This window comes from Callospermophilus lateralis, chromosome 7 (assembly GCF_048772815.1).
Source record: "Callospermophilus lateralis isolate mCalLat2 chromosome 7, mCalLat2.hap1, whole genome shotgun sequence".
NCBI lineage: Eukaryota > Metazoa > Chordata > Mammalia > Rodentia > Sciuridae > Callospermophilus > Callospermophilus lateralis.
Window position 1 is genome coordinate 108,712,406 of NC_135311.1, and position 60,948 is coordinate 108,773,353.

The 60,948-nt window shown below is 44.4% G+C and overlaps 3 protein-coding genes across 10 annotated transcripts in view; 2 read left to right on the forward strand and 1 right to left on the reverse strand.

Annotated features, from left to right (window-relative positions):
* The window catches only part of LOC143404644 (cytochrome P450 4A11-like), an 11,765-nt gene extending 7,728 nt beyond the window's left edge, over positions 1-4,037 (forward strand). For all 3 annotated transcript variants that reach the window (XM_076862802.2, XM_076862801.2, XM_076862803.2), the window contains 3 exons: positions 1,323-1,387; positions 1,520-1,596; positions 3,869-4,037. In XM_076862802.2, the coding sequence (XP_076718917.2) occupies positions 1,323-1,387; positions 1,520-1,596; positions 3,869-4,037 (311 nt within the window). The remainder of the gene's footprint in view (positions 1-1,322; positions 1,388-1,519; positions 1,597-3,868) is intronic.
* A 20,199-nt stretch (positions 4,038-24,236) lies between these two features.
* On the forward strand, positions 24,237-34,050 carry LOC143402988 (cytochrome P450 4A6-like). Of its 5 annotated transcripts, none has more exons than XM_076860461.2 (12): positions 24,237-24,447; positions 25,648-25,779; positions 26,068-26,112; positions 26,561-26,688; positions 28,482-28,606; positions 28,953-29,107; positions 29,535-29,641; positions 29,725-29,915; positions 30,016-30,149; positions 31,297-31,361; positions 31,509-31,585; positions 33,882-34,050. In XM_076860461.2, exons 1-12 carry the CDS (start codon positions 24,237-24,239, stop codon positions 34,048-34,050), a joined length of 1,539 nt encoding a protein of 512 aa, XP_076716576.1. The 5 variants fall into 5 exon arrangements, with proteins under 5 accessions (XP_076716576.1, XP_076716577.1, XP_076716578.1 ...); XM_076860462.2 differs by having other exon boundaries at positions 24,237-24,425; positions 25,638-25,779; XM_076860463.2 differs by lacking the exons at positions 26,068-26,112; positions 33,882-34,050 and having other exon boundaries at positions 31,297-31,360; positions 31,525-31,552.
* Positions 34,051-37,420: 3,370 nt separating this feature from the next.
* Positions 37,421-52,568, reverse strand: Cyp4b1 (cytochrome P450 family 4 subfamily B member 1). 2 transcript variants are annotated; one of them, XM_076860459.2, is made up of 12 exons: positions 52,324-52,550; positions 45,382-45,523; positions 45,169-45,213; positions 43,803-43,930; positions 42,833-42,957; positions 42,413-42,564; positions 42,161-42,267; positions 41,233-41,423; positions 39,381-39,514; positions 38,546-38,610; positions 38,361-38,443; positions 37,421-37,939 (listed from the first exon to the last, which is right to left on the reverse strand). In XM_076860459.2, exons 1-12 carry the CDS (start codon positions 52,501-52,503, stop codon positions 37,756-37,758), a joined length of 1,536 nt encoding a protein of 511 aa, XP_076716574.1. In that variant the 5' UTR covers positions 52,504-52,550; the 3' UTR covers positions 37,421-37,755. The 2 variants fall into 2 exon arrangements, with proteins under 2 accessions (XP_076716574.1, XP_076716575.1); XM_076860460.2 differs by lacking the exon at positions 45,382-45,523 and having other exon boundaries at positions 52,324-52,568.
* Between the last annotated feature and the right edge of the window lie 8,380 nt (positions 52,569-60,948).

A 60,948-nucleotide genomic window follows, 5' to 3' on the forward strand; every position in this document is an offset into this window, starting at 1 on the left:
CCTGGGCCACAAGAAAATTTAATAAAAATTAATTCCCCTTAAACACCAAAAGAACTTTTTATATCTAGGACATTGGCTTAAACCATCCCTAAGATCCCTTTCAATTTCCTTTTATTTTCACTGGAATAGAATCATGAGCTTCTTTTATTCTCCAGGGCTATCTATCACTCAATCACCTTTAGAGTCTATGGTCTCATGACTATAGTTACCTCCATTTGGATTACACAAATATTTTTTATTCCAGCACTCCAGGTTTTGGTTCTTTTTTTAAAAAAAAATTTGCTCTAAATTAGCTGCACATGACAGTAGAATGCATCTTGAAACATTGCATACAAATGGAGCACAACTTTTCATTCCTCTGCCTATACAGGTTTTGATTCTTGATTCAACAATTACAGTTCACATGTACAATTTCTTTCTTCACATTCACATTTTTTTGGAAATATCCTTTATATTTGGTAGAATGTATAGATTACTCTACTGTGATACATGTAAAGGGTGCACGTATCAATTAACACAATGATAACTCAACCCTCTGAACCTTCTCCATGTGGATATTCACAGCCTCCGGGTGTGGTTTCGGGACTTCAGCCCTAAAATTCTCATTTCATGAGAAGGGGGGGGGGGTTGGGGAAAGAATATGACAGGGACAGAGGGACACATGGTTCTTTCCTTGGGGCAAGGCAAATGAGTAAAATCAGGAATCTCATGTCAGGAGTCAGATATAGTTTCGTCTTTGAGGAGCCCTTAGGTAGATGGCAGAGACCAGCTGATGGCTACATCTGAGTCCCCTCTCATGGCAGAAGGACACCATTATCTCAACTACCATTGGGTCTGACCTCTTCCCTGACCCACCTTAGCTGAGTGATCATAGAAATGTCACTTAGCCTCTCTGAGCCTCTGGTGCTTCATCTGAAAAATGAAGATAAAATCTCCCTGTCATTTGCATTTCACTGCTGCTCAGAGACTGTGAAATTGCCTCCAACTGGTAGGTGTTTGTGCATATCAAGTGAATTAGTTTATATTCTCCAAAGACTGATGAAGGCATTTGATGAAGTGAGTGGCCACTTGAGTTATTACAAACTGTAAGCCTCCGATGTTTTCTTGCTTCTCTTTCCTGAATTGTAGTTTTTTTGCTCCTCACCTGTGCTCAGGGACTTAGCCAGGCCCTCCCCCAACTCCTTGTACTTGAGTCATACTACCCAAAGACATGATTTATGGCACCAGGCCTTTTGGGTCTGCAGGTCCCCTGCTGGTCAAGGGACCACAGCCCTACTTCATGGATACAGTAAGACTTCTCTTTATCTCCTACCTGCCTACAGGTATCCTTGTCTCACTCTCCATTTATGGCCTTCATCACAACCCGAAGGTGTGGCCAAACCCAGAGGTATGGAGGTTCTGAGGGAAGGAAAGGGAATAATCTCTGAGGATACCTCCTCCTGCTCCTATTTCTGGGCACTCTGTCCCCTCATGGGTGGGAAGCAGGGCTTGACCCTCACCTATTCTGTTCTCTCCACAGGAGTTTGATCCTTTCCGATTTGCACAGGGTTCTACTCGACACAGCCACTCCTTCCTGCCCTTCTCAGGAGGATCTAGGTGAGCTGTCCTGTGTTGGTGGTGGGATAAGGAAAGAGAAGTCTCTGGGCACAAACCTGATGTTTGTGATCCCTTCACTGCCATGTGCAGCTCTAGATATGCCCTTTGAGATGGCGGATGAAACAAAGAAGACTTGGGTGGGTATATCTGTGCCCAAAAGCAGGTTGCATTTCAAGTTATGCCACAGAGACATTGGCCCACTGTCCTTCCTAAGGGCCAGACAAATTTCAGCATCAGTGTGTTTTGGTGTTTTCCACACATTAGGGGTATGATTATGAATTAGGAAAGCTCATGTAAACTTAAATTCAGTTTTATGCCCCTTAGTTTTGGTCCTTATTATATCGAGTCCTCTCCCCCCACACAGTCTCAACTCCGACCACCGCCCTTTTTGTTCAAGTCACTAATCCTTGGATCACTGAAGCAAATGATGAGTGGATTTGGGTTTGTTTTCTGTAAGCTTGGCATATGCCAGCTGTGCATACACCTTAAAGGTTACTGTTGCCCTTTGAAAATAGTTTACAGCGATGGGCATTCTCTCCACATTTGCAGTCTCTCCCAACATGATTTTTGACTGCATGTGAATATTCATGTTCCGCTAGTAGCTTTCCAAGTTGTAAAAACTTGAAAAACCAAGTAAGAACTTACCTTAAAATTATACTTAAAGCACATATAGTCCAACTTCAGACAAAAAGGATAAAAATGAGGACAATAAATTGCCTTGGAGGAAAAATCCACTATTTTGTTTATGGCATATTGCTTGAAAGTCACCTGATATGTACAATATAGAACCTTGAAGGAACCATGAAGCTGGGTAAGCATACTCCAAAGGGCTGCTGTGGCCATCCACAAACACTCAGGAATTGTCTTCTGCAATATACTTTGCCATACACCTTGTAAATATTACTAGAAACAAGATTTTTTTTCTGATTCATGATTATGTGAATTCTTCCAATGCTTATCAGCTTTAGAACAGGCTTTTAGCAAATTGATAATTCACAATGGTTTTTCCAAATTTTGATTTTTTGGGCTACTTCTTTCTTCCTAGACATTGCCTCAAATAATGCTGCTGACACGAAGGGATAGGAAAGTCTAGATATATCATTTTCTAGGTAGAACTAACATTTATTTTCAGTGTCATCTACTGAGTGCTTTTCAATTTCTTTAACTTAATTCACACATAAAGATTGAAAAGATATATTTCCCTGCACCAAGTCCTATGCTTAGAGATGGAAACACAGAGATATAGAATACCACTGCTGGTTCAGGACAAAAGCAGAAACCGGTGGTACAGAATCAGATACCAGATACCTATACCCAAGATGGGCATCTTTCCCTCCTTCCATTTTTTCACTCACTCACCACTCATTGAACAACTGTGGAATGTCCTCAAAACTGTCAAAGGCCCTGGACTGTGGTGTATCCTTGAATAAAACACTAGGGTGACTTGGAGAGAGAGGGGGGTGAAGGCCAACTGGTCATTGGCCTAAGCCTAGAAGATGTGTAGGCAGAGTTGGAGGGAGGACATCCTGAAGAACATGAGCTGAGCTTGGAATGGGGCTGGACAGACAAGAAGCAGACAAGACTAGTAGTCATATCTGTATCTGCTTTCCTGGGCCTGTGTTGTGTCCCTGGCTCCTCTCCCTCTATAGTGAAGCAACAACCCAATATTTCCAGAATAGAACTGAAAGGCAACCAACACTGTAGAATGAGGGGTATGAGAGAGGTAGGAGCCTGACCACGGAGATGGACACGGATATGGCTGTAGCTTAAGGATCCTAAACCTGATGAATCCTCCAGGATTTTCTCCATTGATATGTGTCTCCCCTTTCAGGAATAGGTACTCTTTTTCCCATAGATGGTGAACCCTGAGAGTGTGGCCCACTGCTCCCCATGCAGCCCTGACCTTTGGTATCCACAACTGGGGAACCAGAAACTATTAGTGAAGGGAGTGAACTAACCGATGACTAGCTGTTTAAAAGAATCATATGTAATGAGACTCTGCCTTAGAGTTCTGGCACTATCCTAACAGACTTCATGTCAGTGAGAGCAGAAGTAGGGTCAGGGCTGGTTCCGAAACAGTGGTAGACTATGTCAAGGTCAAGAGCGTGTAAGCCAGGCTGGGGGAAGATGCATTAGGGGTCTATAAGGAAAACTACTGGTATGGGCCCATGAGAGAGGGCCCTGATTTGGGCTGGGGCTCAAGGGCCAATGCCTTGCCAGCTCAGGAGGGAACCTGAGGTCACTTTTTATGCCTTGTCCCTGCCTGGCCCAGGAACTGCATCGGGAAGCAATTTGCCATGAATGAAATGAAGGTGGCCGTGGCCCTTACCCTGCTTCGCTTTGAGCTGCTGCCGGATTCCACCAAAGTCCCCTTCCCCGTGCAACGTATTGTGTTAAAGTCCAAGAATGGGTTCCACCTGTATCTCAGGAAGCTCCACTAATGCTGGTAGGGACAAGGCCCGATCTTTGCACCTACTGCCTGCCATTCTATCTTCTTGTTACCTGTTTTTGCCCCACCCCCCCGCGTATGTCTACCTTTCTGTATCACACCTGCCTGCAGTCTCTCTATCTGCTTCTTTGTCTACCTGTCTCCTACCTCATCTCTGTGCACCTAACCTCTGGACACCTGCTGGCCCTCTTCTAGCTCTTCCCTTTGTGCTGCCTGTCTGTACCTGTGCTATCTTCCTATTTTGTTATAATGAACTATCACCACTATACTGACTTAAAACAACCCATGTTTATAATCTTACAGCTCTGGAGATCAGATGTCTGAAATGGATTTCCCTGGACAAAAACCAAGCTGTTGCAGGATTTCTCAGGGACAAACCCTGTTCTCCATCTGCCAGCTTGGCTTTCAAGGCCTCCTGATGGATGGATAGGTCCACCTCCCAGGGATCATCTCCTGTACTTGAAATTGACTAATTGTACATGTTAACCCTAACTAAAACATTTCTTCACAGTTACATCTGGACTAGCATTTAATTGAAAAAGTGAGTACTTCAGCCTTGTCAAGTTGAATCATAGGCATCACATTTTATCCTGGCAAGTTGTCATTGAAATCCATCCCCACAAACTTACTTAATCAGAAAATAAAGATTTGCCATGTAACCAAATCCCTCTAAGAGTGTTTATAGCCCTCAGGGATATAATAAAGTCATAATTCTGCCAACTACCCAGCACAGTATTAAAAATACACTATCATTCCCCACCCCAAGTACAATAATAAAAAGTCAGAGTTGTCCCAGGGCTGGAATCCCTGAGGGCAGCCCCTGCAAGGGGGAAGTGTGAAAATGTGAGAAGGAAGTAAAGCTGCAGTGGAGACCCCAGGAGTTAAGAAATGTCAGAAATGTGAGACATTGTCCCACCAAAGTTGCAGGAATTGAGCAGAGACAAGCCAACAGGGAAAGCCATGTGGGTTGCAAGCAGCAAAGACACAGGGGCAGAGCTACACAAGTCTTTTAGAGAGAACATCACAATGCCATGTGCTCCAGATGCTGGACGTGAAACTATAGGACTTGTTTGTCCAGCTGGATTTTAGTCTTGCTTTGGTCCCATCCTTCTTTCTATACCCCTATTTTTCTGAATGGGACTATTGACTCTGTACCTTTATTTTTATTTTTTATTTGTTCTTTTTAGATATATATATGATAGTAGAGTATATTTTGACATATTATCTATGCATAGAGTATAACTTATTCTAATTAGGATTCCATTCTTCTGGTTGTATGTGGTGTATTCATATATGAACATAGGAAAGCTATGTCAAATTCATTCCACTGTCTTTCCTCCATACCTTTACATAGCGGATACCTTGTAAGTTGCTTTTGATTTTTTTATAGGAACTCAAACTGCGAGATTGCCCTGAATTTCAGAAAACACTTCGGACTTGAACTTTTAGACACTCTTGGAACTGTTGAGACTATGGAAACTTTTGGAAATGAACTAAATGTATTTTGCATTGTGAGATGGTCATGAACTTTTGGAGATCAAGAGCAGAATTCTATATTTTGGATGTGAGGTGTTCCCAAAAGCTCATGTGTGAAACAATGCAAGAACATTCAGAGGTGAAAGGAGTGGGTTATGAGTGGGTTAATCCAATCAGTGAAATAATTTCCTGATAGAGATTAACTGAGTGGTAACTGAAGGTGGTCGCCCCCACTTATCATCCCTAAAACTGTTTTTTCTGGTCTTTTAGTCACAACTTTGAAAAAAACTGACTAAAACAGTGGGTATGGTGGAACTGGTGGTCCCAGGACACTTTCTTCTTTAGAATCCCTGTCTACTGCATAGGAAATGTGGTAGCAGGCCAGGACCTCTCAGGAACACAGTGTCACCAGCCAGGTTCCAAATCACTGGGCAGGGAAGGAAGGAGGCTACCCATGTAGGGAGGGCTTCCCTCCCTCCTCTGCACACCCTCAACAGTTCTGCCACAGTGCCAGCTCCAATCCCACAGTCATTGCTCTAAGTCCAAGTCACCTCTCCTCACACCTAGGTTAATTCAACAATGCCAACTGCTTCTAGTTGGCACCTGACCACAACCATCTCTCTTCCCTCAAGCCAGAGAATTTATTTCTCAACTTGGAAAGGTTTTTTTAATAATAGTAATATCTGCTTGTTGTGCAACAGAGAAACCAAGGGATAAAGGCTGAGCCGGCTGCCTGCTTGGTGCGCCTGCTTTGGTTTTGATTGCTATGCAACAGAAGTAAAATTCCTGCCTTGCCCACAGAACTGATTAGTCTCCAAGTGTTTATTTTGGCTCCTGTGGTGCCCAGGATCCCAAATATTTCTAACAATGATCCCCCTGACTCTGACACTCAGTGACTTTGAAAAATATCATTCGACATCTCTGGGCATTAAATTCTTTTGACTGTAGAATAAAATTAGTTAACATCTGATAAACTGAGACACAGATATGCTTTGGAAACGTAGAGGAGACATTCTGGAAACCTTCCTGCATGCCAGCACTGTGCAGGGCACTGAGGTGAAGGGACCTCACCTTCTCAGATTCACTTCTGCCTATCATTCCAGGGAGAAGTGCAGGTACAGAAGGTCCCCAGCCAAAAACAAACATGAAAGTTCCGTGCCTTCTTTCAGCAAGAAAAAAAGAGCAAAACATTTAGGTTTCAAAGGCACATGTCTGGAATATTCAGTCTTTGTGGACAGTTAAGTGTAATTGAGAAACATAAAATGGCATCACTGTTGAACTCAATTTTATGAAAATTCTGAAAGAAGGTCCTGGGGTAACCTACCCACAGGAGTACCTGTTCCAAGCTGCCACCTCAGGATCCATGGCCTCTTCTCTGCTTTTTTTTTTTTTTTCATGTGTAAACTGGAACAGGAAGCATGCAGGAATATTAAGAAATAGCAACTTCTATTTTAAAATAAGGCATCCAAACTGAACCATGTCTGATTACAATGATGATCCAACCAGTCCTAAGTTTTCCTCACTCCCTCTCTCGCTCATACATCAAATCAGGAAGTATTTGGGGAGCATCATCATCAATAAGCAGTCTCTGCATGCTCTGGGAAGCATAAGGACATGTGATGCTCAGTGACAACCTTCCATAAGCCTTTGGTGTGGAGTGTATGGATACTGGAAGACGGGGAAATGTTTACTTGTAAGTAAACATTGACATGAGATCAAATTAGACCAAGAGCAAAATGGGAGCCCTGGGGAGAGCAGGCTTCCAAGGGATTCTTTCTGAAATATTTTTGGTGTTTTACTCTGAATTCTGTACTTTGGATTTGAGCTTTGGGAATTATAAAGAAGTGAGAGTGAGGATGTTAAGATGAAAATGGCTCCATCCCTTGCTCTCCATGATTTTGCTGGTGATTTGACCCTGAATGTTTCTAAGACATCAGCTCACACTTCACATGTAATTCTATCTTCTGCTTTTTTCACTGTCTTGTAAGCATTGGTCATATAATGCTATGTTCTCCATAAGGATTATTTTAAATGACTATGTACATCTAGCCACACAGCTGGCCCTCACAGGAGCTTCCCTGGGTACAGAGTCTTGCATTCATGCCAATATGTGGAGAAGATGATCTGTCGTGTCTTCCTGCTACTTGGAAACACTGGATGAAACAGGATAGGCCAGAAATGCTCCCTGCAAAGTTGGGGCATGCTGTAGGACTGCATCCCCAGCTAATCAATGCCTCCTTCACATTAAAGTCAACAGCAAAAATCTCTGGATTCAGACTGCCTGGGTTAGAATCCTGGCTGCACCTCTGACCAGATGGTTGATCCTGGACAAGTAGCTAACCCCTTTCTTCCTTAGGTTTCCTGTCTATGATATGAGATGGTTTGAGGTTTGAGGGGTTTTGTTTGTTTGTTCGTTTTGTTTTTTTCTATTCTTATGATTGCTCTGAAAGATATCTGATAAAGATTTGATCATTGCCCTAAACATAGAATGCTCACTACTCTAAGAACGCTGGGATGAAAAAATAGTCTCAAAATGAGGGCAAAGCTGAGAGGATTGGAATATAAATAGTTACATGCTCCTCTGCCCTTGGTTTCTGACAGAGTTCAGGATTCAGATAAGAAATAAAAGAGCTCTGGCCTCAGGGGTTGACTAACGTATCACCTGTCATAATACAAGATAATGAAGGAGGATGTTGGAAAAAGCATTTGGGTCAAGCTGGGAGAAAACTTGCAGCCCCTGTTTATTGCCGAAATATTTTGTGTGTTTTACTTTCTGAATTCTCTCTGATGGATTTGACCTTAAAGAATCATGAAATTATGAGAGTGAGATTCTTGAAGATGAGCATGTCCCCATCTGTTGTTCTTGCTTTGCTGGTGACTGACCTTCCCTAATGCACTTCCTCCCAGATAAACTATTCCTCCTTTACCATCCCATTGTATTTTAATTTTCTTCTTCCCTGGTGGCCATCTCATTCCTCCAGCATAGCCTCATCATATTTTACTGTACTAATGTCATTCCCTGCCTTTGCCCACTAGACTGAGAGGTCAGGAAATATTTGTTGAATTTGTTGAGAGAAAGAATGAGATGTCCTATGGGGTCAGTCAAAAGGGATTATTATCCAACTCTGCAAAAGAAATCACAGTACTCAGAGAAGGTAAGTGGCTGGCTACATACGTAATGAGGTTGACGTGCGTGGGCCTGGAGCCTCCTGAATCAAAGCCCAGTGCTCCACAGTCACCCTGGGTCACAGTGTGTAGTGGATAGGGCAATCCCCAGCAGGGGCAGGCAGTTTGGGAGTCCAGTAGGAAATAATTCTAATCTTACCACCCACTGTTCAGATATTTTCCTCTGAACACTTCAATGTATCTCTTTAGAATCATTTTTTTCATCACTAAAATCATGTCAGTAGTACAAACAATCATGGACTGAACAGTTGATGAATGACACTATGAATTTCTTGAAGTCTGGGTTCATGTTTCTTCTCTTAGTATCCCTGCTCCACCACTAGGATATTGCCTAGCACATAATCGGTGCCCAACAAATATTTGTAAGTAATATGGAGAAGGGAATGTGAGTGTGTTCGCGGTCATTGCCTCTGTCAGCTGATAAGACTTTGACTTCACTGTTCTCCCAAGGTAAATCTTTCAGAGGAATCAACTCTGGATTCAGATCAAGCTCTGTCCTGACCCTCCTCCCTCCCACTGGTGGTAAAGGTAATCCTCCCAGGACTTAGGTGGGGTTACTCAGAGGGTTCAGTGATACTGAGGGATCGTCAGTTGTCTAAAAGTTGTTGCTTCACAAGCATCTCTGCACTGAGCCTCACCAAACTCTCAAGATGTATCTCTGGATTCCTCCAAGTGGCCTTTATGCTGGGCCTACTTCTTCTGCTGTACAAGGCAGCCCAGCAGTACATGTTGCAGGCAGTGGCTGCTCATAACTCTCAAGCAGTTCCCATTCCTGCCCTCTTTGGGCACAAGGTAGGAAGCAGGAGGAAGTGGAGTAGAAGGGCAGGCAGGTTCAGCCCACAGAGACTGGCCAGCAAGTCCACAGGACAAAGCCTCTATGGAACACAGCGTAAAGCTTCTGAGAAACACCCAGATATCCTCTCAGGCTAGGCTCATCCCTGTGAAAGGAAGCTCATTCCCTCACAAGAATCCCATCCTGCTGTTATTCAGCTTTATTACTGTTACCTGCCCAGGCAGCCTTGTGCTGGGAGACTTTGGTTGGTCTATCCTGAGTCTGCTATTTATGCTGAGTATCCCTAGCTCCCTCAGCTTTCACATGTGTGGCTTCAGGAGTAGAACAAGCAAATCTTTTATAATTCTAAATATCTGTAGTAGTCAGGTTTTTGTTGCTATGACAAAATAACTGAGAAAATCAGTTTAAAGGGGAAAATATTTATTTGGACATATGGTTTCAGAGATTTCAGTCCATAATCACTTGATCCCATAATTTAGGCCTTTAGTGAGACAAAACATTATTGCATATGAAATCCTGTGCTAAGTGTGTAAATAGATAAAAGATACTGTCCCTGCCTCCAAGAGCTTAGAATCACAAAGTAGAGTGTGCAGAATCAGATACCTACCTTTAGAACAGACATCATTCCTTCATTCTTTCACTGGCTCAATATTTTTGATAGCCAGTTTGTGGAATATTCTATGTCTCTGGCACTGTTCAAGGCCCTGGACTACAGTATGTCTTGAATAAAACACCCATGGAGACTTTGAGGCCTGGAAGATAGAGCCAGCAGGCCACTGATATTGGCCTGATCCTTGAAAATACAAAGGCAGAAGTGAAGGGAAGACATCCTCAGTGACCTCAACAGCTTGAGCTGAGCTTGGAAGTGGATTTCAGGTAAGAGGTAGTCAAGGCAGCAGCCCACAGAGGGTATGCATGGAGCTAAGGCATTTAGACACTGTCCTACCTGATGAAGGGCAGGGCAGGTTTAGTGTGGAGGTGGGGAGTCAGAGATACCAAAGAAGTCCAGGCGAGGGGACTGAAGTTGGCAAGGATGGACATTTCTGAAGTAGAATTAGAAGATTACAGATGCTAATGAACTGAGTAGGCCAAAGAAGCAACTGAAAGGTGAGAGAAGGTGGCTTCTAGGATCCCTCACAGTTTCAGAGTCTTAGTCCATAGAAGGCTGGCTCCATTCCTTGGCCCTCAAGATGAGGCAGAGCATCACAGTAGAAGAGTGTGACAGGGAAGCAGCTCACATTATGATCAGAAAGCAAAGAGAGAGAGATCTCCACTTGCCATATATAAATATATACCCCAAAGTCATGGAGTCCAACGCCCCACCTGCCATCAGTTACCACCCGGTTAATCCCATCAGGGGATTAATTCACTGACTGGGCTACGGTTCTCACAACCCAATCATTCCCCCTCTGAACCCTCTCACGTTGTCTTACATGTGAGCTCTTGGGAGACCCCTCGCATCCAAAACATAACATTACCCTTCCATCCACAAAGTTTCCAATGCCCTTCTAATGTCCCTTTCTTACCCACCTTATCCTATTTCTGATAATCTGAGTCCTTCTGTGTCCTTCTAATGGTGATCTGGGAGTGTGGGCCACCCTCTTCAGGATACTAACAAGTGGCCTCCACATTGAGGAACCAGAAACTGTGAGTAAAGGGAGTGAATGAACCAAGGACTAACTGTAAAGGTGCATGTCATTGGACTCTGTTCTTTAGAATTCTGATACTATCCTAACAATTTCATTCCTCCAAGAGCAGAATTAGGGCCAGGGCTTGTCCTGAAACAATGATAGTTTTTGTCAAAGGTCAGGAGAGTGTGAACTAAGGTTTGGGTTAGATATGTGTGTGACCTATAAGGAAGATAAGACAGGCCCCAACAAGGAGGGCCCTGAATGTCCAGCTCTGGGCTGCAGGGCTCAGGAGCCAGTGCCTGTCTGAATAAGGTCTGAATAAGGTAATATCTCAGAATAAGGTCTGAGGTCACTTACCATGTCATTGTCCCTTCCTGGCTTAGGAATTGCATTGGGAAACAACTTGATATTAATGAGCTTAAGATGGTTGTGGCCCTGATCTTGCTCCACTTTGAGTTGCTGCCAGATCCTACCAGGGTCACCTTCCCCATCTTTTGAGTTGCATTGAGGTCCAAGAATGGGATCCACCTGCATCTGAGGAAGCTCCAATAATCCTTTTAAGTACAAAGACAGCTCTTTGGGCTTGCTGCCAGCAACTCTATCTTGTCACCTGCCTCTATTACCAACCTGTCTGCCCACATCTTGCCTTCTATCTGCTCACCTGCCCTTCTTCCCCCCTTCAGGCTATCCTTCCTCCTTCCTCCTATCTATCTGTTCTTCTGTCTTTCACCTTCCTCCAGGCTCCCTACCTGCTTTTTTCACCATCTGTCTCCTACTGCTTATCTCTGACTGTCCACCTAACCCCTGATCACCTGTAGCTCTCCAGCCTGACTGCACCTCTCTCTATGTAATTGCAGAGTTGAGACCGTTTACACTGTTAATTCAGATAGATGTTTATTATTTACTGTCACTTTTATTTATTTTTAATGTTAAATGTGATCCTAATTATCATTTGCTTAACTACTCTGCTAATTAAATTCATTATTCCAAGTCCTTCTGGACTTTAGGGTTTCTGTTAAGAAGTAATATGTTACTCTGGTTACCTTTTAAATGTGACCTGACCTTTCTCTCTTGAAGCTTTTAAAATCCTATCCTCATTCTTTATATTTAGCAATGTAATTACAATGTGTTATGGAGTAATTCTTTTTTTGATGTCGTCTCTTTGGCCACCTTTTCTTCAGGGTCTGAGATTCTGAATTCTACTTTAATCCATTGGTGAGACTTTAATTTGAATTTTTATTTGATTTACAGAGTCTTTTATTTCCAGGACTTCAGTTTATTTCTTTCTCAGAATCTCTCTTTATTGAAATGCTTTACCTCACCTTGTATTTTCTCCAAATGCTTCCTATATTAGGATGTTCGTCTCATTCCCAAGGTTCGGAAACTACTAAAAGATTAACAATGCCTGTATTTCTGTTCCTTCCATTTCATCAATGATTCTTAAGTTTTTTCCTCTCAACATTGTCTGAGTTCTTCCATATTCTGATAATAGTTTCTCATTTTTTTTCTTCAATACTGTCTGTTTTAAGTCAGCTTTTCCACTGTTGTGACCAAAGGACCTGACAAGAACAATTTTAGAGGACGAAAAGTTTCTCTAAGGGTCATGGTTTCAGAGGTCTCAGTCCATACATAGATGGCTGACTCCATTCTTCAGGGCCCAAAACAAGCAAAAATGACAGAAGTGTGTGGCAGAGGAAAGCAGCTGGGGACATGGCATCAGGAAGGAGAGAGAGAGAGAGAGAGAGAGAGAGAGAGACCCCCTCACAGATAAAATATAAACCCTAAGGACATGCCCCCACTGACCCACCTCCTCCATGACGCCCACCCACCCATAGTCACTATTGAGTTGATCCCTATCAGGGGATTAAATCACTAATTGAGTTAATGCCCCAATGACTCAATAATTTTACCTTTAAACTTCCTGCATTGTCTCACTCATGACCTTTTAGGGATGCCTAATATCTAAACAATAACACTGCCTGAATATTCAAAACTGGCCACCTTTTCTTCAGGGTCTGAGATTCTGAATTCTACTTTAATCGATTGGTGAGACTTTAATTTGAATTTTTATTTGGTTTACAGAGTCTTTTATTTCCAGGACTTCTGTTTGTTTCTTTCCCAGAATCTCTCTTTATTGAAATGCTTTACCTCATCTTGTATTTTCTCCTTTTATTCATTTCTTATATCTTTTAATTTATTAATCATTTTAGCAATAAATTTTTAAAACTCCCTTTCTAGGATTTCATCTACTTCATTGTCTCTGGAGTCAGTTATTGGAGGGTTATAAATTTTTGGAGACATCTAGCTGGCATGTTTCATCATGTTTTCTGAGGTCCTATATTTGTACATCTGTTGAGATGGATTCTTCTATCTGTTTTATGTGAGGGTTGTTTAGTGAATAGTTATCTCTGGGCTAGAGACATAGCCTCGCCTCACCACATCTGGTCAGAGTAATAAAAATTATTAAGTTCAACCAATAGTACCACATTGAGAGGAAAGAATAACAGCCAGAAAAAAAATAGTAATTAAAGAGAAAACTGTATATCAGTATTTGCTTAAAAATTATTACCAATGATCTCTATGACTCTATTAACAAAAGAGAAAAATGTGTGGGAAATAAGATAGAATAAGTTGAGAATATTAAGCACTAATGATAATACACTAAATTGAATTGGAAGAAGGGATTAAAATGAGGAAAAGAGAAAGAAAAAAGAAAAGGCTGGGGAAGGGAAGAGAGAAGATAAAATGAGAAAAGAAAGAAGAATGAAAGAGAAAGAAGAAAAGAGGAATTAAGAAAGAATCGAGTTAATTGATAAAACTAGGTAGAATTCTGGAAAAACTCAGAATATGGGATGATGCTGGAAATCAGTTTACATCGAGCTGCTAATACAATGCCAGTCATAAAGAGATTCCATTTTCTTGGGGCTGGGGATGTGGCTCAAGCAGTAGCATGCTCGCCTGGCATTCGCAGGGCGCTGGGTTCGATCCTCAGCACCACAGAAAAATAAAATAAAGATGTTGTGTCCACTGAAAACTAAAAAATAAATATTAAAAAAAAGAGAGATTCCATTTTCTTGCTGAGATTTTTTTTAAATGCTGACATTTCTTTCCAGGGTTTCAATTCTAGAATCTCCTAGCTATGAGAAAATTTGTGTGACACAGATATGCTGTTTATTTTTTTGTTTTTTGTTTTCCTCATCTTAGACCCAAATCAGACAAACTAGTTAGTGGGGTTTGTATTCTGAGCTCTTCCACCTCCTTGCCTCACAGCATCTGTTGGTGGAGCATTATCCATTCCAGAGCAGACTTTATCTTCAGAATTGTTTAGACCTGGGGTAGAGTGTCAATCTGGGCAGCATTATTAGTCACCCTTCTCACCATCACAACCTGTGAACTGATCCAGATTACATGACTACCCTTGTTCTGAACCCCCATCCATGTGCAGCAGGAGTATGTGGGACACTGTCTGTCTATCTTCCAGACCTCTCTGGGCATGGGAATGGTGGTGCTGGGCCTGCAGTAGGATATTTCAGGGTCACTGATTTTCACCAAACCCTGATCTGTCCCAGATCCACCCCTGTCAGCCCCATTCCTTAGCCCACAGCTCAGGCTGTCAATTCAAATGAAAGTGCCCTTTGTTCTTCTCCACTCTGCAGGCTCCTAGACTGGCAACCGTGGTCCCCATTACTCAGACCTCCTCACAAGTCTGATTTACATTCTCACCCCCGTTCCCAGACTGACTCACATCTTGGTCACCTACCTACCCAGTGAAATGTAAAATATAAGTGGCTGTTTGGTCTTGGGTATTCAAAAAGCAAGCCTACCAAGAACAAGAAAAAAAAATTATTTGATAGGAAAAAAAAATGAAAATTAAAGGAAATTCTAGTTTCCCACTCAGGAAATCCAGTCGTTGTAAGCTATTATTGCTTCCCCACTTTCACTAAAGAACTAACTTCATTAAAGAAGGGATGGGACTTTTTCCTGAACCATCATAGCTCAACATATCTGAGCCTATTTTCTGCTCAGATTGCAGATTGATTGAACGGCTACACCTGTTATTCTTAAATTTGGGACGAGAATGTTTTTTAGCTTGTTGGAGGGGGACTTCCTGCCATTGAGCAAATGGGCACCCTGCACTGCCACAGTCCTCTTATTACCTTCCACTTCTAGAAACCAGTATTTCTAGTTTTCACAGTTTCAGGCTGGTTGCCTATCAGCATTTTCTCACAGCCTTCCTACCTCAACATGCTGCTGCAGAACTCTTGTTTTCATTCAGTCTCTGGGAACTACTATGATACTGTTCATTCCTCTAATCCACCATTTTTCCTCCTCCATATGAATTTTAGGATTGTTTTTTCTAGTTATGTGAAGAATATAAAAGTATTTTGATGGGGGTTTATTGAATCTATACATCACTTTTGAAAGTATGAACATTTTAACAATATTCATTCTTCCCATCCGTGAACATGGAAGGTCTTTGAATCTTTTCTGTCTTCTTCGATTTCTTTATTCAGTGTTTAATAATTTTTGGTTGTAGAATCCTTTCACATCCTTTGTTAAGTTTATTCCTAGTATTTTAATTACTTTATTATAAATGGGATTGCTTTCATGATTTCTTTCTCAGAAAAATTGGTATGTAGAAAGGCTACTGGTTTTTATACATTGGTTTTGCTGCTACTTTACTGAATTTTTATTAACAGTTGTAATAGTCTTTGGATAGAATCTTTAGATTTTTCTATATGTAGAAACATATCATCTGCAATCAGGGATAGTTTAACTTCTTCCCTTTCAATTATGTCTTTTCTCTCTTTCTCTTGCCTAATTGTTCTAACTAAAACTTCTAGTACTATATTGAATAAGTGCAGTGACAGTAGATACCCTGTATATTTTCTGGTCTTAGAGGAAATGCTTTCAGTTTTCCCCTGTTCAGTATGGAAGTAGCTGTGTGTTGTCACACAGAGCTTATGTTATTGCCGCAGTCTGGCTGGGCACAAATCACGAGCCACTCACAGCCTTGTAGATTCAAACAGCAATTCTTTATTCCCGGCCTTCTACAAACACGTTCTTGGGAAATCCACGTTCTCTGCCCAAATCCACACCTCATGGGCTTCTGTCTCCCAAATATATTCTGAATCCCGTGAGAACTCAAGCAGCAGGATAAGCCCTACTCTAAACGGGGAACGCCCTAAACTCGGATTATCTTAAACCGGGAACACCCTAAACACGGATCCGCCCTGGTCCTTGAGCAAGGTCACCTTACATGCAATGTCGCTGCAAAATGTCCTATTTCCACGAGTCCTTCCACTAAAGAAACATGGGGGTATGCTGGCAAGGAAATTGTCATACCTACTTGGCTAATGGCTCCCAGCATGTTATGTTATGTTGAGGTATGATTCTTGTGTAACTAATTTGTTCAGAGATTTTATCATGAAGGAATGCTGAATTTTATAGAATGCTTTTCCTGCATCTGTATTCATATGATTTTTGTCCTTCATTCTGTGAATGTGGTATATTATGTTTATTAAGTTGTATATGCAGAACCATTTTTTATGTCCCCATGTTTCAATTTTGTTAGGTCATATTTGCCAAATTTTTTTCCTTTCTTCTAGGTTTTCTGATTTGTTAGCATATAATTTTTTTAAATAATCCCAAATAGTCACATTTTCCTTATCCATTTATCCATTCAACCTTTTGTATTTTTGTGGCATCTGTTCAGTTAACGGCTCCTTTTCCATTTCTTTTTTTACTTATTTGAGTCACCTTCTTTTTCTTGGGCAGTCTTGCCAAAGGTTTGTTGATTTCCTTTACCTTTTCAAAGAGCCAACTCTTTGTTTCATTTATCTTTTGTATTTCATATTGTTTTCTTGTCTTTACTTAATTTGCTTGTACTCTGATCTTTGTTATTTCCTTCCCTCTGTTAATTTAGGGCCTGGGTTTTTTTCCCCTGATTTTCTAAGTCCTTAAGATGCATCATTAAGTTGTTTATTTGAAATATTTCTATTTTTTATGTAGGCATTAATCCTATCAAACTACCCTCTTAGTACTGCTTTTGCAGCATCCCACAAGTGTTGATATGTTGCGTTTCCATTAACATTTGTTTCAGGAAAATTTTTAATTTTCCTTATGACTTCCTCAATGGCCCAATTTTTGTTGAATAATGTGTTGTTCAGTCTCCATGCATTTGTATAATTGCTGAAATGTCTTCTGTTGTTGACTTCTAGTTTTATTACATTGTGATCAAAGAGATACAGGATATAATTTAAATTTTTAAAAATTGTTAAGAATTTTTTTTTTCTTGTGTGTGTGTGTGGCCTAATAAATGGTCAATTCTAGAGAAAGAATTCCTTTCTCTGGTGAAATATTCTGTATCTGATGGATAGATGTTCTGTACATATCTGTTAAGGATACTTGATTTATAGTACTATTTAACTGTTGATGTTTCGTTGTTGATTTTTTTTTTTTTTTTTGGTCTGGATGATTTGCCCATTGATGAAAGTGAGGTGTTGAAACCCCCCACTATTATTGTATTGGAGCCTATTTTCCCTTTAGGTCTAATAGTGTTTGTTACAAGTTTGTTCATATCCTTCAAATTCTTCCATAAACATCATTTACAAGGACTATCTCTATTTTTTCAAATGGTTTTCCACATACCTCCTCACAGCAACTTCACTGGATGGTGAGACTTGTATTTATGCCAAAATATGGAGTTCATAATTGTTCATGTCTTCATGCTACTCAGAACACTGGGTGAAACTTAGAAAACGTGTAATGCTCCCTAGAAATCTGGGAGGTTATCATATTGACTCAACCTAATCATCAATCCTTTTTCACTAATTATTAAAAGTCAAATCTCTGGAGGTAGACTAGCTGGATTAGACTTCAGTCTGTTCCTCTTACCAACTGGTTGATCCTGGGCAAACAGCTGTCCTCTTTCTACCTTAGACTTCCTATCTATACTATGAGAATTTTTTTTCATTTTTAAAGAAACATCAGAACTAAATAATACTATAAATCAAATGTACTTAAGAGATAATTATAGAACATTTCATTCAACAGCTGAAGAATAAACATTATTCTCAACAGTGAATGGAACTTTTTTTAGACTAGACCATACATTAGGTCACCCACAAAAAAAATGTGTCCTTAACAAATTTTTAAAACTTAAATCCTGTGTAGTTATGATTTCTGTGTATGTTTGAGAGGGAAATATATATATATACACACACACATATATATATGAGTGTATATATTTATAGTTGTTTTTTCAGTGTGTTGAACAATTAACTGCTCACTTGCTCACTAAATGGTAGCAATTTCCCCCATTATAAGCCAAAACTAAAAAGGAACTCAGGACTCAGAGATTTTTAAAAAGAGCCATAAACACAAGTGAAAGTCAGACTCTCTGACTCCACTGAACAGTCCACTACTGTCCCCAGTGCAGCAAGTGAAAAGCAGTTGCAGAGCCAAGTAGAGCGAGAGTAGATATTCAAGAGCCCCTGGTAGGGGAGGGTGGGCATGAAAATTTCCCTTTCCTAAATACCTTATATTTCATTATTTCATTCATGCAATATTTGGGGATGGAAAGGTAACCTCAGAACAGGGCAAAGTTGAGCAGAATGGAGTGTAAATAGTTGCATGCCCCTTTGCCCTCTGGTCTTGAAAGGGCTCAGGATTCGGGGAAAAAACTGAATTCCAGCCCCCTGGATTGAGTAATGAATCACCTCTCATGAAATAAGGCAAAAATGGAGGGTGATGAGAAAAAGAATTCATATGGGGAAAGGATTAAGTAAGAGCAAATCTGGTACCTGAGTGATCTGGCTTTCAAGGGATTCTTCCTGAAACACCTTTTCTGTTTTCAGATAATATATCTGCAAATTGGATTTGACATTTTGGGGTGACAATCAGAAAAAAAAGTGATGGTGAGGAGCTTAAAGATTAACATGACCCCTTCCTCTCCATGACTTTGTTGTTGACTGTTCCTCCGTGTATCACCCCCCGCTTGGTGAATACCCATTCATCTTTCAAGACCCTATTCTAGGGGTTGGAGTTGTAGCTCAGTTGGTAGAGCATTTACCTAGCATGTGTGAGGCACTGGATTTGATTATCAGCACCACATATAAATAAATAAAATACAAGTCCATCAACAATTGAAAAAAAAGACCCTATTCTAATTTAGTCTTTTCTATATCTGGTGAACATTTTATTCTCAGGCTTACCATGTCTAATTGTGCTATTATTTTGTTTTTTAGCTTTTGATTTTTGCCTTTATCCACCAGACCATAAGGTCAAACAACTGTTTGTTAAAGCAGTAAGTTATTGAAAACTGAACTATCTTCTAGGGTATTTGGGAAAAGGATCACTACCCCATGTCATAAAAGCAGACACTGAGGTGCAGAGAGGATAACTTGCTGGCTATATGAACTAAGAAGCTGACCTGGGCCTTGAGCCACCTGAATCTAAGTGCTCCATCCACCTCCAGTTGCCCTGGGACATAACTGGATAGGACAACCCCAGGGAATATTTCTGATGCAACTAAGGCAGGCAGTTATAGAGTCCAACAGAGAATATTTCTAATGTGACCTTGGACTGACTACCAATGGTGATTTTCCTTTGAACACTTCTCTTTACTTCACTCTAATTAGTTTTCATCACTGAATTGGGATAATATATCAATCAGGTACTCTTAAGGAACACTTGATAACAAGACAATGAATACCTTGAAATCCAGTCTGTGCCTGTATTCCTTGTCAGTGTGCCCCATGAACTAGAATACTTCCTGGTACATGGTAGGTACCCACTAAATATTGTGAATAATATGGGGAAGGAAGAAGGGTATAAACATGTCCATCTTCTCTGTCAACTGGTAAAGCTTTTCCATTAATTCTCAAATCAGATCCCTCAGGTTAATCACATATGGATGCTGAGGTCCAAGCTCTTCCCTCACTCTTCTATTCCTCAACCATGGAATTGTAAAGAAAGGGAACAACTGGATACTCAGTGTTGGCTGGAGGTTTGAGGCAGGAGAGTGAAACAGAAGATCCTGGACACGATATCTGGCAGCTCCGTGGCTTAAGTTGGAGCAGCAAGGAGTCATGCTGGCCAGGCCCAGGGAGTACAGGACATTGGAAGCTTACTCCCATTACTACCCCTAGTCCTATGGGCAAAAAGAGGGAGCTCAAGTCCAATCCCTTAAGCAAAAGTGTCATTGTTCAGGTCCAAGAGACATAAGAAATCAAACTTGGCTTAAAAAAAAAAAAAAAAAAAAAAAAAAAAACCAAGTAAAGCCTGGAGTGATTGCCCCAAAGCAATACCTGCTTCAAGATACCTCATCAGAATCCACAGCCTCTCCTCTGCTTTTCTTTGCTTATAAACTCAACCAGAAAGCTTGTGGGAGGAAAAATATTGATTTCATTTTACTATAAACTATGGCACCCAAAAACTGAACTTGCTGTGGTCAAGATGGAAATCCAGCCACTCCAGAGTTTTACCCATTCCCTCTCTCCCTCATTCACCAAATTAGTCAGTATTTATTAGTCACCATCAGTAGGCACAGGCACAGTGGGAAGCATAAGGACATACAATGCCCAGTAACAACTTTCCAGAAGTCTTGGTTGAAGTATCTGAATACCAAATAAATGGACAAGGTATTTACTTATTAATAAATATTTATGATGCAAAGCAAAATTTGTGTAAGAGTTAAACTTATAGAGAATATAGATACAGTTCTATATTCTCTTTTTATCACTTTCTTATAAGCTTTACTTATATCCTTCAAAATTCTTCATATGACTATGCACGTTTAATCACATGTTTTTTGATACATCTTCTCACAGGGGCTACCTTGGATATTGAGGCTTGAATTTGTGCTTATATGTGGAGTAGATAATCTGTCACATCTCCTGCTACTTAGAACCCCTGGATAAAATATAGCAAACATAAAATACCTCCTAGAACATTTGAGACCTTCAATGTAAGATATGTGCCCAGTGGAGTGTCATGAGGCTCAACCTAGTCCTCATCTCCTTTGTGCTAATGTATAACAGCTATGTCTTTGGATCAAGACTGGCAGGTAGTAATCCTGGCAGCACCTCTTATCAACTGGGTAAGGCTGAGAAAGCAACTAACCTGTTCCTGCCTCATATTTCCATCTATAGTATGAATTGTTTTGTTGTTGTTGTTTATCTGTTCTGTTGTGATAAGGATCAGGTAAAGTCTTTTGCTCTGTGCCCAGCATAAACTTACTTCTCACTAAATGTTAGCTTTTACCACATTACGAGCCCAACTAAAAAGAAGAATTCAGGATTTAGAGAGGGCCAGAAAAACTCACAACCACATTTCAAAGCCAGACTCCGACTCCACATATCTTCCCACTACTGTCTCTTATCTGTAGATGCAAAGCTGGTGCTGAGCCAAGTAAGGGAAGAGTCAAGGTCCAAGAGTCCCAGGTCAGGGAAGAAGAGTAAAGTTAAGGATGAAAAATAACCACAGAATTAGAGGAAAGTTCAGTGGAATGGGATGTAAATAGCTGCATGCCCTTTCCCCAAGCTTTTTGTAGGATAAAGAAGGGAGGGGGGAGATAGTCCCATGGTTTATGTAATGGATTACTTGTTATTAGGAAAGGTAAAGGTGAAGGTTGTTGGAAACATTTCAGAAGTTGTCAGGGGAGGCAGTTTTATAGTCCAATAGGGAAAAATTCTAATCCTACCACAGACTATCAATAGTCATGTCTTTTCAAAAAAACATCACTTTGCCACTCTGCCATCAATTTCTTATCACTAAAATAATAGTTCAACCAATCATACTTACTGAACGTTTGGTAAACTAGATTATGAATTCTTTTAGGTCAGGATTCATGTCTATTTTTATTGCTTTGTGCCTACTACCTACCATCCTGCCTGGTTCCCAGGAAATACCCAGTGGATTGTCATTAGTAGGATGCCAGATTAGAGCTACCAAGCACATTCCCTCCACAACCAAGGATTAAATCAAAGAAAACAAAACTACCATTTCACTGGAGTGTTTGAAGGAGAGTGTAGGAGTGCAGGGTCATGATGGAGGCCACACAGCCTACATATCCAGGATGGCTTTCCAAAGAAGGAAGTAGAGCACACAGTACCTACCATCACATCTCTCCAAGCAAGATAAAACCTAAACTTCACACAGCAAATACGAGGCCCACAGCAGTCCCCAGTAAACCCTCCAATACCTGAAGAATTTGCTACTAGATAAGCCTGCAACCTTCACAGGGTGTTCAGAGCTGCCAGAGAATCTACACTGATTCAGTACCTCCAAAGGAAGAGTCCTGCCCATTTTCTGCCCTCCACTGCACATGCTTCTACTGAACAACAGCATCTTGAGGCTCACTCAAGTGTAGTCCTATGATGCAGCAAGTTCACCAAGACTACAGAAAGAACCTCAGGGACCTCTTCCACCCACCAGCAGCCCTGGTAAACAGCTGGGCAGCCCCCTCTGAGTAAACCATTGAGCTAACTCCCCATGAAGGAATCTGTGCAGCCCTTAGAAATTGGCTGACACCAAACCTGGGCCCACGGATGCATCTCACTGGTGACAGATATTTTCAGGACTCAGCTGAGGAGTGCCCACTCCTCCTGCGGTGAATGCTTCATTCATCCAGGCCTGCCAGTGGGGCCTACTCTAACATTTTCTCACTCAAATGTGAAAGCTAAGAAGTTGATTTTATAGCAGTAGAATGTAAAACAGTGGTCACTACAGACCAGGAAGGGTGGGGGGAAGAGGGATAGAGGGAGTTCAGATCAGGGATACCAAACTACATTTAGGAGAGAGGTTTAGGTACCACAACAGCACAAGGGGTAACTACAGTTTAAAAAAATTTATTATATATCTTATAAAGACATAGAAGAGTTCAAAGGTCCCCAGAAGAGAGAAACAATAGCCTGAAGAGCCAGCCTTCTATGGAAGAGGGGAAACTGAGGATTCCTCAGGTCACAGCTGAGCAGCCTCCTGTGATCTGTTCCAACACCCCCATTGGCACCAAGACAAAAGGAAAAGAGTGTGAGGTCAGAGAGTGGTCGAGCGTCCTCACTTGCAGTACATGAAGAACATGACCAAAAAGGCTCCTGCAGCAGAAGGGTTAAAAACCAGTGGGAGGTGTGTAAAGGCGGAAGGAAACCCTACCTGCTCCAGAAAAGCAAAGATAGCATGGGATGGAGAACAGTCACGCTCAGTTCAAAGGAGGGGCACCAAAGAATTCATTGATAATGTGCCAAAGAAGGGAGAAGCCACAGGAAAAGGCTTGTGAGCTGAAGCTAAGACTTCCCCCATCAGAGGCAGTAGGAGCTGGCAAATGTGCCCAAAGCCCACATGGGCATGCTCAGCCCCCTCAGGAAGTGGCTGAATGCTTCACAGAGCAATACATGACACTCATTCACCACAGCCCTGGACACCAAGCAGCAACAGCTGCCCATGAGATGGATACACCTGGTAGGAGACTGGCAGCTGTGGTACTTAGATGCTCTAAATTGATGAGCACTCACCTCCCATCAGGAGAACTTGGCATGGGCAATTCCGATGTAAATATGCAGGTGTTGGGCTTCCTGAGTGAACTCAAGGAACTCTCTGCTGAGACCAGGAAAGTGGCAGCCTTAATAAACCATGAAGTCTGGGAAAAAGCCCAGGGCATGGTGACCCTCACTTTAGACACGTTTTAGCAGAATAGCTATTTTTGTGTGATGATCTTGTTAGATAGTTTAAAAAAATAAAATAAAACTTTTGCAGTAGAAAAAAAAGAAATGATAAATATGTAAGAAGAAAGAAATAATAATTATCTTGATTTGATCAGAACATGCTGTATTCATGTTATCACACTGTACCCCATAAGTATGTACAAAAAAATAATACAGAGAGGGGAAAGTGGGTGTGTGCATGACCATTACCACTGTCAGCTGACTAAAAATTTCTGCCTCCCAAGGAGAATCGTGTGGATGTTTCAGGTTAATCAACTCTGGACTCTGAGGTCAAGCTCTGCCCTCATTTCCAGGTGGGCGGGGAAATCCTCCCAGAACATAAGTAGTGGAAGTCAAAGGTGACAGCGACAGACAGTTAGTGATCCAGCAGCTGCTGCACCATGAGTGTCTCTGGACTGAGTCTCACCAGACTCCCAGTGAGCATCTCTGGGTTCCTCCAGCTGGCCTCCCTGCTCGGCTTGCTTCTGTTCCTGTTCAAGGCAGCCCAGCTCTACCTGCGCAGGCAGTGGCTGCTCAAAGCCTTCCAGCAATTTCCATCTACACCCTCCCATTGGTTATTTGGCCACAAGGTAGGAACCAATGGAAAGGGGAGTAGGAGGGAGGGATGCTGTAGCCCAGAGACTGGCCAGGAAGTCCACAGGACAAAGCCTGTTGCATGCACTAGGCATGTGAGGAACACCCAGATTACCTCTTAGGTTTGGCCCATCCCAGCACCAGGAGCTCACTCCCTCAAAAGAAGCCTGTCCTGCTGTTACTCAGCTCTGTCACTCACTGTATCACCAGACAGATCTGATATCTGACCTGGTAGCCCTGCATTTGGAGGACTGTGGTTGGTTGGTCCTTTGTAGTCTCCTCCTTTCCAAGCTGAGCACTGCTACCTTCCTCAGCTCTTCTCAAAGAACCAGCCTCCTATCTAGGAGGCTCACCTGCCCCAGTCACTGAATGCCATCAGTGCCTGATCTGGAGCTTGCCTCGATTTTTATGGAACCTCATAAAAATTGCCTTGAGGAATTATGCTGTGTGGTGACAATTTTAAAGACCCTCAAAAGACTTCAAACCACAGTAAAAGAGCTTACTTTGCTGGAGTGGGTGGGGAATGTCAAGTAGAGGGACCAACCAGCTAGGTTTGCTGAAGATCAAGGGAATTTTCAGAATAGGTGATTTTTAGGGACTGAAACCCTGATGATCATAGGCCCATGTGAGTGGGACAGAAGCACTGTACCTTCCAGGTGAGGGAGATTGATGTTTGAGTTACCCTAATAGACAAGATCTGTTTAGCTCCAACTCATCCTACACTGTGAGGTCCTTTGCTGTAACTCAGTGCCCAGCACAGAGCCTGGCACAGGTGTGTAGAGTCACAGAAAAAGGAGGGAAAGAAGAAGTCAAAGGTCTGGGGAGGTGCAGTACCAACCCCCCTATCCTGACAGCCCTGGGGAAGGAAGGCACAAAGCAATGTAAGGAGCACAGAGAGGGGCTCAGCAAGGGATTGTGCATTGAACGCACTTAAGAGGAGGAGGAAGATATGGAGCTTATGTCAAGAATGAGGCTCTGATGCCAACAGCTCCATCCTACAAGGCCAAAGGATCCCAGCTTTGAGCAAGTCCTGGGAGACACCAAAGTTCTGGAAGTCAGCACAGATAGGTCAGCAAAACAGCTCCAAATCTCTAACATCTCTTGAAAGATCCATAACTATGTGCCTGTAGTCACCCTGATCATCACTCCGTTGCAAGGACTAGACCTAAACAAAAGATTTTGTTCATTTGTCTTTCCTTTGGTGACAGATCCAAAAAGATCTTGAGCTACAACAGATTCTGTCATGGGTAGAGAAGTTCCCCAGTGCCTTTCCCCGCTGGCTCTGGGGCAGCAAAGCTCACGTGATTATCTATGACCCTGACTACATGAAGGTGATTCTGGGGAGATCAGGTGAGAGAGAAACCTCATTCTGGCAAGAGAAGCTGTCCCGTTCTTTGGCATTGATAACATGGCCTGTTTCTCTTCATCATAGTCCTGGGGGTGTTCAGCTTCTGGTCTATGGAGCTGCCTTCCTAAGCCCAGCTGACTATCAGGACAGAGAAGGGGGTGGGAGGGAACGAATTGCCAACTCGTAATCATCAAGAACTCGTGGCAACACATAGTCTACACCACAGCTACCTTGGGACTGCACTGTTTGGTCCCCAGTTTCCTGTTAAGCCTTTACTTTAAACCTTTCAGATCCAAAGGCCTCTGGCACCTACAGATTCCTGGCTCCCTGGATTGGTATGTATGTCTCTAGTTAGGTTTCCAGTGTTATTCTCTGGTTCACAAGATCAACAGGTGACAGAAAGGCCAAGGAATGTCCCATCCCCAAATCAAGTCTCATTTCTTCTAACCATACCCTCCTTCCTTCCTGTGCTGGTATGAGACCTCCTAGTCTTCTGCCATCTATCTACTCCAAACATCCCAGGCTGACATTTAATTATGGCCTTTCTTTTCCTGTCCACAACACTTTCTCAGCCTTTATCTCACAGCTTTTATGATATACCAGCCCATGTAGGAAATTCACATTCCTGAAATGCACCATGTCCCTCCTTCCTTTGTCCAAGAAATTCCACCTTCTTCAATGTTATCTTCCCCATCTCTACCCCATAGTACCTCCCTAATTATCCCAGGGGTATCTCTGATTCGGTATCTTCAACCCACATACACATATCCATCTCTGGTCCAGGGTATGGTTTGCTCCTGTTAAATGAACAGACGTGGTTCCAGCACCGGCGGATGTTGACCCCAGCCTTCCACTACGACATCCTGAAGCCCTATGTGGGAATCGTGGCTGACTCTGTCCGAGTGATGTTGGTGAGTCTCTCTCTTTCATTTCCACTCACCCACTCAAGAGCCCCTCTCAGATTCCCCTATCTAACACAGACAGCCATCAGACAGAGTCAGATGAAATAACACTCTCAGGACGTTACTGTGAGAGTAGATTCCTAAAAATTAGATGGGACAGAGAGGACCCAGGCATCAAGATAGAGCCACACTTTGCTATGGTGCAACTCAGAGAGCATCAAGGTGGATACAGACCCTGTCTCCCACTTCCAAGTCTTCAGAACAGTAAACTGGAGGAATAGTCAATCATGCCAGACAGCAGGACTGGCTGACCTGGGCAACAGCAGCTTCAAAGGTAGGCTAGAACTGCCAGGATGTCACTCAGTCAGGCTCTGACCTAAGGCCCGGGGCTTTTGCATGGACTTGAGTAACATATGCAATGAAAAGGATACCAGGTCTGCATTCTCACTGCCAACCTGCCATGCCATTAATTGCAACCTAAACTTTAATTTATTTTTATTAGTGCACTTTTATTAGTGCTTATAGTTATACACAATTGTTGGGTTCATTCTGGCAAAATCATATATGCAAAAAATTTAGTTCAGTCACTGTTGCCCCTTCCTGTTCCTCCCCTCCTCCCTCTCCCTAGTCTTCTTCCTTTTCTCTACTGGTCTTCCTTTCACTCATTTATTTACTTATTTTTTGATCAGTGCTTTATAGATATACATAAAAGTAAAATTCACTGTGGTATATTTATACATGCACATAGCATAATTTAGTCAAATTTATTCCTAATTTCCTCCCCTTTCCCAACCCTCCCCTTCCCTCTCAACCCTGTCTTCTACATCACTGATCTTCTCTATATTTTTATTTTTATGATATCTGACATCTCCTCCCTTTTTCCTTATTTTGCTTTACCTTCTACATATTACAAAAAACATTCAACCTTGATTTTCTGAGTCTAGCTTATTTCACTTAGCATGATGTTCTCCAGTCCCGTTCATTTACCAGCAAATGCCATAATTCTATTCCTCTTTGTGGCTCCATAAAACATTTTGTTTATCCATCCATCTGTTGACAGACATCTGGGCTGGTTCTATGTCTTGGTTGTTATGAATTGTGCTGCTATAAACTATGAAGTAGCCATATCACTATAGTATACTGATTTTAGACCTTTTGGATAAATACCAAGGAGTGGAGCTGGATCATATGGTGGGTCCATTCCTAGTTTTCTGAGGAACCCCCATACTGTTTTCCAGAGTAGTTGTATTAATTTACAGTCCCACCAACAATGTATGAGTGTACTTTTTCCCCACATCCTCACCTGGTTTTATTGTCATTTACACTCTTGATAATTGCCATTCTTACAGGATTGAGATAAAACCTTAGTGTAGTCAAAACTCTGATTTCTGACCCAATTGGTCTCAGCAAACTTTTGTTGAATAAACAGAAATCAAAGTCCCTGGTGGCCCATTAGAAGTGCCTATAGCAGCAACTTAAGTTTTAGGTTTTTCTTTTGCCTCCAGACATTTATCCCCTAAAATTAGAGTCCTACCAGTCCCTCAGGTGGAACTCAGCTCTATATTTTACTGGTCAAACAAAACATTATAACTGGCTTTCAAAACTCAAAAAAAAACTTATTATAGGATACTCTGCTTAATTTTTAAATAATTTGTGAAAATATAGGCACCATTTAACAAACATTTGCTTCAGCATTTTTTAGTGCATCTGCTCTCTAAAGTGAGGGACATGGAATGGGATATCTGGAGATGCACAAGCCTTCTAGGGAAAATGAGAAGATCATTGCCCCTATCCCACAACAGGACAAATGGGAAAAACTCATTGTCAAGGACTCCTCTGTAGAGATCTTCCAGCACATCTCCATGATGACCCTGGACTCCATCATGAAGTGTGCCTTCAGTTACCAAGGCAATGTCCAGTTGGACAGGTCAGTGATAACCCTTCAGCTACAGAGTCCTTGTTCTTAACCAATTGGTGTGGACTCACCTGAGAGGCAGAAAGATCAGTATGGATGATCACCCCCACAAAAAGAGAGATTCTGACCCCAGCCCCAGACCAAGCCCTAATTCCCTACCAAAATCAACCCTGTCCCAGCCACAGAACCCTGATCCCCAATACAGGTGGCAGCCTGCTCACAAGGTCTGTAAGGCAGAAGTAATGTGTGTCTTAGTGTTGTCTGTCCCCACAATTCAGGAAAACTCCACAACAGAGCCCACTCTGCCTGCAGGTCCTCTCTCTTCACAGTCCAATATGTTCTGCATCCTCTCCCTCAGGCATTCCCAGTCCTACATCAAAGCCATTGGGGACCTGAACAACCTGTTTTTTGACCGTGTAAGAAATGTCTTTCACCAGAATGACACCATCTATGGTCTGTCCTCTGATGGCCGCTTGTTCCACCGTGCCTGCCAACTTGCCCATGAGCACACAGGTTCTGTCTCCTCCTTGCCTCCTCTCCTTTACCAGGGGCAGTCTAATAGAGCTGGTCATGACCCCTCAGGCACAGCCAGGTCCCCTGGTATTCCAGCAGGACTTAGGACACACAAACGCTGAGTACTTCCCTACTGCAAGGGTTGGGAGCTGAAATGTTAAGGTGCAAGACAGTGTGCAAGGGATTACTTGTGCCATCCCATTGGTAATATTGATGAGACCCATCCCAAAAGCTTATACAAATACTTTATGTGCTGTACTCTAGACAGGAGTTTTGACCTGCATTTGATAGTTCTGGGCCCCCTGACCCACACACCACACTCATCCTGAGTTTTACGAGGTACCCAAATTGGTGCAGGGAGGCACATGGGGCTTCTGGGGGTTTCTGTGGCTCTCAGCCCTGCCTGGTAACTGCTGTTCTGGGACAGACCAAGTGATCAAAGAAAGGAAGGCTCAGCTGCAGAACGAGAGAGAGCTGGAGAAGATCAGGAGGAAGAGGCACTTGGATTTCCTGGACATCCTCCTGTTTGCCAAAGTGAGTATGTGGAAAAGAAACCTGGGGCTTTGCCCAGGGGAGGGAATTTACAAACCCTGCTCTCTTATCTATGGCCTCCCCAGATGGAGAATGGGAGCAGCCTGTCTGATGAGGACCTGCGTGCCGAGGTGGACACCTTCATGTTTGAGGGCCATGACACCACAGCCAGTGCTATCTCCTGGATCTTCTATGCTCTGGCCACACACCCTGAGCATCAGCAGAAGTGCAGGGAGGAGGTCCAGAGCCTCCTGGGGGATGGAGCCTCCATCACCTGGTGAGTGAGAGCTCAAGAGGTGGGAGAGCCCTGCCTCTGGTAGGGACAAGCTGTTAGTCTTCCCAGGTCCTGCCTTCTGCTCAAGATGGCCTCACTTCAGGGACCACCTGGACCAGATGCCCTACACCACCATGTGCATCAAGGAGGCCCTGAGGATCTACCCACCAGTACCAGTTGTTGTCAGAGACCTCAAAACACCTGTCACCTTCCCTGATGGACGCTCTTTACCCAAAGGTATGATCTTCCCAGACTTATTCACATAAGATCTCCCCAGAGATAAGAAGGATCAGAAATCCCCACGTGCTTCCGCAGTTCTGAACCTGTCTATGCCTCCCTGTGTATTTTCCAGTACATATGCCCAAATGACCTATAAATTTCCTTCCAATTCTAATAGTCCACATAACTAGCATCCTAAACTTATCTTGTTCTTTAGCTAACATTCCTTCTTCTTTAGAATCTCTGGTCTTATGGTGCTAGAGTTATTTAAGTCTGTTAGCACTGATGTTCTTTGATTCTAGTTCAACACTGTAGGAATCATGGGCATCCATGATGTTCATATGTCCTCGTTGTTGTATCATTTTTATTATCCTCTATATTTGTGCAGAAATATAGAGGATGTATAATGTGCAGAAAAATTGGTGAAATGCAAATAATTATGTGCACATATCTATAAATGTGATGCATCTCAATCCCTGGAAACTTTTCTATAGAGATGTCAGCCTCTGGATGTAGTATCTCATGACTTTAGCTCTAAAATTCTATTTCCTGAGATATGGAAGGTAGAAAAGTATCAGACAGGGGCTAGGGAGAAGTGGGTCTTTCATTCAGTCAAGGCAAATAAAAGAAATCAGCAAATCTCATGGCATGGGTCAGATGTGTCCAGTCCCTCAGGAGCCTCAGGTTGATGAGAGAGAGCAGCTTATGACCGGACATGAGATCCCTGCCATGGTAGCCAACCATCTGTTGGCTCATACCTCCTTAGGTCTGAATCCCAGCCCTGCCACATCCTACCTATGTGATCATAGGCAATTCCTCTCTGAAATTTAATTGCCTCATCTGAAAAATAGGGATCCTGCCATCTTCCCTGGCGGGTTGTTGTAAGGACTAAATGAATTAATGTGTACTCCTCAGTGGGAATTTTTCAAAAACATCATCTCCCATAGATTTATTCCCAAAAGTAAGGTACGATGCTTTCTTGCTTCTCTCTTGGATTTGTGGTTTTCTACTCCTTGCCAGGGCTCAGGTGTTTTGTCAAATCCACACATGTTCTGCTCAAAGTCATGCTTTATAGGAACAGCCTTCTGTGCATGCATGTCCCCTGCTGGTTGGAGGATCAGGGCTTCACCCCATGGGCGTCATCGATCTTCTCTCTGCCCCACAGGCATCATAGTCACGCTGTCCTTTTATGGCCTTCACCACAACTCAAAAGTGTGGCCAAACCCAGAGGTATGGAGGTCCGGAGGGGATGGGAGGAAATGATCTCTGAGGATACCACTTCCCTCTACACCCACCTCTGGATAGCCTGTCCCCACGTGGATCAGAATCAGGAGCTTGACCTTTGTCTATCCTGGTCCTGCTGTTCTCTCTCTGCAGGTATATGACCCTTTACGGTTTGCACCAGATTCTTCCCGACATAGTCACTCATTCCTGCCTTTCTCAGGAGGAGCCAGGTGAGGGGTCCTGTCTTGGTCATTGGATGGGGGAAAGAGGAATCGTCTCTGGGCATATACCCAAAATTTGTGATCCCTGAAGTTGCTGTACAGCATCTTCAGGGATGGTGTTGTTTGTTGGTGTTCATGGGAAAGAAACCTCATGTGGGCATGTCAGTGCATGAAAGAATGATGGCAGTGCAGGGCACACCACGGACATGCTGGTCCTCTGCCCTTCCCAAGGTCACACAAAATTTCACTGTCAGAGGGTGTCCCACACATCAGCATATTCTGGTGTTTTTCGCACTTTAAGGATATGATTTTGTGAATTAGAAATTCTCTTATAAATTTCACTTCAGTTGCCGGGATTCTTACCAAGTAGAGCCCTCTCTTCCACATATTCTAAATCCAGCCCACCACCCTTTCTGTTCAAGTCTCCAATCCTCAGAGCACTGAAGGAAGTGACGACTTTGCTAGTGTTTGTTTTTCCCAAGGCCTGGAATGTGCCAACTATTCAGTTAGAGACTGAAAGGTGAGCTATTTGAAGAAAGCATCCCACCAGTGTATATGGCCCCTTAGCCTCATGTTTGCAGTCTCTCCCAACATGATGTTTGACTACATGTTAATGTTCACACTCCCCGTACAACATTCCTAGTTGTCAAAATTTGACAGGTGAAGTAAGGTCTACATACCTTGAAATTACACTTACAGTCCAGCTTCAGACAAAAAGCACTAAAATGAGGACAGTAAACTGCCTTTGAGAGAAAGCCACTCTATTTGGTATGTGGCACATAACATTTGAAAGGTTCCTCCAAAAAGGTTCACTCCAAAAGGGCTGCTGCCTTCATCCACAAAAGGTGCTGAAATCAACCAGTGAGACACAACATCATATAAATTTTACTAAAAACTAATAGAAGTAGGCTTTTTTCTCAGCCCATATGCCTATGAGTCCTTCAAATGGTAAGTCAGCTTTCATAGAAGAGGCTTTAAGCAAATTGTTTTTCCAGAAATTGGTTTTCTAGGATTTGTTTAATTCTGGGACTACTTCTTCCTACGTTGGCTGCAAATCATGTTTCTGCCACTAGGGGGCAGGAGAGTATTAGATAGTTTAGGTCAAAACCAATATTGCCTTTCCTCGTATTCCATTCTGTTTTACATTCCATTACTAAATTTAAGTGAACCGAATTTTTAAAATCAAGTGACATTAACTAACTTAATTTGGTGTAAGATAAATTATTAAGCCAGCCTCTCTGTGCCAGGACCTATATAGGCTAGGTGACAGGAACATAGAGATGAAAGATATTGTCACTGACTCCAAGAATTCAAAGTCAAGGAAAAAAAGTGCATTCTCTAGAGACAAACACCTAAGCTTAAGACACATTGTTCCCTTCTTTATTCTTTCACTCACTCATCTGAGCAGTTTGTAGAGTATTCCACACCCCTAGCACTGTGCAGACTGGCCCTGGACTATGATGTGTCCTTAAATAAAGCTTGGACGGCACCTTTAAGGCCTGGAAGGGGGAAGGAGAGGCAGCTGGCATGGGGTGAGGACCAACTGATCACTGATCTGAGATTTTAAGACATGTAGGCAGAGATGGAAGGGAACATTCTCTATGATCGCCACAGCCTGAGCTGAGCTAGAAAGTGAGACTGGACAGGCAGAAGGTGGGTAAGGCAGCAATCCAGAGAGATGTGGAGGGAGCTTGGGCATTTGGACATGGAGAGCATGATGGAAGGCATGGGAAGGTCTGAGTTGGGCTGTGGCTTGGTGTGTAGGGAGAGGGACGCAGGGACACCAGAGGAGTCCAGGAGAGGATTTAATCTTCAGCTAAAGATGGCAAATAGGGACAGTTCTGGAGTATAAGTAGAAGGCTACAGACTAGTGGAATGAGGGGGTTAGAGAGTAGCAGAAGCCTAATCACCCTGTGGGTGGCAGATGGGGCTGCAGCTCAAGGATCCCCAATCCATCACCTACTCTACATGTACAATCAAAAATTAATTATTTAAGTTATTCATGTGATTGGACTCTGTCCCTTAGAGTACTGGTGCTGTCCTAATAGAAATTTCCTGCTTCTGAAAGCAAAAGTAACATCAGGGCCAGTCTTCAAACAGTCATAGACCTTGTCAAAGACCAGGAGAGTGTGAACCAAGGCTTGGAGATAGAGGAATGTGTGATCTGTAAGTAAAGGTGTCAGGCAGGCCCCATGAAAGAGGACCCTGAATGCCCAGCTCTGGGCTGGTGCTCAGGGACCACTGCCTGCCCAGCCTAGAACAGGCCTAAGACCAATGCTTACTTCACTGTCCCTGCCTGGCCCAGGAACTGCATTGGGAAACAGTTTGCTATGAATGAGCTGAAGGTGGCTGTGGCCCTGACCCTGCTCCGCTTTGAGCTGCTGCCAGATCCCACCAGGATCCCCTTTCCCATACCGCGACTTGTATTAAAGTCCAAGAATGGGATCCACCTGCGTCTCAGAAAGCTCCACTAACACTGGTAGGTCAAGAGCAGGCTCTGAAGGCCTCTTAGCTGTGTTGTCACCTGCTCCTGTCCCCAGCCTATCTGCCCACATCCTGCTTTCCCGTCTACCTACCTGCCTTTCTTCCCATCTGCCTATTCCCTGTCCTCCTGTCTGTCCTCTCACCTGCCTCCAGGCTCCCTACCTGTTTGTCTATCTACCTGTCTCCCACCTGCCTACATCTCTGACTATGCACATAACCCAGCCTGCCTGCCCCTCTACCTGTCTTTTCCCTTTCCTCCTACATGTTTTTCTCTCTCTGAGTTTCCTAACACTGCTGTAATAACCACAACCTTAGTGGTTTTAAATAATGGGAATTATTATTCTTTTACAGTTCTGGAATCAGAAATCCAAAGTGGGTATCACTGGTATCACTGAGAGAAGACCAAATTGTGGATGTAACCAGCCTTCCTCTGCAGGGTTTAGAGAGAATCTTGACCCTTGACTTCTCAGACTCGAGCTGCATTTCTTGCTTTCCTCCATACTGGCTCCCTTGCACTTCTTTGAAGCCAGCATCTTTGCAAACTTCTTTCTCTTACTGTCTTCACATTTCCTTCCTGTTTGTAAGGAACCTTCTAATTACATCAAGTCCATCCAGGTGATCCAAGATAATTTCCCCATCTCAAGATCCTTTACTTAATGAAAACTTGAGTTCCTTTTGACATATGAGGTAACATATTCGTGGGCTCTAAAGTTTAGGACTTGAGCAACATTAGAAGCCGATAATGAACCCAACAGAATCCCTCCCCAAATGGCACCTCATCTGTCTATCTGAACCTCTCCTGCATGGTTTCTGTCTACCTGATTGTCTTTCACAAACGCCTCTCCATCTCCCTCCTCCCTGCAATAAAGTTCCTAATGTCACATATAGTGCCTGTCTTCCCTTGGGAGGAGATAGAGGGAAAGGGAGACAGGCAGGGAGACAAGTCTTTCCTGAGGAAGGAGAAGGAGATGACATTTGCCCTGTAGCACCAGGACTGACTCCTGCCTGGCCCACCTCTCCAGACATCTCAACCCTGATGCCCCATAGCTGATGAGGGTCCCATGTAGTGGCTGTGTTTAGAAAAAAAAAAAATCTCTTGTCTGGGAGCTCAGAGGGAGAGGCTCACACCTTTGGGGAAAAAAAAGACCAGGCCTCCATTCTATCCAAGGGATGTTTCTCAAGCTAGATTTTTTTCAGAATAGGTCCCAGCTAGAGCCCTTCTGGAGTTGAGCTGAGCAGGAAAGACTTGCAGTCCTGGTCTGGCATGAGACCTGGGGGACCTTTTTATTTCTTCTTTTTTTCTTTTTGATGTACTGGGGATTGAACTCAGAAGCACTTTACCACTAAGCTACATACCCACCTCTTGTTATTTATTTTATGTTGTGAAAGTCTAAGTTGCTGAGACTGGCCTTGAACTTGCATTCTTCCTGCCTCAGCCTCCGGAGTAGTTGGGATTATAAGCATGCACCACCACACCTGGCTGAGGACCCTGCTCTTCACAGACCCAATGAGATGTGAGAAGACAGCCCAGCCTGGCCATGTCATCAGACACCTGGTAACCCACGAGTCCCAGCCTCCTCAGGAGGTTCAGGAGTGGACAGTTTTCCAGCAAGGGCTGGAAGGAGCCCAGATGAGCAAATGGCTGGCCACTCTTGAGGAGGGGCTTCATTGACCTTGCTCACGTCTGGTAACTGCCTAGAACTAGTGCTCCTTGCCCTGGGATGACCCCTGTGTGGCATCCAAGCACAACTGCATCTGCTTCCCTTATCTCTGGGTCTTCAGCACCCATATCCCTCAGTACTCCCACCAGGCTCCCTGGGCTGGTGTCTGACTTCAATCATCCTCTCTCAAACCACACCCTGCTTTTCTTGCTGGATCTGAACACAGGTTCCCTTATTTCCTTGAACCATTCATAGTTCAGGATTCCACAGACAGACTTCCCTGGAGTCCTTCGCCTCCCCCAGTATCCTGTGCTCTGCTTCGTGGAAAGGGTTTCTCCCCAAGTTGCCTGAGCCAGGACCTCCTTCCTTGTTTCCTGACCTCCTAAGTCACTAAGCTGTTCAGTCCTGGTCTGAAGAGGGGCAGGAAAGGGCTGAACATTTGGTGCTAGACCAAGGGGAGAGGAGAGAGTTGGGGGCAGGAGAATGAGCAGGGAATGCTACAGGAGGAGGTTTAGTAGGTCCGCTGGTACCAGATGATACAGTATGCTGGTCATACTCATAGAGCACAGGAAAACAGGAGCTCAGAATTCTGGGTTGCCAACCATGGGCAGGTGTTCTGACCACAAGATTCCAAAAAAAGTGTGTTGCCAAAAATTTGACCCTGTTGCCTGCAAGTAACAGGTAAGAGCCAGGCTGATTCACATTCATATACCCACCTCCCATGACACAAGCACAGAGATACTCGTGTAAACCACTCCTACACACCCATTGCCCACTCCACACTCTACCCACACACACATACACATGTGCGCAAAGATGCCCAGGGTTACAGGAGACAGAGGGTTATGTTTAGGGAACTAGATGGATTAACAAGAACTTAACTGTGCTGCCCAACAGTCCCAGCCTCCCTCTGCCCTCCCGGAGGTAGCCTCCCCTCCCCTCTGGCTCCAGAGCTCTCGGGTCAATCTTTCACAGACACATACTGTCAGGGAGATTTGCAGTACTAGTAATGGAGTCTTGGTCAACATACGCCTGAGTCAGGAGGCCCCAGCTCATTCCTTCTAGATAAGCATCACTGGTTCCTTCCCTTAATATTGAAATGGGATCCCAGTCTCCTCCCATCAGGAGGGTCACCGACCCTGCTGACACCAGGTAACGTCTGAGGGCTAAAGATCCAGAGACAAGGGAAGCAAATTGAGTTAAGCTTGGGTGCCACCCAGGGGTCATCATGTGGTTCCCAGTTTGAGGCCCTCCCCCAAAAGCCCTTTGCAGCTTCATACCTCACCCATAACTCAACACCTGATTCAAGAAGGACTTTCTTTCTCCCAGCAAGTCCCCCTCTAATGCCACTTGGCCACCTTCCCCAGCCTAACCCTGAATGCCTAGAGCACTGTGGGATACCACTGCTGAGAATGGCAGGGATGCCACAGGGATCCATCTCAGGAGGGACAGAGACACCCTGGAGAAACCATCTTCCAATTCCTCAGTGTTCATGGGGTGCAGGGGAGCGGGGGTGTGCTTTAGAATTATCCATAATTTTTTTCAGTTTTTGTTTATGTGAATTTCTGTTATGTCTGTTATATTCCAAACACACACACACACACACACACACACACACACACAGTTAAACATAGAAACACATCTCAATGAAGGGACAATGCCCTGAGCCGTCCCTCCATCATGAATCCAGAGGCAGAGCTTCCAATGCAGTCACTGAGGCTGGAATGTATGTTTTGTTACATTTTAGAACAATCGTCAATTATGGGACATAAATTTTCTCTAAGCAAGTAGGTGCTCACCAAGTGTTTGTTGAATGACTGAATCAGCTCTAGAATACATGCATAACAAGCATTTATACATACATGTTGATGTGGCACTCTCCTCTAGGAAGCTGTCTATGTTAGTGCCTATTCCCCTTCCAAATTACAAGCCTCCAGAAGCCAGAGAGCCTCAACCACTCCACATCCAACCCAGAAGGCAGTGTCCGGGGAGAGCCCACTGCCAGGGTTATCTGGTTCCTGGTTCTCTACAGAGCTACTTCCCAGGCCCACGGCCCAGAGACTTCAGGTAGAGATGGATACCATTCTTGGAGCGCAGGATCAGCTGGGACATCTTGATAGGCACCCGCGAGGGATCCAGAGAGAACTCAAAGCGGTGCAAACAGAGGGCCGTGACCACTTTTATCTCATTCATGGCAAACTGCTGTCCGATGCAGTTCCTACAGTGAACAGCACAAAGAGATGTTGCTCCCTGGAGTGTTGAGATTGGTGAAATTCAGGACTCTTAGTAGCCAACAGAAATCAATAACTATTTTTGGTCGTATAACTGGCTGGTGGATTAATTGATTTGGACTTAAGAAACAGATCTTGGGAGAATGATGAGGAGCCCAGGCTGAGTAGCTTTACACTGGGGATTCTGGTTTGAGGTCTCTCCTGGATGACTCACCCATCCCACCTGCTTCCCTAGGACAGGAATACAATAGCAAGAAAGTTCCCTGGAGTTTACCCTGCATGATGGTACCCACAAACCCAGCATGGTCCCCCCTCATCATGAAGCACTCCATAATGATGCCTCCCCCATGATGTCCTCCACCCCCCTCCACAGCCTTGGGAGCCTGAAGATGCTGGGTCTCTTCCTACCTGGGCCCAGCTGAGAAGGGTATGAAAGCGAAGGGGTGGCGTCCAGAGGTATTTTCAGGGGAAAAGCGCAGGGGATCAAAAACCTAAGGGATCAAGCTTTGTTTAAATATCCACCAGGTCCTGGCATAGTATAAGCCCCATACCCTCCCCCACCCAGTCTGACTTCAGGCCCAGAGATGGAGTACCTCAGGGTCAGGCCACACTGCACTGTTCCTATGGAGGGCATAGATGTGCAGAGAGATCAGGCTGCCTGTAGGTGGAACAGAGGCCTGGTGACAATGTGTTCCTGGAGCAGCTAGGTCTCCTCCACATAAAGGCTAAATCCTCTACTATCCACTGCCAGTGACAGACAGCTTATGTTCACACTCACTCATCAAAGTACCTTGATCATCATCATGACTGGTTCCTATAGACCCAGCACTGGGCATGGTCCTGACACAGACATTGTGGAAAGAAATAAAGGAGAAATGAACCCAACCTACCATAAAGTAGGACAGACAGGGTCTTAATATCCTTTCTGCTTTCAATGAACTCTCAGTAAGTTTATTATTCACAAGATTATGTTATCAATAGTAACAGCTACCAATCACTGGTATGTCCTACATGTTGGGTTGGGTGGAGTTCTACACACTCTTTACAGAGCCATCATGTATTGCTGTGTATGGGTTGTACACTGCACAACATCGTAGTCTATGTGAATCTTGTCCCCTGAAGTTGTCTAGAACTCAACCTGGGTATGCACGGTGGTACTGGAGAGCCCTGATGAATATTGTCTCTTAAATCCTGACAACAACCTTGAAAAGTTGCTATTCTCCTCACCCCTATTTTACATAAGAGGAAATGGAGGCTTAGAGGTGGAGGAATTAATTCATATGTTGTGAGGCTGATTTGACCCAGGCCTCTGAATGCAAAGCCTGAGCTCTTTCCCTTTGATGCAAAGATTTGACCAATAGTCTAAAAGGTTTCAGAAGAGGATCCAGAGGACTCTGATTCTACTCCCACAAACCCACCCCATCCCACCTGCAGGCAGCGAGCGACCATCCACAAAGTTGACAGGCTTGCTAAGCTGGCGGTACACCTGGGGCACAGGTGGGTAGAGACGGAAGCTCTCCTTGATGCACATAGTCAGGTAGGTCATCTTGCCCAGATCATCCCTGCCAGCAACAGAGGACACTTGGGAATGGGGGTAGTAGAATCCTGGAAGAAGATAGACCCCAGCCCCAGCTTCCCACCTCACCACCACCATCCATCCAAGAGTCAGAGGGGGCATAAAAGCTCCAAGTGCCCAGCCAGATCAGACACAGTGTGGCCACTCAGCCCCAGCAATCTGGCCCCACTATCTCCCATCCCCTCCTCATCTTTGCTGCTAGGAGAGGAAGGCACAATACCCTAGAAATGTATGTATCCAGCCATCAAAGACAAGGACAGATCTATGGACATATCTCAGGACCCATCAAAGCCCCACAAGGGGCAATTCCCTGCAGTTTGGAACAGACTTGGAACAGAAAGGACAGGAATGTATGTTGATTGAATTAACCAACCGATATTCGTGAATTGTTCAATGGGTACAGAATGATAAACTGATAAATGATACACACACACACACTACACACGCACACTTGGTCACCAGGAAGCCTCAAATGTGAGGTCTAACTATAACTACTGTGAAATATCTTATTACAGAGAGCCCCAAACTCCCAAGTTATTTTCTCTCTTGTCCTGATTTTTCATTTGTTGTATTGTTTTATTGAATCTGTGTCCTCTAAGTTGCTTCAAGTTCTAAACAGGATGAAGTGAAAGCAGAATGTTTGAACTACCTGCCTCAGGGTGCGTTCACGATGTTGCCCAGCTGAAATCCTCCTTATAAAGTCAAGGTGAGCCCCACGCCTTCTGATGCCTCTGCCCTCAATATCCAGGCCTCTCAACCTTATTCTTCCCTCTGTTTTTCTCTGACTTTTCAGTTATGTGAATTTGTCTCTAAAAACTTCCCAAGAACAGCAACTTGGCTTCTCCTCCTCTTCCCATTTGCCCCACATATACTACCTGGTACCTGGCTGGATACCCTGGAAAGTTCCAAAATCCAACCAATAAAAATAAATAATAGAGTTTCTTCCAGGTCTCGGATCCTAGACATATATAGGTCAGACCCTTCTAGTGAACCCAAAGTTCCTCCATTGACTGGACACTTTATGTACCTCTGCTATGTGCCTTGTCTGTTCGAGAGGCAGTTCAGGAGCCCATAAAATTGAGGTGCCTGGCAGGACACAAAGGCCTGAGGGGAGGAGGCAGTTGGGGGAGAGGAGGCTGTGAGAGATTCCTAGAGATCACACTGCAAAAAGAGTTTGGGGCCAATCAGGTGTCGTGTTCAGGACTTCAGTCTTGAGCCAAGAAACAAGGCAGAACATTTGGAAGTTTTTAAGAGATGGAGTTTGGGAAACAGTTCTTTGTCCTTCACCAGTGGGAAAAGATGTAGGAGTCCAGAGACTGTGTTCTACCACCCAAAGGCAGGTGACAAAGGCTGGCTCTCCCTACCACCTTAGCAACTTCCTCCTCTTTCTCTCCCAGCCCTCCCTGCTCTGCCCAGGAACCCAGAAGGGTATTCGTGTTCTACCAGCAGAGAAATTCAATTCACAAAAATCAGCCTCTTATTGATAACTTTCTCTATGTGACACTGAAAAGGCTCCTTTTGGGAGAAGTGGGCTGCAGGGTACATACACGCTCAGCCACCCACAAAAGCTGTAGCACCAGAAAAAAACAGGTCAGTCACCTCACCTCATCTCCAGGCACAGGACAGGATGGCACAGGACAGGATGGGCACAGCCTCTCCCTGGGTTGGGCACAACAGACTGGGCTCACTCTCAACCTTACTCACCACTGGAAGGAGTCCTTGTCCCCTAGGATCTCACGGACCTCCTCTCTACAGCGCTGCTGATGCTCAGGGTATAGGGCCATGCAGTAGAGAAACCAGGAGATGCCACTGGTGGTGGTGTCGTGGCCTTCAAACATGAACGTGTCCACTTCAGCCCGGATGTCTGTGTCTGACAGCCTAAGCCCATTTTCATCCTGGGTTAAGGGGTAATGAGACAGCTCAAAGCACTTGAAGTAGATATTAAACAGAAATTGAAACAGGAGTTATCAAATGCAGATTTGGAGGAGAAAGTAAAAGCTGCTTTGCAGACTGAGAACTATGAACTTCCCATCTTATCTTCCAAGCCCAGCCTGGATGCCTCCTACTCCATGAAGCAATCTCCCATCTCTCTGACCAAATGACCTGTGACTTTACCCTACCCCAAATGTCAACTCTGCTCACTTAACACACAGAATGCCACCTGGCAAGGGAAGATATCTTTGTCAACATCCACCAACTATTCCCTCTACTAGACTGTAAGAACCTGGAGGGCAGGGCCAGGTCTTTCCCATCTCTATACACTAGTGCAAAAACAGATTCAATGCAGGTACTCAGTGAGTTTATAGAACAGAGAAATAAAGGACCAAATGAATAAAGCCTAAATTCTAAGATTCTACAATGCCAAAATTCTTGGGGCTTTTAGAAGTCTAGAAATATCTTCAGGTTTCTACCATGTAACCCAAGCTCTCAGATCTCTGATGCCACAGCCCAGCCAGACACACCCTGAATATCTGCAGCTTTGTTGATATGTGTAATGGGACAAGGAGCAAGTTATATTTTCCAGGTAAAAAGGTAAGGAGTACTTAACAGCCTCTTCTGCTGGACAGCTGGCCCTAGGCAGAAGATCCCTCTGTGACCAGCTCTCAGTGGGGTTGGGCAACTACATACTCACTCGTGCTTCCAAGAGAATATCCAGGAAGTCCAGGTGCTTCCTTTTCTGAATCTTCTCCTGCTCCTTCTCATCCTTCAGGACTTCCTTCCGCTTCCTGATGACCTGGTCTGGGCCAGGAGCACAGGTTGTGCTGTGCCTGGGAACCCATCCCCTGCCCAAAAGGGAACTGAGGTCCTATAATAGGAAGCATGCAGAGGGGCTGGGAGGAAGAACCCAGGTTTCCTAGGAGTGGGCCCTGCAGGGAAGACCCACCTGTATGGTCATGGGCCATCTTACAGGCCCGCAGGAAGCGGCGGCCATGTGGGGTGAGCCAGTAAATGAAGTCGTTGTGGTACTGGAAGGACTCGATGCGCTGCTGTATCAGTAGTGTGAGGTCACTAACTGCCAAGTAGTAGTCGTTGTCCCTGCACAGCAGAGGGTGCACGGAGGGCAGAGCCCTGAGCAGCTCCCTTCTAAGCATCTGGCCCAAGCACAGCACCTCCTGCTCTTCCCCTCCTTTACCCTTAACCCTCCTCTCTAAAGCAAGCACCAGCAAGGCCTGGCTCATCCCAACAGGGCAACAGGACAGGACACAATCTGTTCTTCAGTCTGGGCCCAGGAGCCCTGCCAACTCTCCCCTCTGAGCTGGCCTGGGGTAGGAGTTAGGGGGCCAACCCCAAAGTGTCTGCTGACCTTTGGCACAGGCCTTTCTCTCCTTTACCAAAGGTGCATTTCATGAGTGTATCCAGTGCCATGTGGCCCACATCACAGAAGATGTCAAAGCTCTTATCCTCAAGAGCCTTTTTCTCCCATTTGTCCTGGAACCCAGAAATGGGAGAGAATGTGGGGGTCAGCTGGGATGGATGCCCCTCTCTCCCCTTCAGGACTTATAGCCTCCCTTCTGCCACCAAGCTCCCCTCTATGTGCACTCCCAGTCCCTGCCCTGCCCTGTGTGCTGCTGGACTGTGGGGTTTGGCAGCCTCTGGGTATCAGGTCCATAAGGCAGGCCAGGAGGCAGATCTTGCATAGTGTACAGATACTTTCTCCCAGTCAGGGCAGCCTATGAGGGAACAGGTGTGCCAAAAGGTGGCGAGCTCCCCAGCACACCTGCAGCACACCTGTGCACATCAGGCCTACAGTAATGCTGGAGAGGAGTTTCCTACAAAGGAAAAGACTAGCCTGGGTAGCCTCTAGGAATTCTCCAGCCCTGAGACCCTAAGTTGATTTGATATCCCTCTTAGAGATAAGTTGTAGCCACATCAGTGATAGGAACTGTGATGAGCAGAGAATGAAAAGGAGACACTTTAGATGTGAAGGGCTTTCCTGATACTCTCAAATACAGGCAGCCCTCAAATTTGTTCCAATAAGGCTTTTATTGATGTCTCCAAGAGCTTTTTGGTCTGACAAGAAAGAGGGCTGGATCTCCTGATGGAGACAAAACCAGGGCTACTTGGATCCTGGGAGTTTTAGCACCTAGCCAGCAATGTCATGCAACAGGAGGGCAGCAGAGCAGGGCATTGGTATTGCAGGCAGAAGGTAGACTCAGGGACTTAGGGGATCTCCCAGCTACAGAGCACCACCTGCCCTCCCCCAGGGCAAAATGAGGGTACAGGGGGCTAGCCCATCAGCCCACAGCTCCAGGAGCCTGCCACAGGGAGCTCACCAGCATGGCATGTGCGCATTCTGCAAACACAGCCACGTAAGGCTTCAGCACATCATAATGGAAGCCAGGTGTGAGCAGCTTGCGGTGCTGGAACCACTTGGGCCCATGAAGAACCAGCAGGCCTTTCCCTGAGAGGAGATTAAAGATGGAAGGCTGGTGAATTCAGGCAATCCTGCTCCAAACCTAGCACCCCGGGATCAAGCACTCCCCATTTCCCATCCCCAGCCTGAAACCCTCTAGGGTGGGCCACTAAAAGACATGGTATTGCCCTCTGTACCCCCACCAACTAGGCACACAGAGGCAGAAGAAGTTCTTGACTGAGTAAGCTTCTTCTTCAGGGCAAGATGGCCCAGCTTCTGCCCCTCAGCAGCACTTACAAAACTGGGACTCAAAGAACACGGAGCTCACACAAAGGAGATTTGGTCCCCTAGGGACAGCCAGGCAGGAGGGAAGCTGGCTGGGCCTTGGCTCTCAGCTGCTGGGACTGTGGCCACAGCTTCAAGACCTGGGGGACAAGCTGCTATGTCTGTGTTTTGTGGCCTCAGGTGGAACCTTATCCTCCTTCCCCCTGCCCCCCACCACATACACATACCCAGCCATGGAAATGCATTCCTATCTTCAAAACTGCATCTCATTTTCCTAAGCCTTTTGTCTTTTCTTTTTATCCTCCCTTTGATAGTTAAAAATAGAGTAATAATCACTGAAATCCGCAAAAAAAAAAAAAACTTCCCTGTGTTACTCTGTGAGTCGATAGTGTTGAGACTGTTTTCTTCCTCTTGCCCTGCTTTTCTCAGCTCCAGGAAGGTGCTGATCGTAAGTAAAAAGACTTTGGAGAAGCATATGGCCTTGGTTCAAGAACACTCAATGTCTCCCACATAATCTCAACATCAACCCACAGTCTTCATGCTGATAACAAAGGTAACCAACCCTCCCTGCCGAGCCTCATCTCCGAATTGAGGTCTGCTTTCCAGTCACCCAGAGCTCTTAGTCTCTGGTGACACCAGCCATGGTCCTACTAGTATAACTTTCCTCTGAACCTTGCCCCAGAGAGCACTACCTACTAACATGTCCTATAGAGCAACTCTGGAGCCACTTTCGTCATGCCCACACATATCCCAGAGCCCTATCCCTGCCTGGAAAGGAAGCAATATGGCAGGCCCAATAAAGGAGGTCCTGGCCCCACTTCCCTGCCAGCCAAGAGCTTTCCTGCTCCTCCCACTGAGCTGCTGAGCCAGAACAGACACATTGGGGGCTGGCCTGTCCAACTGATAGGATCAATGACTCAGTGAGGCAGACAGGGCCAGATCCTGGCCACCCAGCACAAAGAGTGAGAAAGGAAAGGAAGGGAAGGCAGGTGCTCACTCACCAATCCACTGGAGAAAGAAATCGTACACATCCGGGGCCTTAGGGTCTGCAGTAGAAGTAGAAGTCGGTCAAGCAGGGATGGGGGTTCCCAGAGGAGGCTCACTGATGAATGGGGTTGGGACCTTCACCATCCTCTTCCCAGACTTAGGACAGATGCCCAGGCTCTGAGCCCTCTGCTTTCAGAAAGCCCCACCCTCTCCTTGAGGTACCTTACCCCCACGGCTGTACACAGCTTTGGCATAGTCAGGTTCATAGATGTTCAGGAAGCCAAGGAACTGTCCCAACCAGAGTTGGTGGGCATAAGGGAACTGGTGGGCCCAGGATACCACCCTTTCCAGGAAGTCTGTCTGCTTAGCCTGAAATGGTAATAGAAGGTCAGGAACCCAACGTCACTAGCCAGGCACTAGGTCGCTAGGCAGAGAAGAGAGGAGGCAGCCCACGCAGCTGGGGGCTCTCTCCCCACTCCTCTGCACACTCTCTCCTCAACAGCTGGATACAGTGCTTCCTCCAGCCCCTCAGCCACTGCCTTAAGTCCAGGGATCCTTGTCTGATCCAAGTCACCACCTCCACAGATCCTGAGGATTGGGCCTATTTTGGTCACCAGCCATCAGCTGTGCCTTCTCTGGGGTTCCTCTCCTCCCAAGCCCACTGAAGTTTGGTGTATTCCCCCCCAGAGATTCATCCCTCAGGATCCTGAGTTCAACCAAGATGGTTGTAAGAGTTCTCATCACCCTCGAGCACACATTGCCAGAAAGCACAAAGTGAGGGAAAGGTGAGCTACTAGAGACCTAAATTGACCAAACTGTGTGCATGTACAAATACATAACAATGAGTCATCCCACTATTACATATAATTACAATGCCAATAAAAATATTTTGTATATATATTATATATACATATATAATATATATTCAATCAAATAAAACCCCACAAAGTGATAAAAATCATCTTTACCTATAATTAAGAGGGAAAATTCTAGTTTACCTTTCAAGCTCTTATTCCTAGAAGTATTCCTTTTCCTCATGTCTCTTATTTTTCCATCCACCCTCCTAGATTTTCCTCATCAACTTTCTGATCACCAGGGCCACTTCCTTTTCCCCCATTCTCCCAGGTCCAGGAAGCCAAATTGGATGTGGCAGATAAAGGCTTAAGTCACAGAAAAGCCAGACTCATAATATCCCAGCACTGAAAAGAGCCTATGGCTGATCTGGTTCATCTGCACCCCACTTCCCTCCTTATCAACCCTGCTTGTGTCCTTCAGCATCCCTGCCACAGACAGGAGACCCTGACCTCATGCTGACCCTGACTTCAAGTCACAGTCAACTTGCCGTAGACTCCCTGTGCCACCGATTGCCCCAGGAACCTAGATCAAGTGAGGACAGCTCCCAGCATTTTGCCCCAAACCTGCATCTGCAGCCCCTCCAAGAGTTCTGGGATGTCTTCCTTCTGGGGCACATGATGGCTGCTGGCCAGTTCTTCTCGGTTATACAACAGGTTGCATCAGACTCGTCCTCAGATTCCCTGAGCTAGGACATTTACTCGTAACTCTGGGACAGTTTGTTTTTCTCCAGAAGGAAGGAAGCAGGGGGAAATCAGGATATGGAGATAATTCACTGAACCTAGCTCCCCAGCCCCACCCACCTCCTTGTTAAGGCTACTAGGAATAAACAATAGGAGGGACTGGGAAAAGCAAGCATTAGTTATCCCTCCCTGCTCTACTCCCCAAGAGTCTGAATAGGTTTTGCCCCAAGAATCAGATCAGAAGAGGTCATCAATATTGCCTAATCAAACTATGACCTCTTTTTATAGGTGGGAACAGCCCAAAGTCCAAAGGGAATTGATGTGGGCACGGTCCCACATGAGTCAGAGTCAAACAAGAATCATGACTGAGGCTCTTCCTGCTGTCTCTCTTGTTAATAAGACTTCTTAGGCCACCAGACAGTTGTCCTGAAGCTTACTTAGCTGGCCAGTGTCCAAAGAAAAAACTACCTGCTTCTCCAATCTACTGTAGCCACAGCACTCCCACGTTCTCTCTTTAGAATCAAAATAAATCTGTTTACAAAATGGGGAGGACATTTAAAAAAAAAAAAGTCAGAAGGGTAGAAAACAGAGATTTCCTCTTCCCCAGCAAGTTGCAACCTTCTGAATACAGGTCATGTTGATCTCAGACTCTAAATATCACAAGTTGCCTGGCCTCAGACCTCCACCCTGTGAGTATCTCTACGTGTGAGAGCTCAGATACCTTTAGCAACAGGAAACTTACTGCTTTTCAATGGAACCATATTCGGGACTAACAAAATTCTTAAAAAGACTTCTTAGTCATTGGACTGAAAGTCACCTGCCTGAAGCCTTTCCCATGCGTCTCTGTTCTACTCTCTGGAACTACTTAGATCCATATTTTGGATAAATGAATAAAACCCTTGGTGACTTAATTCAGGGGAGCAAAGCCATTCACACACAGGCTGAGCAGCAATGGCAGCATCCCCTGGGACTATTAAGCATCTTTTGGGTCCCTTGATCTCCTGTTGTCTTAGGTGGTTTTTTTGTTTATCTGTTTGTTTGGTGGTGCTGGAAATTGAACCCAGGGTCTTGGGCATTGGAGGCAGACACTCTACCAACTGAGCTATATCCCCAGCCCGTCTTAGGTGTTTGGAAGTCTCTACATGATATCCTCCAGGACCCTCAAACCCAGCATTTTGAAACTCAAGTGCACACATACGTTTATATATATCATGTTTTCCCCCAAAATCTGTACCTAGCCCCATCCCATGGAATAGAACCACTACCCATCTCAATGCTAGCCAGGAATATGAAATATGATTTCTTTCCATGGTTGATAGTGATAGCAAGGTCCCTGCTATCCTGTGTGGAATCTGGCCCTCCTCACTGCAGGCTCTACATGTGACTTTTACAGTGGAATTGGCAAAACAGAGCTAATAAAAACCAGATATAGCAGCTCCAGGGAGGAGTCTCCCACCATGAAACTCTACAAATCCAATACCCAAGGGTCCCACACCCTAACATGGATATGTGTTGCCAGCCCTGAGCCTCTTCTTCCTGGGCCTCAGATCCATGCATATTTAAATTTGACAGAAATTCATTCCTCTGATTACAGTCCTCCAAATCCCATCCATGTGGCTCAACGGATCCTTTTCTCTCTAACTAATATTGCCAAATCCCACTGTGATTGAGATGGATGGATACCTCAATTTAACAAAGCTCCAAGGGCAATCTTTGTCCCCTTTTCCTAGTGGTAAAGGGAACTTCACTGATACCTTCACATCTGTGGCAGAGGCCTTGATGTCCCTCGCCTTTGCCCACCGTGCCCAGACCTGGCCTATGCTACCCCTCATTCTGCTCCATTCCACTAACTGCCTCCTCAGCATCTGTCTAGATTATCTCCACCTATCCTTTCTGGCTCCCAATTGCCCTGCACCTGACCTTCCTATCCACCATTTTCCCACCACCCTGACCCCTCGCCTCCTATTTGCCTTCCACCCTGGCCTCTCGGCTTCCTGTTTGGTCTCTGTCAATCTATGCACCACAAGTGTTGTAATTTTTCTCAAACACAAGTCCAACCTCCGTCATTCCCTTGCTTCAGTGGCTCTAATGTTGTTCTTGGGGGAAAAAAACATAGCCTCTTGGCATGACCACAAGTATGTACACGACCTGCCTCTGCCCCCACTTGCCTCATCCTCTCTATTATGTCCTTGTTCTCACCTTGCAGAAGTGCTAAGCTACTGACACAGGCACATACTAGAACTCAAAAATTAAATTAATTATCCCAGTGATTCAGTAGGCTGAGGCAGGATCACAAGTTCAAAACTAGACTCAGCAACTTACTGAGACCTTATTTCAAAATAAAAAATTAAAAGGGCTATGAATGTGGCTTAGTTGTTGAGAGCCTCTGGGTTCAATCCCCAGTACAAAAAAAAAAAAAAATCAAATTAACGTCCTAAACACACAGTGCTCTTTCCAGCATCTATGCCTAAACCCAGGTAGCCTCTTCTGTCTTTCCTTCTGCATTTCCATGAACTTCTGCCTCCAGACCTTGTAAGAGTCACCTCAATATCACCTCCCTGGACCTATTCTGACTCCCAAGCTGAGAGGTCCCTTCTCTCAGCCCTAGGATCCATAAAAATGTGCTGTGTTATCCATCTCTCCCTCAGATCCAGTTCCTTTAGTCTTCACCCTCCAATCTCAGCATAGGATCAGACAGGGAGTTGTTGGTCAAATGTTTGTTGCTCGAGAAAAGAAAGACCAAAGACTGGATTTATTTGGAAGGAAAGAGGAGGACAAAGGAAGCAAATATCTTGGGGTGTTTTGCATTTAAAAATCCCTCTACAATAATTTAACAGTAGACATCTATCTGCTATCTTAGCAGCTTGCTAAGACTCCATACTGTATTCCTTTTGATATTCTTCTAAACCCAACACAGCAAGTTGAAGGTGGTATCTCCATTTTTTCAAGAAGAAAATGGAAGCATAGAGAGGGGAGAGATTTACCCAATAGGGCACAGCAAGGGCCCATTGTCAATGTTTGCTGAATAAAATGAGCCAGTGTCTTCACTAATCCATCCAGGGTCTATTCCAGGAACTATTCCAGTGATGGGCAGGGCCAGGGGCAAGGTCTCAGGGATCTCAGGGGATTACCTGCCCTTGGACTGGAAATAGGCATGCTCCCCTCCACACAGGCACACATTTGATTTGTCAGCTCCTCCCAGAAACTCCAACCTTAGATCCACAATTGACACCTACTATGTGCAAAGTCTTCCTTAAGCCCCAGAGCAGAATAAGAGGCACTCTACAATAGGAACTGACCTATCCCAACAAGACACATTCTAAGAACTGAGTAGGATAAAAGGTAGACACTCCAGGGCCTCATGATTGGAGACCAAAAAGGGAGAAGCCCATCCTGATGGACAACTCCATACCCAACACCCCCAACCACCAATCCTCTTTCTTCCCTTCCCACTCCCATCTGCACCAAGTCTAGGAATAAAACTTGCAGTTACTTTTTAGGGATCAATCATGTCCTGATTTAAAATGCAGGAGTCCAGGGCCCAGCCTTAACTCAATTTCTGAGCTATTGTATGGATTCAGGCAAATATTTTTCCCCCTCTGAATCTCAACTTCCTCATCTTTACCCTAGGGAAACTAATCCTCCCCCCTCCCCACCCTCCCTATTTCTCAGGTTCAGGTGTGGATTCAAACAACATCAGAGGTGCCAAGCACTGAAGGCACACAGTGGTTCTATGCCTCCCATGGTTCCCCAGGAAACCTTTCTAGTGTTTAGGAGCAACCACCCATTTGATCTTTACATGCCATTCCTAGTGTCAAGCAAAAGCCCTTTAGATGGTTGTTTTGGAGATGGAGAAGCCAGGCCTGGGCTCTTTTCCAGTCCTCCTCACACTCCCAAGTTTCAGGAGAGGGGGAGGTTAGGAGAGAAGAGAACAGTCATAGAGTTGTGAAGAGGACAAGATCCCCGTCCTGGGGAAGCCCACTATGAGAGCAAACCTAATTCTGACGGAAGCAGGTAGAATTGGGGATGGAAGGGGAATTGAAAGTCTCCCTAAATATCTCTCATATTTGCTTCATGAGGGTTAGACCTCAACCTTCTCATGACCCTCCTTCCATACTTGGCAAAGATTCCACCATGCCCTCCTGACCCCTCCACGTATCATCTCTATCACTCTCTCTCTCCCCTCTTCAAATACTCCTCACTACTTTCCAATATTCCCTATTGGTTCATTTGATGATGGCTGGTCTGTGCCAGGCATTGTGCTGAACCTTGAGATCCCAGGGATGAATCAGAACGGATCTCTATCCTCCAGAGGTCACAGACTGGAGGGAAAGATGGGAAATTACTGAGACAAAAAGAATGGACCTAATGTGGAATACTGGGAGGCACTTCACCCAGCCAAGGCTTTCGTGTCTGCTTTCCCCTCTAGACAGTAATTTCTTTTTTTTTTTTTTAAGAGAGAGTGAGAGAGAGAGTGAGTGAGAGAGAGAATTTTTAAATATTTATTTTTTAGTTTTTTTCAGCGGACACAACATCTTTTTTGTTTTGTATGTGGTGCTGAGGATCGAACCCGGGCCGCACGCATGCCAGGCGAGCGCGCTACCGCTTGAGCCACATCCCCAGCCCTAGATAGTAATTTCTATGAGAGCCTGGGCAGGGTCTGATTTTCTCCCCAACCCACATTTATCTTTTCTTAGTTGTCCCCAGGATGCACACAAGTTACTAGGCTATCTCCAAAAGATTATCTAGAGGCAAGAATAAGTCTTGAGATCAAGCTCATTTCTGGAGTCAGTAGTAGAAGAGAGGCAATTCCCTAGATAGAAGATGAGGAAAGAGGATTTAAGAGGTAAAAGGAAAAAAAACGTCCCTGAGCCCTAATCTCTGGCATCTACACCTGGGCTCCCAAACTTGGCTGCAGATTAAATCACTTCTGGAGGTTTTGAAACTCAGATTCCTGGTCCCGATCTGACAAATTAGAATCTCCAGGTGCTGGAAACTCACAGATCTGCTTCTCCCAGTGATTCCAGTTGCCTACCTTGTGTGAAGAAATGTCTGATCTAGATGCTCATGACAGAAGGCATTCCTAAAGGTGGGTACTGTGATGGTCCCCACCACACCGCAATAATGAGAGGATGAGCCAGGATCTAAACCCACGAAGATGCCATGCCTCCTCCATGTCCCATCACCAAAATTTAGACCCTCTGGGAGGTCTCTCATGGCATTGCTTATCTCTGCCTCTTTCATTTTTTGCCTTAGAAATGGAAATCTTTATGCTGCATAGAGCAAAGAGGATAACGATGACGCTCTAAACCTGACAGCCTAGTTCTAGGGCACTGTCAGGGGCTTTGGTTCCTTTCCTATGCCATCGCCAAGCCTTTGGTACAGCCTTGTCTGAACCTTGAGCCTCACAATGGTGAAGGAGTCTGTGACCTGAGATGTTCCCAATGTGAAGTGCTCACTCCTTCTGAAGCCACCTTCAAAGGCATGAATGAGGAAGCAGTCCCAGTAGGAAAGCTGAACAGAAATCACTCCCCTTGCCTAAGCTGAAGGTCTCCCACCCCAGCCCCCTAGGGGATTAGGCCTGATTCTCTGAAGAAAGGGAGCTGCCTCCTTTCTCTACCCTTCCCCACATACCTGAAGAGCATGCCCAAAGAGCCAGTGGGTGGGGGGCCCTGAGAAGCTTTCCATAGCCCTGGCCAACATCTGTCTCCGCAGCAGCAGGCGAAGGAGCTTGAGGAAGCCGATGACCAAGATCACTCCAGACACCCATAGGCTCAGTCGGGAGAAGCTCAGGGACAGAAAGCTGGGAACCATGATTACAGTTGCAGCACTCGGGTCCAGCCTGCCTCCAGTTGCTTCTGGGTTGTCTTTTATTCTGGATCCAGGCATCCAGCCAGTTCCCACCCCAAGCCACACCCTGCAGCCAACAGTAGTCCAGATTGGGCTGAGTGCCAAAGGGTGGAGACAACAATCTCAAAAGTCGTGAACAACAGAAGAGAATACCTAGCTGACTTCTCCCAAAACTTGACTGAAGAGAAACTAGGTACTAGGCTCAAAAAAAAAAAAAAAAAAAAAAAAAACAGGCAATTGGCATCCCACCTTTCAGGAGCAAACAGAAGGTGAATCATGGTGCATAACATTGGCATAAAAACTCCGTTTTCCCACAAGCACCTTGTATGTTTCCAGGACTTTGTACACACTGTTCTCAATTCACCCAGAAAACAAGGAGATTGTAGGTGCTTGCTCTTTATACCGATTTCCCAGATAATGAAATGAAGACTCAGCTTGCCTGTGCTTTCTTATAAGAAAGTTTCCACTGTCCCCTTCAACGTGACCCTGGACAGACTTGTACTTTTGTCAGGCCCATAATGCTTTGGGTCCTTTTTTGTGAGGCAACTTTATGGATGAGGTTCCACCCACAGAAGAGAGATCCTGAGACAGAAAAGAGCCAGTTGTACCCCCCAAAAAACATAGAACAAACGTGACATTTAAGAACATAGATATCATCCTTTCAGGATGATTAAGGGAGTTCATCAAATGCAATCCCTCTTGGATGGATAGAGCTACTTAGGCCCAGAAATGGGTAGGGAAATATCCCAAAGTTGCACAAATATCCAAAGGCAGTGGCCACCCCCCCATGTCCTAGTCCAGGGTTCTGTTGAAGAACAAGCGTGGCCCAAGCACCTCTTGCTTCTTCCTCCAATGTTGGCTTGTATTAATCAGGGCTCCAGCAGCACGCAGAATTCACTGCGGATGTTTTAGATGAAGAGTAGGCAGAGTTAAGGCAACAAACAAGATATGCTGTAGCATCCTGAGACTAGCAACAGCAGGAAATCCGTCCACCCTCCCAGGCTGGAGGAACAGTGTTTCCAGAGCCTGGTGGAAGCTGGATTTATGAGGAAAAAAAGTATTATCAGAGAAGTGATGCTGGAACTGGAAAGAAAAAAATGTTCCAAACCCTTTCCTCTCCCATGTTCCAGTCTTTCCCAAACAGAAATGAGATGATAAGGGATCCTGGGGAAGTCAGTCTGTGGAAGTCAGATTGCCAGCAGGGACAGAAGAGCAAAGACTGAGTAGGGCAGGGAGGTGTCAAGGGGCAAATGAGAACACAGGTGGACTTGGAACTCAAGAACTCAGGGCACAGACGGCAGGTACCGACCTAGAGGAGAGTGAGGTGTCAATATGGCCTTCTCATTCCTTCTGGCAGAGAGGATCAAGCCTACTCCCAATAGGGAAGAGTGTATCCAGAGCGTACCCCCAGGCAGAAAAGGCAAAAAGAGACTACAATGAATGGAAATCCAAAAGTGTATTCTCCATTAATCTGCCACACTTCACAAATTCCAGGGTTGTTCTTCAATTTATTGGACTAAAACAATAAAACACTCATTTTAAATGAGTGCCCCATTTAAAATGCAAGTCACCCAGGTCAGAGAATAAGGGAACATGATAAGCTAACTGCAGACTTTCATACTTTATAGTAAATTCATTTATCAGCCTGGCAGTGTAATAAAAGAAGTATTAGGGGGAAAGATTTCTGAGAAAGCTCCAATCTGAGGAAGGAGCCATGCCTACTGGCAACAAGTATATGAGATTCACCTAAAAGTAAATAAGGCTAGGATAGAAGTTGTTAGATGGGTAGAGTAAATATTGGTTGAATGACTTTCCAACATCCATTTCCTGATTATCCCTTCTACACGGTACCACAAATTCACTGCCTTTGGGATGCACTGGAATTGCCCTCATCCTCAACTCCAGTATGGACTTGTATTTATGTAATATATATAGTCTATCTGTCATACACTGCTGATCACTCCCTGGCTATAATCTGATAGGGCAAAAGGCAAGTCAGCAAATAACTAGAATCACAAGCTGGACAGCAGCCAACTCTCAGATCCTAGTCCTACTAGATACCCACCTGACCATCCTGAGAGTATAGTGAAGATAGATTGTATTCATCTTGCCCATAGTGATTAATTATTTCCAAGATAAGCACATGATCTAGAACTCCTAGATAAAGTTTCACCTAAAGCTAAGATTACCTATGAAAGGTTTAAGTGAGCAAATAATTTCTCTTTGTTGTATAAATTCTATTTGAGTTGGATTTTCTTTCACTTGAAATGAAGGATTCCTACATGATATACTTAGGAAAGCCCAGAAAGGTGGGAAAGGTTTGGTTAAGTAGGGCTGAGATGTATTTAGGGAGTTAGCCTGGGACAAACTGACTGGAATTAACCTGAAACAGGACAAGAAGGATCAACCTGGTATATTTTGAGCAGTGGGGCTAGCCTGGGAAGTACTGAGGGAGTTTATAGAGGAGCCCTAAGTGAAATTAGCTAGAGTAAGGTCCATAAGAGGGGACTGAGCAATGATCTGGGTATGAAGAACGAGAGCAAGATGGATACCACTCATGGCCTCTGAAGTCCTGCAAAACTTCTACTGCCAGAAACATGACACACCCCCTCTCCACTTCCTTGTTAGTCTGGCAGTCATCCATACATCTAAGGCAAAAGTCAAGTAACCATATGATCAGAGTCAAAGGTTGAGTACCAGCCAACTCCCTAGTTCTTTCCCACTAGCTACCCACATCCAGCCACCTTAGAAGAATAATTCTCAGAAGCCCAAATGTACCTCTCTGAAGTTTCCACCCACTGGTCTTAGTTTGGTTCTGAACGACCTGATAGAAAACTTCTACTAACTAAACAAATGGCAAATATATATATATATATATATATATATTTTTTTTTTTTTAAATGTTCAACATATGAAAATGCAAATCAAAATTATAATGATATTTCATCTCACTCCAGACAGGATGACAATTATCAAAAATACAAATAATAACAAAAGCTGGCAAGGGAGTGGAGGAAAGGAACCCTCATATATTGTTGGTAGGACTACAATTTATTACAACCACTCTGGAAAGTAGTATGGAGATTCCCCAAAAACATATGAATGGGACCTCCATATGACCCAGCTATCCTACTCATTATATGTATCCAAAAGATTTAAAATCAGCATACTATACGGATGCAGCCACATCGATGTTTAAAGCAGTACAATTCACAATAATCAAGTTATGAAACCAGCCTGGAAGCCCATCAATAGATGAGTGGATAAATACAATGTGATATATATATATACAATGGAGTTTTACTCAGCCATAAAGAAGAATGAAATTATGGCATTTGCTGGAAAGTGAATAGAACTAAAGAATATCAGGCTAAGTGAAACAAGCCAGACCCAGAAAGTTAAGGGTCAAGTGTTTTCTCTCATATGCAGAAACTAGACCAAAAGAAAAAGGAAAAAAAAGATCTTTTAAAAGGGGTGGGAGGACTGGGGTTGTAGCTCAATGGTAGAGTGCTTACCTTGCATATGGAAGGCACTGAGTTCAATCCTCAGCACCACATAAAAATAAGATAAAGGTATTGCATCCACCTACAACTAAAAAAATTCTTTTAAAAAGTGAGGGGTGGGAGGGAATCCCATGAAAATAGAAGAGAGATTAGTGTAGTAGATGAGGGGAAGAGAAGAAGGATGTCAAAAGGGAGGAACAGGGCTGGGGCTGTAGCTCTGCGGCAGAGCACTTGCCTAGCATGTGTGAGTCACTGAGTTTGATCCTCAGCACCACATAAAAATAAACAAATAAAATAAAGGCGTTCTGTCCATCTACAACTACAAAATTTTTTAAAAAGGGAGGATCAGGGCTGGGGATGTGGCTCAAGCGGTAGCATACTCGCCTGGCATGCGTGCGACCCGGGTTCGATCCTCAGCACCACATACAAACAAAGATGTTGTGTCTGCCGAAAACTAAAAAAAAAATATATATTAAAAATTCTCTCTCTCTGTCTCTCTCTCTCTCTCACCTCTCTCTTAAAAAAAAAAAATTGACTGTGGTGATGGTTGCACAACTCTGTTTTTTTTTTTTTAAAAAAAAAAAAGGGAGGATCAGTGGAATGAAAGTGATCAAATCATTCTATGTACATATATGAATATAGCACTATGAAATTAGTATATATATATATATATACTGCACTAATTTAAAAATAAATTGAAGAAAGACTAATTGAATAGAGGAAAGGGAACAGGAGAGGGAGAATGAGAGGGTAAGGAGAAGTACTGGGGACCGGACTAGAGCAAATTCTATTCTATGCTTACATAATTATGTCAAAACGAGCAGTGTTATGTATAACTATACTGTACTAATAAAAAATTTACACATAAATAAATAAAATTGAAAAAAGAAAACTACTTTAAAGAGGCTTAGAGATAACCCTCAATACAGAAGTGTTCTAGAAAGAGTTGGCACTGGCCCTCAAGAGCAGATTATGAGCATTACTTCCAACTTTAGAGTTCAGTGACATCATACTGGTAGCTTGCAATTGGCCATCGTGTGATTATTTACACCACAGAAATTGGCAAATGCCACAAATCAAGGCTTCCTCCCCCAGGAAGACAGGTGTTAAACATTTTCCAACATACCATTCCCCCAAACCCCCAGCTGCAGAGTAAGTGACCCTCCTTGAGTGGTACTTGCCTAAGAGACCATCATTATGCAGGCTTGTAGGACAAGGCTGGAAGGCACCTTTTCAAACTCCTGGGAAAAGAAAAGTAACGGTCTTTAACCCCCTTAGCCTGTGGCTAAGGGAATATGGAAGGAAAGGTGGTTAAGGAGATGGAGAGGAGATAGACTGACTTTATCCAAATCCTTGCCAGTAAATCTTCTCCTCCAGAAGACTTCCTCCATACCCTTATGTTGTGCAGGGGCTCTGACCCAGGAAACAAAGTTAAGGACTCAGCAGGTAGAAGATGAGGCATGAGGTAGTTAGGATAATAGAGGTGGCAACATTATCATTACATTTTCAGCCCTCAGCCAGTTTTTTTGTTGTTGTTTTGGTTTTTTTTTGTTTTTTTTTTTTTTTTGCCGCCATTTCACCCCAGAGTCTTTCCCATAAGCCCTTTTTATATGCAGGCCAAAGAAAGAAGGCACACAGATTACATAAGTGGGCCCATGCTCACAAGAAAATATTTATGACCTCAAGCACAATGAATCACAGTGTTTCTGGCCTTGACTAACCATAACATAGTCAGTTCCCAGCCCTGGCTATACATTAAAAAATATAACATAGTCTGCCAGAAGTCTTGGCAAGGGAGCCAAACTATAGCCATTTGGGGCCTGATCCAAGAATCCAACCCTTTAGGATTTCTCACCATACAATCCACCTGTCTTGCATCTTCTTCCACCTGCAAAACCCTGAACTTTGTTTCCTGCATCAGAGGCCCCACATGACATCTTCCTTTCCAGAAATACCAATTAAAGTCAGTCTTTGAAATCTGCCAAGTTTCTCTGCAACTCTTCTGGGTGGGTTTATTTTGTTCCTTCATTGCCATCATTTGAGTGCTTGTCTCCCATCTCAAACCCTTCCATAAGTCCCATCTCAAACCCTTCCATTCTGCTGCAAGTGGGAGACCACGCTGGTATTTCCCTTGTTTTGCATGAGATAGATAAGACACAAGCATTCAGTAAACCTATGAGCAGGTGCACGAATTAAGGGTATTACAGGCACTGAGTGATGTGGGAGTGGAGAAAACAGGATGTTGGGCATCCACAACACAGCACAGCTCTCACCCCCAGCTCCATAAATCTTCAAGGGACATTCAGGGCTTTCTCCACTTACCAGCACACAATAGATACTTAACCAATAACTGACAAGTGGATGTTGAAGGGCCTGGCTATTACAGACTGGCTGGATATGTGGGGAGAAGACAGTGAGGAAAGGTTTACTAACCAATACAAACTATATTGGAAATTTTATATATATATATATGAAATGCGCTGTACTGATGCTCTTCTGGGGATGCATTTGGCACCTCTGTGGCTAGTTCCCAGAATCCCTTCTCCCCCAGGCCCCCCACCCTTCTGCCTAAGATGGTGGATGATGCTCCTTACTGAAGCTTCTAGCAATCCAAGCCAGCCAGTATGATTGATGAAGAGGTTAGGGGTGAGAGGATAGGTCAGACATAAATGGGAAGTAACCTGAACACCAGGCTAAAAGTTTGGCCTTTTCCTCTCAGGACCCTGAGAGGGAAAACTATTGAAATCTTATGAATGGGAGATGTTAATGGGGAAGGGATAGACAAGGCACAGGGAATAACTGTAAGAGTCATTATGGTTTGGATATGAGGTATCCCCCTAAACCTTATGTGTGAGACAATGCAAGATTTAAAGGCAAATGATTGGGTTATGATACCCTTAACCCAATCAGTGAATTAATCCCTGATAGGAATGAACTGAGCAATAACTGTAAGTGGGTAGGGTGTGGCTGGAGGAGATGGACCATAGAGGTGTAACTTTGGGGTATATATTTTGTTTCCTGATCATCATGTGAGCTGCTTCCCTCGGCCACTCTCTTCCACCATGATTTTCTGCCTCATTCAAGCCCTGAGGAATGGAGCTGGCTGTCAGTGGTCTGAAACCATGAGCCCCCAAATAAACTTTTCCTCCTTAAACTTATTCTGGTCAGGTCATTTAGTCACAGAAGTGAAAAAGAAAGAGTCCACAGACAGGAGCCATCCTCATAGGAACATGCCCTCTTTGCCTGGATTCCTCAAGAAGGGAGCAGAAACCCTGTCTGCCAGAGGTCACGCTACCAACACATCTAGCTGTCCCCCAGTCAGGAAAATCGATGAGTCATGGTTCCTAGGAAGGGAGGAAAAGGAAAAAGAGCAAAGAAGAGAAGGAAGGAGGGAAGGGGAGGGAGATGAGGAAATAGCTCCTTTTGAGATGCCAGAAAGAGTTTTCTCTGATGTGCCCAACATCCTCCTTCTCCCTGCAGGTCCGAAGCAACTGAGTAATTCCCGTATCTCTTTCCTCGGTTTATGGGACACTGAATATTCATGTGGGGGTTCCCAAGCTCCAAGATTCAATAGACAGCTCTTAGAGCTCTCCCTTCCTGGCCTGGCTAGCCAAGCTCTTCATCAGACACATTAGCTGCCTGGGACTTCCAGGAGCTTCAGCTAAGACCATCATCTTGGATTTCTGTCTAATCTCAGATGCAAGCACAGCACTGGGCAGGTTTCTTAACCTCTCTAAATCTCAGGTTGCTAATCTAGACTGGAGACTATAATAGTATCTACCTTGTAAGGTGTTTGGCAGGTCAAGGGGATAATGGGTGTGAAGTACCAGCCCCCACATTAAGAATAGCTTAACGGGGCTGGGGTTGTGGCTCAGGGGTAGAGCACTCACCTACCATGTGTGAGGCACTGGGTTCGATCCTCAGCACCATATAAAAATTAAAAAATGAAGATATTGTGTCCACCTATAATTAAAAAGGAAAAAAAAAGGATAGCTTAACAGTCTTATAGTCGTTTGGGGATGGGAGGTTATCAGTAAAAGGAGAATGGTTGAGACAACATGACTCTGGACTCAGGCTTCTTTACCTTCTCAACAGCTTCTCCCACTGAAATAGACTTGGTTCAGAGTAACCCCAGCTACACTGGTTCTGAAACTGGGTATATATGAAATGGATTGGGGAGGGAGAGGGCTGTGGAATGTGGGCCGGGCAGGCAGAATCAGGAGGCCCAGAAGCTGGTGTGTTACATTCAGGTATGGTCTCAGTAAGACAAGGCTGGGTCCTTCTTCCAGAGTGACCAGAGGGCCTCTGGATAAGAATCCAGGGACAGGTCCCCAGAATGAACAGGTTGGGGTATGCTGGGCTGCATATTGGGTTGAAGAGCTGAATTCCAGACCATGAACTCCCTGTATGATCCTGAGCAAGTAGTTTCCTTCTTGGTCCTCAGTCTGCTCATCTGTTCAATGGGAGGGTTGATCAAGGCCCCAGCTTGACCTAAGGTAATGTTTTGGAAAGGGTCTGATGCTCAAGAAGGACAACAGTTACCACAAAGTTGTAAGTGGGTCTGAAAGCAGTTGGGAGAGAAGTATTACTGACTTTTTCTCTTGTAATTCCCAACCTCTGCCTATCTAATTTCCTATGTTCTATATTCAATGCACTTCCTCCAGGAAGCCCCTCCCAAGCCCGTGTTCATCAGCACACTGCTGAGTTTGGCTGTTTTTGATTCCCGGCTGCATTTAGCCTGTCATCCACGAACCTCACTCCCCTCATCTTCCATCCACTTAAGGCCATTCAAGAACCCTGTTCCTCCTCAAAGGCAAGAACTTCTCCATTTCAACTCTTCAGTGACCATGGCTCAGCCTGGAACCATAGGACCAACCACTCCAGTATGCCTAGGACTGAAAGTTTC

Coding starts and splice junctions, on each gene's coding strand:
- LOC143402988 (XM_076860461.2), top strand. CDS start 24,237: ATGAGTGTCTCTGGACTGAGTCTCACCAGACTCCCAGTGAGCATCTCT. Junction 29,108..29,534: donor ACTTGCCCATGAGCACACAG/GTTCTGTCTCCT, acceptor GTTCTGGGACAG/ACCAAGTGATCAAAGAAAGG. Junction 29,642..29,724: donor ACATCCTCCTGTTTGCCAAA/GTGAGTATGTGG, acceptor TGGCCTCCCCAG/ATGGAGAATGGGAGCAGCCT.
- Cyp4b1 (XM_076860459.2), bottom strand. CDS start 52,503: ATGGTTCCCAGCTTTCTGTCCCTGAGCTTCTCCCGACTGAGCCTATGG. Junction 45,214..45,381: donor AGCTGTGTACAGCCGTGGGG/GTAAGGTACCTC, acceptor CTTCTACTGCAG/ACCCTAAGGCCCCGGATGTG. Junction 38,611..39,380: donor TGGTCGCTCGCTGCCTGCAG/GTGGGATGGGGT, acceptor TTCCACCTACAG/GCAGCCTGATCTCTCTGCAC.